Genomic DNA, 72089 nt, shown 5'->3' with positions numbered 1-72089 from the left:
TCCCAGTAGCTACCTTGTGTTTGGACTTGATAAATTTGTATTGATGAGAACTTTCCACCTAGATGGGTTGTGACTGAATTAAGGGTCTGGTATTGAAGACGAAGGACAATGAAGAGAACTTCTCGAAGGTTATTAGTATCAGTTTTGGTTACACTCAGTAGGTGTGCTAACTCTAAAAATTAAAAAATAAAAATTTTAATAAAAAAATTCAACCGACTTCCAACTCAAAAATTAGCCTAAACTAAAAAGCAAAAAATAACATCTTACCTATGTGATACCTTCTGATCAGTTTGAAGGCGGTGCCAATCCAGTGTCATGTTTTAATTAAAGCCGTTTCTGAAAGAACCACAGCATATTAAAATTTTTAAATTTGCCAGTCGATTACAGTCTCTACTTTACATTAGTCAAACTCTAGTTTTAAGTTATCCTTGTAATACCCTTGCCTTTTCTCTACGGGAAAGAATAAAGAAAATATTGAAGTTATTCTGTAGTTCGTGATATGCTTACAAATAAATTATTTCTATACTAATCGGTTAAGAACTGGCAACCCTGAGTGTGTAGAGCGTTTTGGAATTAGTTGTTGGTACAATTTTAAACTTACTTCTATGTCTACAGGAGAGATCGGTATTAATTGTTATGTAATTTTTTTACGCAGTATATCTCCGATGTTCCATTGTTTATAAGTAGCCGTTTTTTATAAATAATTTATAATTGTTTTTTCTAATATTAAATGTAAGTAGGTATCCACCTGATTTTAAGTTAGTTATCTAAACCTTTACAAATGTCCTTTTAGTTATAGTCAATGATTTTGTACTATTAGATATGTCACTAATGCGTCGAAACTGAGGCGCACATAGTAAACACATTTAAACAAATAATACCTAAATATTGTCTACAATGAGTTGTGTGTTAAAAACGATATATGTATACATAAATATATAATGTGTGTAAACACAAAATTGGGCATGCATTGTGCAGTGGGGTAGCTAAATAAAATAAATAAATATATAATTTATCTTTTTTATTTTAAATTATTATAGTATTGTTCACTATCAACACATATACGGCTCACTGCTGAGCTCGAATCTCCTCTCAGAATAAGAGGGGGTTAGGCCAATAGGCCAATGGCCCAATGCGGATTGGCAGACTTCACACACGCAGAGAATTAAGAAATTCTCTGGTGTGCAGGTTTCCTCACGATCTTTTCCTTCACTGTTTGAGACACGTGATATTTAATTTCTTAAAATGCACACAACTGAAAAGTTGGAGGTGCATGTCCCGGACCGGATTCGAACCCACACCCTCCGGAATCGGAGGCAGAGGTCATATCCAGTGGGCTATCACGGTTCGTATTAGTATTATTAGTTATTTAGTATTATGAATGTTATTTAAACGGGTACATACCACGTTAAAAAGACGAGATTTTTAATGTCGATATTTCGACCCAGTTGCATGTATCATGGTCCGACGGAACTGAAGTTGCAAGATGAGAAGTGAAGTCAGCTGTTGGTATTTAGTATTGTTAGTGAACCTAAACATATAAAGTTATATTACTCTACTTACAAATATGGCCTTTAGCCACCGCTTCCTAACGTGCCACTATTGGGCAGCTCAGCTTCTCCTGTATTGACCCTAGGATGCTGTTGTGGCTATAGTGAAGACGCTGCAGAAGTCAAGCTGCCTTCTTACGCATGATAGCATGGAAACCATCAGTCCGCGCATCGAAGAACATGCCACTGGGCACGTGGGCACGCAACATGTCTAATAGTATAAAATATCGTTGGTCATAGTATTATCTCGTTTCTAATAAATACTTGGATAAGAATTAATAAAATCATATGAATTAATTATTATGAGCCGTGATAGCCCAGTGGATATGCCCTGCTTCCGATTCCGGAGGGTGTGGGTTCGAATCCGGTCCGGGGCGTGCACCTCCAACTTTTCAGTTGTTTGCATTTTAAGAAATTAAATATCACGTGTCTCAAACGGTGAAGGAAAACATCGTGAGGAAACCTGCACACCAGAGAATTTCTTAATTCTCTGCGTGTGTGAAGTCTGCCAATCCGCATTGGGCCAGCGTGGTGAACTATAGGCCTAACCCCTCTCATTCTGAGAGGAGACTCGAGCTCAGCAGTGACCTATATTAGCTATTTTATATTTTATTTTTTTATGTTGGATAGGCTTACGCTAGACCACAATCAAGCCTGATGGTGAGTAATGATGAGGTCTAAGATGAAGGTCCTGGGTTCGATCAGATCTGATTGACATTTTCTTAATTTGTCCAGGTCTGGCTGGTGGGAGGCTTCGGCCGTGGCTAGTTATCACCCTACCGGCAAAGACGTACCGCCAAACGATTTAGCGTTCCGGTACGATGCCGTGTAGAAACCGAAAGGGATGTGGATTTTCATCCTTCTCCTAACAAGTTAGCCCGCTTCCATCTTAGACTGCATCATCACTTACCATCAGGTGAGATTGTAGTCAAGGGCTAACTTGTAAAGAATAAAAAAAAAAAAGCGCGCTTGCCTAGAAGATGCCTATTCACTCTTGCTTTGAAGGTGCACAAATTGTAGGTGTCAGGAAACAGAGACCTACGTATGAATTAGTAAGTACTAAATAAGTATATAACTTATTTAGCTGTTTTAGATAAAAAAAATAACATTAATTAGATTATTAACTTAATTCGGGTTAAATTTTTACAATGTTATCTTTAATCTACATTAATTGAATTACCATAATTATATTTTAAAGTTATCTATATGTATACTGTGAAGTTAGTTAAGAAGTTTTTATGTCAGAAAAGTGCTCAACGTTTTATGAATAAAATTAACTTTGTGAGATAAAAAATAATAAATAAATATTTAATTCTTTCATTTTAATAATTTAGATAATAAATTGTAATCCATCCAATCCACCTCCAGCTTTTCAATTATGTGCATTTTAAGAAATTAAATATCACGTGTCTCAAACTGTGAAGGAAAAACATCGTGAGGAAACCTGAGAATTTTTTCAATTCTTTATGTGTGTGAAGTCGGCCAATCCGCATTGGGCCAGCGTGGTGGAGTAAGGCTTAACCCCTCTCATTCTAAAAGGAGACTCGTGCTCAGTGCTCAATGCTCAGTGAGCCAAATATGGGTTTTTGATGATGATGAAGATTCACGCCAAAAAGCTTCATTAGCCCAATGGTTAAGGGGCTGGTTTCAACACCGAGAGGTCATCGGTTCGATTACCGTCCATTGAACAATTAACGAAGCCACTCTGGTATACCCTGTACCCAGTGCCCATATATACTTTTACGAGGTAATTGGGTAGTTGACTCATATCAAAGGGGAATGCCCACCGGCCTATAAACGCCGGCCCAGGAAACCCAGATTTACCCCCGTATGAAACTACCCCGTATGAAATGATAATATGAATGTATAAATAACATTCAAAACCATTGTTTTTATCACTGTCCGTCTGTCTGTCCGTCCGTATGTCACAGCCACTTTTTTCCGTAACTATAAAAACTGTTGAAACTTGGTGAGTAGTTGTAAACGCGAACCGCATTTTCATACAAAAAAAGAAAAAAAAAATCATGCGGGTCCCCCATACTTCAAAGTGAAATTCAAAATTTTTTTCATCAAACCGATACGTGTTAGGTATCTATATAGATCTTCAAAAATGATATTGAAGTTTCCATTATCATTTTTTTCTGAATTGAATATTGTGCGCGAGAGACGCTTCCAAAGTAGTGAAACGTGGTAACTATTTACGGCCGAAGCCTCCCACCAGCCGTACCTGGACCAATTAAGAAAATCCTTATCGACCCAGCCGGGGAACGAACCCAGGACCCGTCTTGTTAATCCAGCGCCCGTACAACTGCGCCGCGGAGGTGTCTAAACTAGAAGCAAATTGCCTCGTTGATGTGGTGGTCAGCGTGTGACTTCTAATTATGAGGTCATAGGTTCGAGTTCGAAAACAGAAGGATGAGAGACATGATAGCCCAGTGGATATGACCTCTGCCTTCGATTCGGAGGGCGTAGGTTCGAATCCTGTCCGGGGCATGCACCTCTAACTTTTCAGTTGTGTGCATTTTAAGAAATTAAATATCACGCGTCTCAAAGGTTAAGGAAAACATCGTGAGGAAACCTGCAGACATGAGATTTTTTTTTAATCTACATGTTTGAAGTCTACCGATAGGCATTGGGCCAGCGCAGCGTGGTGAACTAAGGCCTAACCCCTCTCATACTGAGAGGAGACTCGTGCTCAACAGTGAGCCGAATATTCATTGTTAATGATGATGGTGGTTCAAATCGTGGGTCAAGCTATAAAATATGGAGATTTTATCAATTTCAAAATCAAAATCAAAAATCATTTATTTCAAGTAGGCTCAGGTTACAAATAGTTTTGACACGTCAGTTAACTATTTGTAAAGATTCTACCATGGGTTATATTATATTCTTTAGAACCAATAAATACTAAGCCCGTAGACCAGAATACATAATAGACGAATAAGGTACCCACCCGGAGTTGGTCACCCATCCGGTTACCGGCGTGAGCTTACGTTGCCTAACCAGCACAATCGATTTGCATTTTCGTAACCAGATGACTTCGCCAAACCCTAGGCATTACATATGCCTATTTTACAGTTTCAGAGCCAGACCCTCCTTAGCTTAGGTGTAGGAGAGGGGTTAATATGGAGCTTAGACCCACCACGCTTCTCTAACGCGGGATGACGGGTAGGATGATAATGTCAGAAGTTAATAATAATGACCGGCATCGACGGCTTAACGTGCTCTCCGAGGCACGGGGGTAAAACAACACCAATTTCCAACTCCGGGCTGAGAATTTAACTGAAAATTTCTTAGAAGAAAGAAAAATTCAGTATCTCATTGCCCGATCAAGGAATCGAACCCAGGACCGCGTGATCCGAAACGTAGTCGTAACGTAGTTTGACGGCCTCTGTGGCGCAGTGGCATGCGCGAAGGATTTAATGACGGAGGTCCTGGGTTCGATCCCCGGCTGGGCCGATTGAGGTTTTCTTAATTGGTCCAGGTCTAGCTGGTGGGAGGCTTCGGCCGTGGCTAGTTACCACCCTACCGACAAAGACGTACCGCCAAGCGATTTAGCGTTCCGGTACGATGTCGTGTAGAAACCGAAAAGGAGTGTGGATTATCATCCTCCTCCTAACAAGTTAGCCCGCTTCCATCTTAGATTACATCATCACTTACCATCAGGTGAGATTGTAGTCAAGGGCTAACTTGTAATGAATAAAAAAAAAAAAGAAGTCTACGTACTGGACTATTATGGTATTATACACATAGGTATACTTAAAATTGTGTACTAATTACTAGCGGACGCCCGCAAAGAATTCTGAGCTCGAAATTGTAGACCTAGGACACACAGTCCAGTTAGGTAGGTCCAATTTCGCGAAAGAAGTGAATGGCCGAATCCAGCTCGGCTGGGCAGCGTTCGGGAAAATCCGAGACATTTTTTCGTCCGAAATTCATCAGTGCTTGAAGACGAAAGTCTTCGAACAGTGCGTGTTGCCAGTGATAACCTACGGATCCGAAACTTGGTCGCTGACTATGGGCCTTATTAGAAGGCACAAAGTCACTCAGCGGGCGATAGAGCGAGCTATGTGATCGAATCAGGAATGAGGAGATCCTCAGACGAACCAAAGTCACTGACATAGCTCAGTGAGTCGCAGGGCTGAAGTGGCAATGGGCAGGTCACTTAGTTCGAAGAGCCGATGGACGTTGGGGTCCCAAGGTGCTGGAATGGCAACCCCGCACCGGAAATTGGTCGACCTCCCCACTACCACGGAACTCGTTAACGATTTACAGCAGGTACCTTTTGTTTGGGCTTGATTTATTTGTATTGATGAGAACTTTCTACCTAGATGGGTTGTCACTGTATTAAGGGTCTGATGATGAAGACGAAGGAGAGTTAAGAGAACTACTCAACGGTTCACAGTAGCTACCTTGTGTTTGGACTTGATAAATTTGTATTGCTGAGAACTTTCCACCTAGTTGGGTTGTGACTGTATTAGGGGTCTGATGATGGAGATGAAGGAGAGTTAAGGGAACTCCTCGACGGTTCACAGTAGCTACCTTGTGTTTGGACTTGATAAATTTGTATTGCTGAGAACTTTCCACCTAGTTGGGTTGTGACTGTATTAGGGGTCTGATGATGGAGATGAAGGAGAGTTAAGGGAACTCCTCGACGGTTCACAGTAGCTACCTTGTGTTTTGACTTGATAATTTTGTATTGATGAGAACTTTCCACCTGGATAGATTGTGACTGTATTAGGGGTCTGGTGATGGAGATGAAGGAGAGTTAAGGGAACTCCTCGACGGTTCACAGTAGCTACCTTGTGTTTGGACTTGATAAATTTTATATTGATGAGAACTTTTCACCCATATGGATTGTGACTGCACAGGGGGTCTGCCGATGAAGACGGAGGACAGTCACCTTTCACGTTTTTCTGAATATTCATATTACGTGAAGGGGGAGTGAAATTTTGTATATGAGTTAAGGTAGTATTTTTAAAATTGGAATTGTAGGACTTAGATACTTATCATAAGAAAATAACGTTTCAACTAATTGCTCATTAATTTTTGTTCACACTCAGTAGGTGTGCTAACACTAAAAATTAAAAAATAAAAATTTTAAAAAAAAAAATTCAACCGACTTCCAACTCAAATATTAACCTAAACTAAAAAGCAAAAAATAACATCTTACCTACGTGCTACCTTCTGATCAGTTTGAAGGCGGTGCCAATCCAGTGACATGTTTTAATTAAAGCCTTTTCTGAAAGAACCACAGAAATTGTGAAATTTATACGGCTTGAATTAAAACATCACTGGATTGGCACCGCCTTCAAACTGATCAGAAGGTAGCACGTAGGTAAGATGTTATTTTTTGCTTTTTAGTTTAGGTTAATATTTGAGTTGGAAGTCGGTTGAATTTTTTTTATTAAAATTTTTTTGTGTAAAATTTCAGCCAACAAAAAAATTTTAATAAAAAAATACAACCGACTTCAAAAACATAAAAAGTACCAACTAAACTAAAAAGAAAAAAATAACCTCATATTACGTTCTACCTGCTGATCGATTTGAAGGCGGTGATAAACCGGGGATGTATTTTTATTGATGTACATTATGTTATGGTGCTTTAAAGTGGTTAATGGAAAAAATATAAAACGCTATAGTTGCCCTTACGATTTTTGAAAGTTCCACCTCGATTTCTCCAGGATCCCAACATCAGATCCTGACATGATGACAATCAGACCATTCCGGGAGTATACCCTTTCAAACAAAAAAAGAATTATTCAATCGGTCTAGGCGTCTTAGAGTAATCGAGTAACATACACACAAAAAAAAAAACATAGACTTGAATTGCTCCTCCTTTTTTTGAAGTTGGTTAAAAATCGATTCCGTAGTTTCGGCGTTAAAGAGTAACAAACATCCATACAAGCTTTCGCGTTTATAATAATTATTATTAGGATATATGTACAATGTACATAAACATATATAAGGAAAAACATAACTACATACCTACCTACTTTCTTAGGGAAAAGTATGGGAATTCCCTATTCAATTTCATGGGGCAATGCGTACAGGTAAAGGGAAAACAGGTAATCCACTATCATGAGCGATTAAAAGCCTTTTTAACGATCCACTATAGCCACGCCGGCTCCTTATTAGGGGATATGGAGCTTGATCCCACCATTCCGCTACAAAGCGGGTTGGCAGGCTCAGGGTGATACTAATAAATTAATAATGTTTGATTAACGATGACTCATCATCAATTAATTTTGACAGCCTCCGTGGCGCAGTGGTGAGCGCGGTGGACTTACAAGACGGAGACCCTGGGTTCGAGCCCCGGCTGGGCCGATTGAGGTTTTCTTAATTGGTCCAGGTCTGGCTGGCATCGGCTGTGGCTAGTTACGGATTTAGCGTTCCGGTACGATGTCGTGTAGAATCCGAACGGGGTGCGGATTTCCATCCTACTCCTAATAAGTTACCCTGCTTCCATCTTAGATTGCATCATCACTTACCATCAGGTGAGTCAAGGGCTAACTTGTAGAGAATAAAAAAAAAATTAAAAAATATTCAGCTCATGGTTCAGCACGAGTCTCCACTCAAAATAATAGGGTTTAGGCTTGTACATATGTATTCTGTGGTTTAGGTTCCAGATTTGGCAGACTTCACACACGTAGAGAAATAAGAAAATTCTCAGGTATGCACCGTTTGAGACCCGTGGTTTTTAATTTTTGAAATGCACCTAACTGAAAAGTTGGAGGTGCATGCACCGGATGGGATTCGAACCTACGCTCTTCGAATCAAAAGCAGAGGTCAGATCAACTAGGCTATCACGGCTTAACTATTACTATCAGATGCTAATGACTCGTGCCTCGCAAAGCACGTTAAGTGTATCATCACCAAGTTCCCACATCGCTCTGAAAATTCCTTAAAAGTACTTATCAACTTAATAAAAGCTCTGTACTTCACATCCTGGCCCAGGACTAGAACCCTGGACCTCATGCTCAAATGCCACATAATCCTACAGGCATAACATTGGGCCATTATCCAGTTACCTAAAAAGCATGATAGTGGTGCCACAGAAAAGGAAAAATATCCAAGAAGGTAAAGTCCTTTTCATGAAAGAAGTCCCTCAGACGCGGCGCTAATGTCTGGCACTTATTGTCATTTGGTAATGGCGGTCCTTTTGTCATTTGTGTAAGGCGCTGTCAATTTTAGTTCAGGTTTTAGCCGCGACTTCTTTCATGAAAAGGACTCTAAGTAATAACAACCTAGAATGTAAATAACTTGAAATAAACTAACGTTTAATTTAGTAAAAAAGCGCAAGTTAATAAAGAAAAGGTTTTGGAAGCACCTAGATAGGTACCGACTTATTTATTTTAGTTAACTAGATAGGTATGTAGATGTTAGAATTTAGTGGGTAGGTTCAACACGCGGGACTTTTATCATGAAAATGACTCTAAGTAATAGCAACCCAGAATGTAAATAACCTACAGATGAAAAAACACTTGAAATTACTTTAAAAAAAAAAACGTTTAATTTCGTAAAACAGCACAAGTTAATAAAGAAAAGCTTTTGGAAGTACCAAGGTAGGTACCGATTTATTTATTTTAGTTATGTACGTAGATATGTAGGTGTTAGAATTTAGTGGGTAGGTACAATACAGAAGCCCATTCAAGTAAACTCACTATCACTACCATGACCCAAAGTCTCACCGGGCTGGTGATAACCATGGACTTGTTTCGCACGGGCTCGATTTATTCGACGTAAACCGCAATATTGAGTCGTATGCCGTCCGCACACGGTACGTTTTCACTTGTTATCACCGGCCGACTGATAACGCCACCTACAATCGAACTTCAAACGAAACACCTACGCGCCAACCCTAAACTAAAACCTTTAGGCCATCCCTCGCGCGCTCTAGCGAGCAGCGACAGTGACGCAAGCGAGCGGCGGCGGCGTCGCGAGCCGCCTCAATTTACTCCGATAGATTAATAACAATTAACACCGAATTGGCACAACGAGGAATATTCTGCGCGACGAGCTAAGGTCGGAGTCTTGTTGATGAAAAAGAGGCGTTATTTCAAAATACCTATTTCGGAATTTCAGGACCGAAATCAACTTCATAACAATTAACGATACGACCCCCGCCTCTAAATTCCTCGCCCCGAGCGTGCCCGCTATACGAGGCGATACGACGCCTTCGCATAGATAGAATAGAGAGCGGTTTCGGAACGCAACGTACACGCGCGTCTGTGTGCAAGCGTGTCGCTGTGTGCGCTCGTACGTGAACGCGCACACAGGCGCGGCGCCGGTGAGCGCTGTTCACCGCACTCTGTGAGCGCAAACAACCATCTATAAGGCCACGCTATAGCTGACAGAGGGACGCGCCGCGCCACAGGCCGTTCAACGTTTTCATATTTTTTCCTCGTTGTCGACATTGTGCATTAGGAAAAGTGTTTATGTTTAAATGAGGATGAGTTGCTTATAAAATGTTATGAAATATATGTCATTGATTTTTTTAAAAGAACGATAAATTAAAAAAATAATCAAAAAATAAATTTTACAACTCAAAATCTATAATTTTTTTATAAATTTTGTTACCTGAAATAAAAAAAATTAAAGAACTTATCTACGTTATCTCTTTATGTATACGAACATAATTATTTTCATCTGTTTTTTTAATAATATTTACTTAGTAATTAAACGAAACTTACCTATGAAACATAAATATGTTGAAAAAAATTATGTTGGGCTTAGTTGCTTTTTATTTATTTAAAAATTTCCACACATTCGCCATTACTGTTGAGATTGACTCCAATTTGTTTTTAGAATGAATCAATCAATGAACTGATTCATTCTAACGTTTGGTTATTTCTACAAACCCAATATATAAACAGTCACTATTTAAGAAGTTCTGACTTTACTTTGTTCTGAGGTATAACCGCTAGATCAAAAAATAAAATAATTAAAGAACTCTTTAAGATCTCATTCACTCTTTAGATCATGTAATTCATACATGATCATACAATTATCCACGTTGAGATTGTTATTATAAGCTAAATGTTTCTAAACCCTAAACTAAGTGTATATTCAACGCTTGAGTGTCAAAGATACTACAAACTACAACTAATATATAATGCATTGAATGTATTACCAATGCTCTGATCCTAGACCACATTTAAAGGTTGCAATTTTCTCAACAGCAAGTAACTTTTCAACAAGGGATGATCTTTTAAGACGGCATTAAAAACAATAAGTTTTTAAGAGTAAAACTTCAAAGGAGGTGCAAGAATACAATATATTCCGTTAGGTAATGAGAAATCTAGTTCAAAATCTATTACACAGTTTTAAAGAACAGTTCACTTCTTTCGAAATATGTACAATACTGCACGTGCATTAGTTTTTGTTGAAATGACTGTAGTAATATCTAGTTGACTTGAGGTTACCTAAACTGACCAAGTAAACCTACGATAATAAATAAAGAAAAAAGTAAACTTATTTGAAATAAACTATTATTTCATTTGCTGATTCATGAATTTTAATTTAAACAACAGCCACAATAACTAATATCGAATGAACGTTGTAACGTGTATTACGGTTAACCATTACTTTGACTTCAACTACTAATTAAGGTTTTATATTAATACTGATTATATAAAATGAACAAACTTCATAAACATTTGTCTGTTGTCATTCGTGTGTAAGTTATTAAAAATTATTTATAATTAAAATAAATAAACTGCTCTTAAGCTTAAAAATCGAAATCCTGACCGAGGGGTGTGATTGATCTTTGGAAATCTTTAAGAAGCCTTGATTTACGTCTGGTGACTTAGTTTTACTTTTATTAAAGTAAACATTTAAAAAACATGTTAGTCAAGACTTAAGTGATAATATATGGTTAAATGTTGGTAGAAGTCATACAAATATTAATTTTTTTGTTCACTTCAGGTTTATCGAAAATTTTACACTCTTTAACAGTACTTTAGTGAAAATATACGAAGTTTGTCAAACTGTAAAACACATATAATTTCTTCTAACTGTGCTGAGATAGATAAAACATTTACTACGTTTTATTGTATATTTGTGTAACATTATCAAGGCTACTAAAATTATGTTATGACTGCTACTAGCTTTAAATTTTCCTCTCATACATTTTGGCTGAGAATAAGATCAAAGAGTTAATTCTTTTTTTTATAATGTTATAATGTATGTTTAATAAATAATGTTGCAATAAATTTTCAATTACAAAAATAAAAAAAATAAAATTTTATCTCCTTATATTTTTTTTACTTAATAGGATATGAAGATGGTTTGTAGATGATTTTCAATATCTGTGTATAAATAAAAATGTCATATGAACGTTATTTTCAATAAAAATTCAAAAAAATATGACTATGACAAAATATAGAAATTGATTTGTAAATGAATTTAATGAGTTCAGATAATGGTGTAAAGACAACCTTTAATAAAAAATATATGCCCACAATAATTTAGAAAATAAAACTTTTAGAACATCCCAATACACTTTCAATGAAAGCTTTCCGTATACTTTATAATTTACCGGTGAAAGTATTTTAATAACTCTTTCTAATCCTTCAAAAAATCAAAAATAAACTTCCCATACAAACTAAATCTTCAAACGGTGTATCGGCTTGAGGCGCGACGCGGCCGGTATATTTCCGACATAATACCGCTGCGTCGAGCGATTACTACTATATATTCTATATACATTTAATAGCTATACAGGCGCGCATAGAACTGGCCGTACTTATGTGAGCGCTGCGGCGCGGATCTCTCCGTCGCTACAGCGCTTTAAAGCGAACAGTCGTCTAGTAGAACTTTGGATGTGAGCGCTTTAGCGCATCGCACTCTGGGAGCCGGGCTTATTATTATCGTAGATTGGCGTCGGCGCAACTACACGGCGTTAGAAGGACGTTCCGTTTTAAATATCAGGTTTTATTATTATGAAGAGCGGCGCAGCGAAGTGCGGACGGCGGCGGACGGCGGTCGGTTGCGTGCGATAACATTTGACATTCGTAATTAGTCGAGTCGAGTCGCAGCGACAGCGAGGCCGGCGGACATTCCGCTGGAGTCCGCGGGGCCGGACAAAGAGGTCGCGTTGCGTCAGCGCTGTTCGCTCGCTGCTCGGAGCGGCTCCGCGAGCGATACCCTTGCCTTGCAGTGTACAGTGTACACCGTGTCTTAGTTTCAGCCACCTGAAACTACTGGCAGTTTCTTTGGCGATTTGTATCGTGTGAAACTGCCTTTACAGAGACATTTTTTGTATGAAGCGCTTGTTAATGTAGTTTCATTATAGCATAGCAACACTGTCCTATGATTTACATTATCTAGTTATGTAGTATGTACGTAGGTAATATGTAGATGTATACCTACATATCTATATTAAGCTAGTTACAAAATAATTAAAAAAAATATGTTAAAGTAGGTATTTATAAGTACAAGAATTAAACGTGTCTACCCACAATACATACAAAAGTTCTTCTATCATTGAAAAAATCATTGTTCCATACTTAGTAGGTAATTAAAAGCTAAAAATATGTAAAATATAATATTTAAATCGCCTAAGTAACTCGTGATTTTATCATTATGTATATATAATGTAGGTAGTTAGTAATATTAAAATAACATACCCAGAAACTACATTTGTGACGTCATTCTTGACACTTGTTCAAAACTGTCAATGTTTAAAATCGAATGTCAAAACGGCCTACCTACTCATAGCTAAGTAGATATCTCTGTGACAGCAAAAAAACAGAACATTTTTAATTAACCAAATTGTATGGATGTTACTTTTTTTAACATGGCAACTATAACTCGGTACAAAGCTATCCAACTTATTTATTTATATTTACATAAACATCGTAATGGTTGAAAATTTGAAATAAGAATGAGTCAAAAACGTTGATTTCCCATTTGGTCGCATATCACTACTGTTTACTAAAATCCAGAATACTAAACTCGCCGACTAATGAGTCCAAAATTCGAGCGAACTTATCCCAGTCCACTGCAAAATTAACTCTATTTCTTTACAAATAAGGTCGATTATCAAACGGCGATAACGTTGTATACGTCAGACGAAGTCAAAGAGCAGAGATATAGATAAAAACGACTGAGGAAAACATCGACGCTGTGCGCCAAGCGATACCAAGTAACGTGGAGAGTACAACCCTACTGTATACAAATACGTGCAAGTGAAAATGAATCTTATCCCATAGGATTACAGTTGGAAATCGCTTGGTTGTTTAAGTCAACGTGGATGACGTCGACCATTGGAATAAGTCGCAAAATCATAATGAGATGAGTACACACCGTCCTCTACGGCTCACCTGCGAAGAATGAAGGGTGTATTCAACTCATTAAAGCATGAACATCGTGTATTATCTGTCTGCTATGAAAGTTTCAGCTATAAAGCGAAGGCCACACGTCTAGCGACCGCTTCTCTACGTAACAGAGCGGGAAAGTCCCATGTTGTTTGCTACAAGCGCTATCGGTTCGGTTGGAAGCAAAGAAAGATAATTTAAGAAGTGGCGTGCAATGTTTTTTAACAAAGGTAGGCATTATACAACTAAATGGAAAATTCCTTCTCCAATTATGAATTTGCTTTATTTTATTCCGTGACAATTTGGCCCTTGACTACAATCTCACCTGATGGTGAGTGATGATGCAATCTAAGATGGAAGCGGGCTAAGTTGTTAGGTGAAAGATGAAAATCCACACTCATTTCGGTTTATACACGACATCGTACCGGAACGCTTAGTCGCTTGGTGGTACGACTTTTGCCGGTAGGATAACTAACCACGGAGCCTCCTACCAGCCAGAACTGGACCAATTAAGAAAACTTCAATCGGTCCAGCTGGAATTCGAACCCAGGACCTCAGTCTTGTAAATCTACCGCGCATACGGAGGCCGTCAATTACTAGTCTATATCTATACTAATATTATAAAGCTGAAAAGTTTGTTTGATTGAACGCGCTAATCTCAGGAACTACTGGCCCGATTTGAAAAATTCTTTCAATGTTAGATAGCCCATTTATCGAGGAATGCTATAGGCTATATATTATCCCCATATTCCTACAGGAACGAGAACCACGCGGGCGAAACCGTGTGGCGTCAGCTAGTAAGTATATAAATATAATATGTCATTAGTAGATAATTTAGAACACATATCGAAGTTTTTTATATTACTGAAGAGTAATGGTTATAAAAAAGCATAATAAATATCATTTATAAAACTAAACAAAAAACTATAGCTTCTATTTGAACATTAGTAAAAAAATATCACAAACAAAAATAAACAATCATCTACCTTCAACCGAAAGCAAAAATTAATAAAAATGAAAACTCATTGGGATAAAAAAAAAACGAGTTATCCTTTTTTAGTTCCATCTTTATTTATAGCAGAGCCTATTAATTTGTATATTAATATGGATTTTTTTTAAAACAAAGAAACGCATTGTTCCTTTGTTTCGATTTTCCACTGATCGTTGAAAATAATAAGCCCAACCTGCGACTATATTCGCTTCAATAAAACCTCTTTGAAACCATCTATCATATTATCATCATTATTGTCAGCCTTTACTGGTGGGAGGCTTCGGCTGTGGCTAGTTACCACTTTACCGGCTTAGTACTGCCAAGCGATTTAGCGTTCCGGTACGACGTCGTGTAGGAACCGAAATCTTACGCCTAACAAGCCGCTTAGTTAGCCCGCTTCCATCTTAGATTGCATCATCACTTACCATCAGGTGAGATTGCAGTCAAGGGCTAACTTGTCAAGAATAAAAAAAAACAAACGGCCCACAGGTTCATGCTCGTATGGGAGAGGGGACAATATGGAGCTTCGACCCACCACGCTACTAAAATCCGGGTTGGCAAGCATAGATAACCGTGAGTTGAGTCGTGATAGCCCAGGTGTCAGTGACCTCTGCCTTCGATTTGCGGGCTGTAGATTCGAATCTGTGAAATAAATTTTTCAGTTATGTGTACTATAAAAACGTAAATATATCACTTGTTTCAAACGGTGAACGAAAAACATCGTGAGGAAACCTGCATACTTGATAATTTTCTTAATTTTCTGCGTGTGTGAAGTCTGCCAATCCGCATTGGGCCAGCGTGGTCGACTATTAGCCTAACCCCTCTCATTTAGAGAGGAGACTCGTGCTCAACAGTAAGCTGGATATGGGTTGTTAATGATGAAGTTAGTAATGGTGATCTTTAACTGTGTAATAATTACTGTAAAAGCTTATTATTTTCATAGTTCAATCCAGGACTAGAACGCCGGACCTCGATCTTTAGCATAGGCTAATTACTAAACCAACGAATCTTGAGTATAAATAAGTTCATACTTCAATATACGCTAAACTAGCCGACGCCCCGCGGTTTCACCTGCATACTTCCCGTTCCTGTGAGAATACGGTGATAATATATAACCTATGATACTCACAAATAACGTGGCTTTCTAGTGGTAAAAGAACTTTCAAAATCGGTTCTGTAGATCCAGAGATTACCTCTAATATTAGTGTAGAAGAAAGAAGAAGAACTTTATTGCATACCAAAATACATTAGGTAGTAATTCTCTACCAGGCATGTAGATTAGATGACTAGATATAGATACTTAGGATAATAACATTGTAAAATAGTGATAAACATATAAAAACCCAGGCTTAGTTTGGTTTGGGCTGTTCTCGGACCAAGGCGCATTTAGAACCCTCGAAACTTAAATTTTTATGACTTTAATTGTCACTAATAACTATAAACATAAGCTTAAATATAAATAAAGGAGATGGTCCATTTCAGGTCCACTGTTGTACCCCGTATCATTAAAATTTAAAACTACAAGGATTTTATTAAAATTTATTAAAGTGAATAAATCTAACTAAATAAAAAGAACGAAATAAAATTAAAACCCAAGTTTTTGAGTTATATCAAGATGGCGCCCATATAGCAACTATGACATGACAATTGACAGCAAACGTCAAATCGATTACTGCGTTGAAAACGTCATCAATCCGCCATTATTACTCATAGTAGTGTTGCATTTCTTGGGAGATAATGAATATTATTTCGAAAGAATAAAAGTAAATTCGTAGATTTGTAAAATCAAAAACAGTTAAAAAAATATATTTTCTTTTATTTTCGCCAGGGTACAATGACTGATCCTGGGATCCATACAATTTTGGAACATCTCCTTTGACTCTGGCATACCGAAAGTCACCATGTTAGCAAATAACTTACGGTAACCGATGCACTTAGTAAAGGCCAACCAAAAAGCACCGAATCAGCGAAGAACCCATTGGGACAGATGGCTTTAAATGCTTATAGCTAAAGGCTTTAGACCTTCAAGACCCATTTAGAAACCGACTCGGCTCAACGTTGCTAAACCAAGTCGATAGATGTCGTCACAAGGCCACGCCACCCGTTGTTACCTGAGTATACTTTTTGTTTGTCTGTTTATCACAATTCTATGTTTCTGCGTTAAAGAAAAACTTATTTCTATTATTTTGTAATCAAAGTACCAAATGTTAACAACAAGTTACGACGATTGTTATATCTCAACAACGAAAAACGTTTTTTTATAAACAACTAGCTGACGCCGCGCGGTTTCACCCTTCCTTCCTCGATAAATGGGCTATCTAACACTGAAAGAATTTTTCAAATCGGACCAGTAGTTTCTGAGATTAGTGCGTTCAATCAATCAAACAAACTCTTTAGCTTTATAATATTAGTATAGATTCAGACAAATATAGCCGAATATAGAGCCTCCTCCTTTTTGAAAGTCGGGTAAAAATAACGTCTAGCGGTTATAGAAATAAAATTGAAAATTTTGAAAAATCCACGATAGCCATGAAATTATTAATAACACTCTCGATCAAGTCATCAAAATTCTCTTTCAGTGCACTTTCATTTTTCAGACCCCATTCGAGTATATTTGTAGATATTTGCGGTTATTTACAGAACTTTTAAACGGCTTAACCGATTTTCATCAAACTTAGCTATGAACACTCGCCCGTAAGTCACCTTTCAAATTTATGACACCCCTCTTTTGCGTCGAGGGTTAAAAATTGTTTTTTTATCTAATTGAAAAAAAAATTTCACTACCATAAAGTCTTCAACGCGATTAAAGAAGTTTTCATTTGGATAATAATAATTATCATTATTAATAATAATTTAATAAATATTGCGCAAACGTGAGTCACGTATGATAACGTGGGACGGACGTATCTCGAAACGACGAATCGGAAATTCGTATAGGGATATTCCTAATTGCAATCAGGACATTTTTTATGGCTTTTCCTTTATGCCTAATCTTCTCACGATATTAATTACTAGCTAACGCCGCGCAGTTTCACCCGCATGGTTCCCGTTCCCGTAGGAATACGGGGATAATATACAGCCTATAGCCTTCCTCGATGGGCTGTCTAACACTGAAAGAATTTTTCAAATCGGACCAGTAGTTTCTGAGATTAGCGCATTCAATCAAACAAACAAACAAACTCTTCAGATTTATAATATTAGTATAGATTGTCCTATAATTATGCATTTTTAAACAACCAAACAATCGTTTGAAAACCTGCATACCTGAGAATAATGAATATCTGGCCACGTAGGCTCTTAGTCATCTTAGTCTATGAAAAATGCGTTTATTCCACCCTTCTTCGTTTAAGTTTTCTTAATCGTCCGACTCGACAAATTCCACTCGTGCTTCGGTGTGATACATGAATAACAGCTAATATTTTTTTTTGTCAAGGAAACACAAACTGCCTTCAAATAATTATTTACTAAAACCTCTGCATTTAAATGACAAAATCCTATCTACATCGTATCTTGTTCTTAAGAAAAACGCGGACATACATCTCGAATATAGAACCAATTGTTACAATTTTTTGGCAGACTTAACACATTGTTAAGTTTTTTAAGTCCGCTAAAAATCGTAAAAATTCACAATTGGCTCTTTGTTACTGTCACTTCGGAATACTTTCAATAGGTGGCGTTAGTAGTAGCTACGAAGTTCACCCGTCCAATTAACGTTTCCATTAAAAGATTATTATGTATTCATTTGTTCAAATGTTTAACATTATCAATACAGATAGATTTCAACGCGTTTATCTGTAAAAAGCAGTTTGTGTAACTCATTTGGCTTAGAAAGAACGTTTGAACAGCTTTTTGCCTAAAAATTATGTGTTCTTTTGTTATTTTTTTTTTGGTGCAATGAAGTTATTATAAATAAAATAAATAAATAAACGTTGTCAAAATTAACTTACATGTTATTAAATACATACCTATCAATAAAGATGAAATGTTTGTTTGTGAATTAGAAATAACTGTGTTTTCTCAAGTGCTTATTATTTATTTAAACAATACTAAATCACAAACGAACTTTTTGGTAAGTAAGTACTACTTCTTGATTGTCTGGTTAATAATCTTTAGAACAGCTGAACCGATTTTAATTGGACTTTTAATGGAGTAAAGAGAAGGTTGAGCAATTTATAGGCAATTTTTTATTCCGGAAAAATCCATGGTTCACTGGAAAATTTGGTAGATAATAGGGGTTACTTGACCCATATTAAATTAAATATAAACAATATTAATTTTAATATTGTTTCTTGTATTCTTTCTTGGCTATCAACAACTGAAAAACAAGGTCAAGGCATTTTCGTTATAAAGTTTTCGAGATAATCGCGGACATGCATACAGGTCGAATTCAGAATTTAAGCTTTTTATCTCGTTTTTATAATTTTTTTCTTTTGAGTCATTTTTTTTCAATTCGACGCGTATGTTTTTTTAATGTTTGTTGTCATAACTTCGTCATTTCTTGAAAAGAATTTTCAAGTTAAGAAATGACTGGACAATTAATATGACATTGATTTTTTTTTTGATTTTTGATTGATTATTATTGTTAATTATGATTCACGGATAGTGCCGCGTTGCAAGAACCAGCTTATGATTAAGGGCCCCGTATGGTTTTGAAACTAGTCGCATTACTCCGACGTTGTATCACGTGAGTTTTAGCAATAAATTGGTTTAATATAAATTTTAATTTTTATCCAAAACTAATATTTCAAAAATTATACCTATTAAACTGATGTCTACTACTGATACGAAAAAACAAACTCAAAAGCTTTAGTAACTAAAGCGAATATGTGTGTTTCAAATAGTATGTAAATAATAAAAAAAAGGTTACTGGATGTGTAACTGCGACCACATACCTAAAACACAAATAAGTCTTTAATAAAACCTACAATTCGTTTATTAAAAGTCTCTTCATTGAAAAAAGATTGTCAGTAACTGTATTTAATTTAGATCTGTAGTTTGCACTTTTGTTTACTGCTGGATGCCTCAAAGAGAATAAAGGTCCTTCCACACTTGTGCGCGTCGTTTACATGCCCGTCGCCTGGTTGCCTCGCTACCTCGCTGGATTGCTGCATTGCTGCCTTGCTGCCTTGTTGCCTTGCTGCCTTGCTGCCTTGTTGCCTTGCTGCCTTGCTGCCTTGTTGCCTTGCTGCCTTGCTGCCTTGCTGCCTTGCTGCCTCACTGCTATAATATTATAGTCTATAATTAATAATATTAAAGTAGAGAGACATGATAGCGCAGTGGAAATGACCTCTGCCTTCGATTCGCAGGGCATAGGTTCGAATCCGGTCCGGGGCATGCACCTCCAACTATTCAGTTTTAAGGAATTAAATATTACGTGTCTAACTGTCTAAACGGTGGAGGAAAAACATCGCGAGGAAACCTGCATACCTAAATATTGTATGTGAAGTCTGCCAATCCGCAGTGGACCAGCGCGGTGGACTATGGCCTAACCCTCTTATTCTTGGAGGAGACTCGTGCTCAACAGTGAGCCGAATATGGATTGTTAATGATGATGAATACTGCAGAAAAAGGAAATTTGAAGTTTCGATCCTCCAATTTAAACTTTAAATTTCCTTTGTCACGTATCGGAGGTAAGGGTCAAAAATACATTGGTGATGATGAAATAGGTAAGTAGGTAATGTAGTTTGCTAGTACGAGTAATAAAATATTAGGTATTGTTCAATCTTATTTCATAATTAAAACCTTCTACCTTTTTACGTTACATTTTCCTTAGAAGTGCTTAGATGTTCGAGGAAAATGTTTAGATGACGTACATTTCGCGTCATCCATCGAGTAGGTATAACTATTAGTTATTCCTCCTGCAACAAAACTAGGGCCTGTGACAGCCAGATATTCCTCATTTTCAAGTGGCTAAAAGTTTGTTAGCCCACGCTCCTACCATAGTCGGATGCAATCTAGGTAATAATTTTGTCAAACACTCCGTTTGGTTAAGTACACTCTTAAACACTCAGTTAAAATATCATCTTCATCATGGCCGACAGCGTTTTGGCTCGTATTGTCAAAAAAAACATTTTTATGTATTCATGGCCGGTCACAAAAAAATACAATTTGTTTTTCAATCTAGTAGAACGCTAATTAAAGACCCTTTAAAAAAATGTGTCAACTAGCCTATTATATAAAAGCCTTTTATAATTATTTGGACAATAATTAAAAAAGACTTTTTTTATATTTTCTGCGGGATAGCTGCACATGGAATCATGGCTCCAGTGGTCCTATCCTTCCTTTTCCTGGCGACCCTTCGTTAAAAACCCTATATTTGAAGCTTTAATGGTGTTTTCTGACCGTTGTGTTCTGTGACTGGCAACTGAGGCAACTGGGGACATGATACCAGATTTTATGCTCAAGAAAATATTAAAGAAAAATACACTTTATACCTTCCGGAACACAAAAGTTTTCGAAGAGTGCTTGTTGCCAGTGATGACTTACAGTTACGGGTCTAGGACTTGGTCGCTCTGAGACTTATAATAAGACTCAAAGTCACACGTTAGGCGATGGAGCAAGCTATTCTCGGTGTTTTTTTTTGCGTGATCGAATCAGAAATGAGGAGCTAGCTCGACATGAAGAGCCGATTGACTTTGGGCTCCCAAAGTGCTGAAAAGACGATTGTGCTCTGGAAAGCGCAGTGTTGGTAGACCCCCTACTAGATGGACAGAAGGTGCTTGCGGCTCGAGACCGTGGTGTTTGGACGTTCAAGCTTAAGGCTTCTATCCAGCAGTGGACGTTTACTGTTAACGATGATGATGATGATGATGATGATGATCTCAAAACCTGGACGGCACAGTTCAAACAGATAGAGCGCACGGAACACACACGGTGTCGTAGCCACTCCAAATAAAAAATTCAAAAACTAATACAGTCTCGAATCAGTACGACACGAAAGTAATTTTCAATATTATACAAGAAAAATGGTGTGTTATGTTTTAAAATATTTTAAAAACTGTTAACAAAAACAGAAGAAATAAGATGTAGTATTTTTTTATTGGTTATTATATTAATTTACGTAATTGTTGTCACTGTTAAATTTTCAAACGTGTGACGTTTGTTTTTTATGGGTTTCGGCTTCACCACGCTGCTTGTAAACACTCATTCTGGATTTATCCTTTAATCTGTGTTGGACGGTCCAGTCAGGTCGACCGGACGCTTGAAACCTGTTGCCTTCCAAAGTCACCATAGTCTAAAATCTATAATTAGCTACCATTCATATCTATGGTAAGATCATAGACAAACTGTCAGCCTTTATAAAATGTGGTAAGTCTGATTATCGCAGGCTTGTAGTCCACAACGCTACGCATACCCATTTTAATTTTACTGATTGTTTATGCGAATTAAGACCTTATGTTTATTGTAATAAAGTTTATTTTTCGAATGATGATAGCTTTAAGGTTTGTAGAGTTAATTTTTCACTCGGTGATAATCCGACTGCGTATCGGTAAGGAGTGGTAATGTGTTCATGAAGTCTATGTTATATGTATATGAATTCTGTATACGTAAAAATCTATACTAATATTATAAAGCTGAAGAGTTCGTTTGTTTGTTTGATTGAACGCGCTAATCTCAGGAACTACTGGTCCGATTTGAAAAATTCTTTCAGTGTTAGATAGCCCATTTATCGAGGAAGGCTATAGGATATATATTATCCCCGTATTCCTACGGGAAAAGGAACCACGCGGGTTAAAACCGCGCGGCGTTAGCTAGTAAAAAAATAAAACTGGAGAAGTTCTACCAAAGAAAAACATTTGAAGTTCTGAAGACTGCCTCGTTGTTCTAGTGGTTTAGCTATACAGCTTTATAACATTAGAACGTGAATTCGAGTCCTGAGTCAGGCAATAGAAGAAAAACTCTATTATTTTTGGCACACAAAACAAATGATTACAAACAGAAGAAAGAAAAAATACATATAAGTATACAAAGGCGGCTTTATTGCTTAAAGCATTTTTTTTATTCTTTACAAGTTAGCCCTTGACTACAATCTCACCTGATGGTAAGTGATGATGCAATCAAAGATAGAAGCGGGCTAACTTGTTAGGAGGAAGATGAAAATCCATACCCCTTCCGGTTTCTACACGGCATCGTACCGGAACGCTAAATCGCTTGGCGGTACGTCTTTGCCGGTAGGGTGGTAACTAGCCACGGCCGAACCCTCCCACCAGCCAGACCTGGACAAATTAAGAAAATCTCATTCTGCCCAGCTAGGGATCGAACCCAGGACCTCCGTTTTGTAAATCGGACGCCACGGAGGTCGTCAAAATGAATTAATGATGCCCGTTAGTGGGATATTAATTAGTCTGATGAGTTCGAACTATTTTTAGAAAACAATACAATTTTAAAATAATAAATATTCGATAGAGACCATGTTCTATAGACGCAAACCGCCGAAATTATCAGTGGTTGAAATCATTTAGGCAAATTTAACGAGGCTTTTACAGTATTTTCATACGGAAAACGGTTTTTCAATGTGCGAATTTTGTGAATGTAGATTATTTATCGTAATTCGCTATTGATGCTACATTGATGACGTCATAGTTAATATCCGGCTATAACTATAAAATATTGTTATGAGTTTGTTTTAATATTAATTAATATCTCAATAATTCAACGGTTGAAATTCTAAAGGTCCTGAATTTGATGCCCTATATACTCTAGCACAGATGCAAGGGAATACCTATTGGTCAAAATGTATAGAAGTTAATTTATAATAGTGTGAACCTCTGCCTTCGATTCGAGGGCGTATGTTCGAATCTGGTCTGGGACATGCACCTACAAGCTCCAACTTTTCAGATATGTGCATTTTAAGAAATGAAATATCACGTGTTTCAAACGGTAAAGGAAAAACATCGTGAGGAAACCTGCATTCTGCCAATCCGCATTTGGCCAGCGTGGTGAACTATTAGCCTAACCTCTCTCATTCTGAGAGGAGACCCGTGCTTAACAGTAAGTCGAAAATTTGTTAATCAACACTTGGTACTAGTTAAGCTATAAACTATACTAATATTATAAAGCTGAAGAGTTTGTTTCTGGTTTGGAGTTTGGGTCTGATTTGAAAAAAAATTTCAGTGCTAGATAGCCCATTTATTGAGGAAGGCTATAGGCTATATATTATCCCCGTATTCCTTCGGGAACGGGAACCACGCTAGTGAAACCGCGCGGCGTCAGCTAGTATATTATAAACGCAACTACCATCTCGGGTATTTCATTGTAAACCTGTAGGAAAACCCCAAGAAACTGCCCCTGTACCTGACGGCAACCAGTATTGGAGGGAAAATCTAGTCAGTGGTGATCACAATAGATCGGCCCTACATCAAAAAGAAGAAGTGCTAGTAGTAGAAGTTATGATGCTGATAATATATTTTGATGCTGATAATATATCTCCATTTTAAAAAGAATTTATAAAACGAGTCCTTTAGAGCCTTTTAGAGCCTATTCGTAAATAAACAAATAATCTTTACTTCTTCATAATATTAGTTTAGTTAATAAAATAACAATTTAATATTATTTTTTTAAAAAAATAATTATTTTTAAAATTACTTTATTGTAACTCAAAATGGATTTTCGAAATTCGGAGGAGGTTGTCAAGTTGATCGGTATTTTTTTTATTTTTTTAATTTTTTAGATTTAATTTAGTTGTTTTAATTGAAAAACTTCACGATTTAACTGAACAAATATTAATTTGACCGACTATAAATACGATATGGTACCGTGTATTTTATCCCCGTATTCCCGATCGAGAATGGGGATGATGACTAGGTTTGAATATATTGATTTTTATAATACATTCGGATAAATAAGGTCACTGTTAACTAATTTATACATAAAAAGCAAAGCTTAACTGAATATTTGCAAAATAAATAAGATTATAAAATTTCAAAATCTATTAAAAATCTTTTATTGTAATTAGATGAAAGTTCATACTGTTTTAGCTTTCTTACATTAAATGTGACATTTTTTAATACATGAACTATAAACATAAACGCACAAATAACAAAGATATTGGTAATTTTGTTTGAACGCCCATACAAATTAACTATCACTAAGTGCCTACGACGTCATTAGTTCGTGCCACTTTGTATGGGGCGTTTTTCAGGGATCCGCGGCAGCGCCGCAAATCTGACCCTTAAAATCCCTGTAGCTCCGAAAGTAATGATCGCAGATACCCTGTTACTTTTACAAAATTGCTTTGCTATTAGCATACTCCTAATTTATATACAATTTAAAAAACAGTCATAATCCCTAGTTGTCTGAAAGTTGAGTAGTTTCATAACAAAGAGTTTAAAGTTTACTATTGTTACTCTGTGGTTCACAACATTACGACTGTAAAGGCGTGGACATAGTGGCTTTAATCAACTCCAATGAGCGTTGACGGCACCAGACGTGTCGCACTAATCAACTTACACTCGTATGTTTCATATAACTATTTAGACTATTTAGATATTTTTAGATTTGACTAAGACTTATTTAGGGTCCCAAAGTACTGGAATGGCGACCACACACTAGACAGTGCAGTGTTGGTCGACCCTCCACCAGGTGGACTGACGACTTCACGTGTCGTAGAGAGTCGCTGGATGCAGGCGACTCAGTTATATCTACTGTGACTCAGGTTCATGATGTTTGGAAGTCCCTACAAAGGCTCATTATCATATTAGCCGATGGACGTCCACTGCAGAACATAATCCTTTTGTAGAGGGACTTCCAAACGTCACGATCCTGAGCCGCCTGCATCCAGCGAATCCCTGCGACTCGCTTGATCGACCAACACTGGGCTTTCTAGTGCGGGGTCGTCATTCCAGCACCTTGGGACCCCAAACAGTTTACTTCTAAATTTACAGTTAAAACTTTCATCCCAGAGCTGGAGAGTTGCAGGTGTTACAACCCCGTGGTTCGAAGAGCACGTTAAGCCATTAAGGTCCCGACCATTATCATAACCACCTAATAGTGTCGTTACTAAAACATTATAACTTACCCTAAGTCCACCAAACCGGATTGAAGCAGCGTGGTGGGTCAAAGCTCCATATACCCTCTCCTATATGAAGGGAGGCCATGCCCAGTTAGAAATGCAAAAATGCTGAATGTTTGGAAGCCGTCAGTCATGACATTGCAGCAAACTTGACATTTCGCTAGCTGCTACGACATACGAAGCTGCCAAAATCTGGATGCCGAATGAATGAGCTTTATACCTATAAGTTACACGGTAAGTTGATCGCAATTTGTGCTACGGAAAGTGAAAATATTTTTTTTTTATTAATTTTTATTATTTATTTAAATTAAATTTCATTTGTAATAAAGGATAAGTAGGTACAGTATAAATATCGTTGCTTATAATGTTCTGTAGGTTTTATTTCGGTAACTTTTTGATATATGCTTTGTACTATACCTCTTTATTTACTTAGTGTACCAGTGAGTGTACCTAATGATGGTTATAGGTACTGCCTATTACCATCATCATCATCATTATATCAGTTAATGGACGTCCACTGGAGGACTAGGTATTTTGGTCACCCAAGTCCTAACCGAACATCAATAATTCGTGGCTGGTCAATTATTTGTCAAATAATTGTGTAACCCTACTGAGAGCCGTGATAGCCCATTGGATATGACCTCTGCCTCCGATTCCGGAGTGTGCATTTTAAGAAATTAAATATCACGTGTCTCAAACGGTGAAGGAAAACATCGTGAGGAAACCTGCATACCAGAGAATTTTCATAATTCTCTGAGTGTGTGAAGTCTGCCAATCCGCATCGGGCCAGCGTGGTGGACTATTAGCCTAACCCCTCTCATTCTAAGAGGAGACTCGAGCTCAGCAGTGAGCCCAATATGGGTTGATAACGATAACGACGATAATCTACGGATATATCTATAGTAATATTATAAAGAGGTAAAGTTTGTAATAATGTAGGGAAAAAAATATTACCATTAGAAGGCCACGTTATCTGTGAGTGTCACATATGTAGCTATATTTTATCCCCGTAATCTCACAGGAATAGGAACTACGCGGGGGAAACCGCGGAGCGTCGGCTAGTTCTTTATGAAAGGTAGGTAGGATGTTTTTTAACGACCTCCGGGGCGCATTGGTCGCGGTGGATTTACAAGACCAAGGTCCTGGGTTCGACCCCCGGCTGGGCCGATTGAGGTCTTATTAATTTGTCCAGGTCTGGCTGGTGGGAGTCTTAGGCCGTGCCTAGTTACCATCTTACCGGCAAAGACGTATCGCCTAGCGATTTAACGTTCCGGTACGATATAGAAACCGAAAGGGGTGTGGATTTTTATCCTCCTCCTAAAAAGTTAGCTCGCTTTCAATTACCATCAGGTGAGATTGTAGTCAAGGACTAATTTGTAAAGAATTAAAAAAAATAACTCAATTTTAATTTCAAACACTGATCAGTCAGTGTCTTTGGCTGAAATTTGGAATGGAAATAGATTTTACTCTGGATTAACACTTCTTATTCGAATTTGAACTTTATGTTCGGATTCCAAAATTAAAATTAATGTCACTTACAACGAAGTTGCCATGGAAACCGACGATGACACAGCGCTGTAACTTTACAGAATGCAGGGCTGAATCGGTGATGTTTTACAACTATTATATAAATAAAACATTTAAGTAGGTAAACGCTTTCAAAATATACCTACCCTGCGATGGCCTGCTTTCTCACATTGCTGCGTAAAGTGACACCAACTGAGGAGTCAGCTTATCGTGCGATACGGCACACTGCCTCACATTTGATGACGAATAAACTGAAAATATTACACGCGAAAATGTGTCTTTAGTTCAGCGAAATAAAGGCTAAAACTCCATGTATCTATTAAATGTTTAACTCGCTTACGAGTGCATTGCAGATCGTGCAAAATACATGAGTCGTATACATGGCGAAAAACGCTTGCGCACCTTGCGCGTTTAAAAGTAGATACTGTATATCTAGCTTGTGCGAGAGAATTTTTATATACTTAGTAGGTAGGTAGGCAAGTTTTTGAAACAAAGTTCTTTTTAAGGCTTGTTGGCCCAGCATGCGACTAACGACATAATTATGTAGGTGAAGAGAAGTGGACAAAATGTCGACCAATGGCGGCGGGCTGGTCCCAGACCCGTCCCAACGCAATGAGATAGCGATATTTTCCGTTGCGCAGCTATTGGTTGTCATTTTTGTTTATTTCTATTCGTTCGTTATCTCGCTGGTTGCATGTTAGGCCTACTGGAGTAGACGGAACTAGTAGAAAACGTCATGTAGCGTCAATCAGAGTACCAGGTTAACAGAGAGTATTAAGAGGTTGATTTCATACATTCACTACTCACTACTGCTTTTTTATGGACACACTCATCGATCTCCTATTAAAAAGTGGATGCACAATCCGCAACCAAAAAACGTCCCCACTCAATGAGTGCCACACATAACTTCTTGGCACTCAATTCAAGTTATCGCATTTGCAAATTCGACCTTAAACTCAATCCTTAAGGTTGAATATGTTCTGAATTTGGGATTATACTGAATATTAGACTATATTTAAAGGCCTTTATGTAAAAATTTTCTTTACTTAATTTTTTTTAATTCTAAAACTGCCAATGCAAAATTGGCCAGTTTTTAAGTGAAATTTTCTACATGATTGTGCGTCCTTTTATTAAAAGAGGTCTATAACTACAATTGATTGTCTATGAATTATAGTCACTACAAAGCACCCAGAGTACCAGGATAATAGAATTAGTTAGGAGTATCATTACTCATTCTTTACACTGATGATGATACTTTTTAATTTTCATGAAAAAGCTTTAACAATTTCGAAGTACCCTACCCTCATAGCAAAGAGTGGAAAGCTAGAAAGGTACCTCTATTTTAGTACATTCCTTAACGGTTGACCTAAGTTGCTTTTGATCATATCTCCATCTATATCATGAAGCAAAACTGCCTAGTCATCACGATGTGACATCCATACAAACAAAAAATAATGCCATTTCACCGACCTCTTAGGCACAGTCATTCTCAGTATTTTAACAGCTCGCTATAGGGCTGGGCCTCCCTTGTTGTAGGAAAGGGTATATAGCCTTATAGAGCTTAAACCCACCACACTCTTATATTTTTCTATCACCACACTGTTATACTTTTAGTTAAGTTAGCCTTAGACTTACGATTGCACGTGTTTCAATGTCGATGCAGCCTAAGATCGAAGAGGATTTACTCGGAAAAGGTACAAGTTTATACGTCTAAAACTGAAATTACCGAAATTTCAGAAATTAAAATGTAGATAGGGAAGGTAGAAATATATATTCTATTATATTATATACTCGTAGATGTCCAATGGAACCTTACATAACTTATAAACCCTAAACCACAGTTAATTGCCAGCTACCGGCGAAGGTAAAGCAGTATAGCGTACCGGTACGCTACCATTCAGTAACTCCACACTGTTGTGAAGGTACAAAAAAACCCTGGCTTGCGTGTGAACCCCGCTGCTTACCATAGGATATGATATCACACTCAGTATTACTATAAATATAAAATTAAAATGTTTTACTTCTGTTTTGATTGTTGTTTACATAAATTACATTTGAATTAGTCCCATATACTCAGTATTTTAATTGCCTTCAAATCAACAGATCATATTTTAATGTATTTTTAAAAATTATAAACAAAAACTGTTCACAAATTTGAATTAAGAAAACTTCTATTGTAAATATTAAAAAATAAAATGCATTATTTCTTTATGGTTTGTGAGTTTTCATTCATACATTAAAAGTTAGCGCGTAATTTTTGAAATTCGAATTTTCTTTGTTTTATACAGTCGGTTATATTATCGATCTGCGTGCGGCACATTGCCGCGGAGCGGGGAGCGACTCTCCGCGCCGCATGAACCGTTGCCGGCATGGAACGCGACTATTAAATGCCGTGTCATGGATTGTTTGCGAAACTGACTACAACGCGGTAAGGGCGTCCTTGCTAGTCATGCAAGTGGCGCTCTCTCGTGAGAGATGACGGAATAGATAAATACACAGGCTAAGTGAAGAAACGGTTATATTTATTATTCGATGTCCATTGATTGTTTTCACTGATAAAGTATAAAGGCGTTGCTTGTAAAACTAGCAATGTATTTTGTACAACTGCGAATGATAGTGCTGAGTGTAAAAGTTGTGAGCGCAGGTCGCAGGGCCACGGAGCTAGTGCGGCCTCGCGGCCCTCTTTGCCGCAACACAAATCGTTGAAATCAAAACTTTCACGCTACGGAACCGCTACGAAGTTTCGCTACGAACTTCCTGCTACGCCGTTGCGCCCTGCACTCGAAACTTTGTTTGGAAAGCTTTTTTATCAGTCGCATTCCGGGCCGTTATCAGTGCGACGAAAACTACACGTCTTTGTCTGCGCCGTGCGCGCGCGGTTATCTTCGCTGTTCTCTTATCGTGTGTGCGAATAAATACCTCGCTTATAATCAATCTTTATCAGATTTTGCGACATTGTAGTGACAGTTTTTATCCTACTATTCAATTATTCAATTCGATTGAGACGAATAATATTTTCATTAATGCCTAAAATCTAGATCTGTAATCTACTTCTTCACAAGCAACTGAAAAGAGTACAATTTCATAATGAAACACGTTTGCTGGTGCAACTAAAACTGGTAGGTATAAGGCCTTCGTAAGGTATTTCTAGCAGGTAAAAGGTAGAAGCCAACTGGGTAGCGGGTACGGAGCTCGGCGCGGCATACAGCGGTTTTGTTGTTCGAGTTGCAGGTGGGCCGAGCGCTGCCGAAGTCCCCCGAGCGCGGAACGTCGTAACCGCCCGCGCGAGCGGTCGCCTCTCGGCCTCACCGCCTTCAGTCTACGCTCGGCCGCTGCACACGACGCATGTGAGTGACGCCGCGCTTGTGACTTTGAGTTTTGACAGTTTGTTATCGTGATCGTGTCATGTTTTCGTATCGGAACTATGGTGTATCCCAATGAAAATGTGGAGTGATTTCCAGGTAAGACTGACTCCTGTTACCGCTTTAATTGTATTCGTTTCATGGATTGGTTACTTGAGTTTTTATTCAACTTCAACTTAGTTTCCAACCTCGGCGCGTTGAGTAACATTTCGGTGTATCTGGTATAGAATGGATGGAATTCTTTCTTACTGTAGTTGCTCACTAAATGCAGATATTTTTCGGTTAATTTTGTGCAGTTTCCTGTAAAAGTTTGAATTTCACCACAGTTTGTCAAAATCTTTAAAATTTTACAATTTGTAACCCGGTTGACGTTTTATCTAACGCGAATTTAAGAGAATAATAAGTAATAATATCGCAAATAAATTATTGATGAAAAGTATCCCAACTTTGAAGTAAAATATATATATTTGCAAAAGTTTTTATTAATCTTTTTGACATTCATAAATGCTATGCTTCATCATAAAGAAGGTATACAAAAATATTTTATTTTATTCCTACCGCAAAACTTTTTAAAACTTTTATACCTACGTAACATCTGGTTCTCCAGGCTGTAATATAGTTAACTACTAGATTCGTGATATAACCGTTTAGAAACTTGATTTGTCAATGTGGGTTCTTTGTTACATACACACAGTTATGTACACATACATTATATTTTTCACTTCAAATGAATTTTTATAAGTTAAGTTACATGCGCTTTTGTGATATTAACTTATATGTTTGTGTAGTAAGACGAACTATTTTAAATTAGGAATGCGAAAAAGTTTGTTTTGTTTCGAAGAGCGCGCCTTTTTCGAGTCTGACATCTCGGCGCGTTTCCGGCGACCTGTCAAACGTCATGTGATAGATAGAAGGGCGCATTCTGTGGAGTATTAAATCAAATCGCCGTATTCTGATAACTGCGCCGCGTTCGAGCTCGAGGCGAACGAGAACTCGTCACAGAAATACGTGCTCGGTGCCGTCTCGCTCTGCCGCATGGGGGCGTCTCGCTCTGGCGACGGGTGTTTTTGTGGCGGAGCGGGTTTTTTGTCGACGGGCGCGAGGCTGCCGGCGCCGCTCGCTCGCCCGACTCCACATTAATTATCGCCGACTTGGCTCGCCAGTTGCCAGCGCGAACGCACTTTACTTTCTATAACGCTTTATTACTGACTCTTGCTTATTTTTCGGCAAGTTTTACCACAGCTACGAGACTTGCTAGCTTTTTTTTTTCCGGACTTTTTCTTCATAGACTTACTATTTTTTTTTTTTTACATTTTTCCTATAGAGTTAATTGGTTGTAGAAATGCAGAAGAATGTCTTATCTATGTACTGTGGATGTTTTTAGTACTAGTTATGAGTCGTTGGGTTTTCCTATGAGCGAATCGAGGGGCGCATTGCCATAGCAACAACCTAGGGGCCGCGCCCGATGCCTTCTTGTTTGAAGACGTCTGAATACTCCCAACTTTTTTATAAAAAGTTTTTAATATTTCTCCATAACCATGTATATCTCTAAATAATGAATCGTTATCATCCGATAATATTTTGCGTAACTAAATACCTATTCGCGAAACGTGTTGTTTTTTAAAAATCGACATTTAATCGAGTTTTACGATAAAGCAGTTCAACGTCTTGCCTTGAAAATGCGGAATTGAGAATGGTTCTAGGAAAACTTCCATTTATATCTTGGCGGTCTTTATATAAAAAAGCTACCTAACTTACGCAAACTCGTTCAAAATTTTAGTGGACTTTATTAAACTAGAACGATGTTATCTTTGAATTTGTATCATTTTTAGGGTTCCTTACCAACTTAAAAAAGAAACTCGTTCAAAATTTTAGTGACTTTATTAAACTATACTAAATGTGTGCTGTACCATGGTGCGGGTGACGGTTGCCTTATTACGTTCCTAATACGTACTAATATCGCGACAAACTTTCAAGAGTGAAACGCACTGTCACCCGCACCATGCTATAGCGCACGAACTGTAAAAAGGTGATACATTTGAGTTTGTATCATTTATAGGGTTCCGTAGTTACCTATGTAGGTACTTCGAAAACATTAAAAAAAACGTAGCCCCTTTGTTGTTTTTCTGAATGTGGGTCTGTATGTCTGTCTGTCTGTCTTGTTATATATACATATAACTAAAATACTTATTGTATTTGGTTGTTATATTTTCGCATCGGATCCTCTCAACCTTGACATTTAGCCACAAGGTGCACGTTTTAAGGACTGACATAACACGATAGGCCATTTGAAATTATAATTAGCTCACTCGCGAGCGAAACCATAGATAAAAACTAGTTAAGTAAGCTCTTTATAAGAACCTCAAGTTTCTAAACTATTTAAAAAAATCCATCAACTATTGTTAACTGAAGACCTTCTGTTATAATGAAACGCTTTTCGATTTACTTTGAAAATTGAGTTCTGTATCGGCGAAAAACTTTATACCTATAGGGACGTAGGCTAACTTTGTTAATTTTTAGTTAGGTAGGTAGGTACAGTGGTTTACCTGTGTGGCTTCACATCACGAAGTCCGGGGTTCGAATCCTTTTTTTTTTAAAGAATATTTGCCGTAACTTTTAAATATGACCAATATTCCCATTTCCCTCCCAACTAGTCGGGAAAGACTGTATTAGGAGTGGGTACGACAATAGTCCAACGGGGTTGGGATCGAACCACCAACCCTCAAGCCGAAGAAGTTGGAATTTACATCCTCGTGTGTCGAAGAGCATGTTTTTTTTTATTCTTTACAAGTTAGCCCTTAACTACAATCTCAAGTGATGATGCAATCTAAAATGAAGGCTAACTTATTAGGGGTAGGATGAAAATCCACACCCATTTCGATTTCTACACCGCAACGTACCGGAACGCTCAATTGCTTGGCGGTACGTCTTTGCCGCTAGGTAACTAGCCACGGCCGAAGCCTCCCAACAGCCAAAGCCGTCATTCATTATCATGAACATCTAATACTGGAGATGATGATGTATTCTATATCTGCATTATTTCTCATAAAGGACTCCATCTTCACATGGTCGGATTTGGGATATCCTAGATTAGGATGTTGAGCTAAATAAAAAAAGCAATTTTTTTTTTACTTGTCGAATTGTTTTTTTTTCTAACTTTCTAAATCTATTAATATTGGGTGGGTTGATTTTCTATGTAAAATTCATTTATTTCAAGTAAGTTTAGTTTACAAGCACTAATGATGATAACAATATGGTGATAAGTAAAATCGAAAACTCAAAATTTAAGTTACGAGTTCCCCAAATGCGCCTTGGTCCGAGAACAGTCCACAACAAAATCAGTCTGACTGAAAGCTTAAAAAACAAGAAAACGAACACCAATCATAAGTCTTGAAAAAATATCGTATAAAACTAAGGTTGTATGTCCAACGATCCTGGCCTGTTCCCGTTGTGGACAAATTAAAGATGAATTAAAAATGTCGTAAAATGTTGTAGCAAACTTTTTTGGTAAAGTAATAATTTCATTATTAAAGTAGATATTTTTAGATATAAGTAAATTGCTGGGTGGTTAAGGTAGGCCTGGGCAACAAATTCACAAAAACTACTATGCTTGATGCTCTGTCTATATTTCACAAAAACGTATATGCAATGTAAATAAACCCCACACCTCGTGAAAAGTTGTAGCCTAAAAACTTTTTGGTATAAACTACTTCCATTTAGGCCTACGCGTGGGGTGGGGGGGTTAGGAGGGTTGCACTCAGGAATGCGACTTGTTGCAGTCACGTGCATCCGCCGTCAGACGTCACACGTCGGTAAACGGCTTACATAAAAGCCTTTGCCTATTGCTTTTATGGGGTGCCGGCGTAAAGGTCAAAACTCGAATGAAAACTTTTTGTATTCGATTTTTGAATTTCGTTAAATGGATATAGCGTTGTACAAGTCTTAGTTTAGTTTTGAGAGTATTTTTAAGAGTGAATAGGCACTAGGCAAGCGCTTTTTCAATGTAGCCTGCATATATTTGCGTATCTAGGATTATTTATTTCCTAGGGGGGCCCGGCCCCCGATATCGAGTCTATTATTAGGATCATGATAGATCATCCCCCCTCCCCTTTATACGGCTATGGCTGCATCTTTGTATACCATCAGGTATTACAGCCAAGCATCAGCCTTATAGTAAAAAAATGATTTTTATTCGATACAAATTTCAAGTACTTCAAATAATTTGTACTCATCATCATCGAAGGTAGCGTAGAGATAAAAACTAGACCACCTCTTTTCGCTGTAACCAAAACAAAACTGTCAATGACTAGTATAAAACTGACTAAGAGTTTAATACGTATAATCGTTAATAAGAGCGAATACGCACACAAAATGAAGAAAATGTCAGGGGCCTGCTCAAAGTCTAGGGTCTAGGGTAGGCAAAAATAGTACAAAATGAAGTATAGATTCGTAATGATAGGCAGTATGTAGTAAGGATGTAGGATAGGCAGTGCATCTATTAGAAAGAGTAAACAGCTGAACCGGTATCCACGGAACCGGCAGATTTAATAATCGCGGCATCTCGTCAATTATTACAAATCACGTTAACAATCGAGCACGTGGGGCAAGTAAACACAACATAAACAAATGAATGAATTCGCCGTAACGCATCCAACGTCATAAGCGAAGACACGCATAATAATCGCTTATGCAAACGAGCCTTATTATGTAAAACATTATGAATCGTGCCGACATGTTTTGACATAAACATTTACGACCAATTATGAGCCTATTGTGTGACTCAATGAACTTGAAAGACATTACAATAATATAGGGCATCGACACCGGCTCGTGAATGGACATAAAGAAACACCTGTTTAGAAAAAATACGATGCTAAGCCGTTGTCAGGTGTACCGAATTGAATACGGACGATCATATTTTTATTACGTTTGTATTGAGTTACCGAGTTGAGATTGTTTGTTTCCGTTTTTTTTTCTGTCGAATTATCGCGTGGCAATTGTGGGGTTTTACGGGTATATTCGTGGCGCCACAACTTTTTGTTTGTTATTAACTTCTTTCTTTAGTCCTTCTAATAATAGTAATAACTTAATAGCTATCAAAATGTCGACCTACATCTTCATTTTGTACTTTTGCAAGAATAGATCTAAAGGTAGATCTAAATCATGTAGGTGCTACAAAAAAGGAGGATTGTATCATGTATGCGAGACATTTCGAGAAACATTAGAAATGGCTTTAATGTAACTAATTATTTTAATACATTTGCAAGGATTTAAATCATTAAGAAGAAGAAGAATTGGATAGAAAGAAGGTGGATTGTAAAGATATGAATTATGTAGATGCTACAGAAAAAGGTGGGACTTTTGTAACGAGTAAAGACGGAGTTATGCGAATTGCAACAAAGTAACGACGAATGTCGATCAAGCAAACGCACAGAAACAAGCGCACCCATTATCTCGAGTCGTGAATGAAACGGAACGTAAATTGAAATGTATCGCGTGCTATAATCCGCGCATTAATCTCACTCAAATGCCGATCGTTGCGTAACATTGAACGCAAACTCAAGTTCATTGATCCACTTAATGTCCGCTAAATGTGTCGTTGTCGAATGTCAAAACAATGTTACATAATTAACGCGTTTACATACCATCTGTGCACGTGGCGGTACTTCCGACCGCACGGAGGCGCCATCATCGACTACGTCACCATGTTTATTTATGAGCTTATGATTATAAAATGACGTTTTAGCCCATTCCGATATCGTTGACCGGTTGCCGTATAATAATAACATTCATTCATAAGTGATTTATAGTAACTACCTACGAAATAGATTTGTAGTGGCATTAATAAAGCCATTATCGCATAATTATACCTATACAACATTTTACGTTTACACTACTTGTAGTCGTGTCTGTAGTAAAATGCGAGTCAACCTTGTTTTGTTTACATGTTACGCATCTAATTTACGTTTGAATTATTTACATTTTTTGTTGCATTTAATTGATTTGTAACACTTAGTATGCTGACATTCCTTGATTTGATCTATACTTCAGTTAGTTACAACTTATCTGTGATGCTGCGTATGCGTTGCCTTATAACTATTCTAATGTCCTAAGTTCGATTTCCGACTAATAAAAACATTTTTAAATGATTAAACTTAGGTCTGGTGTAGGCTGTACTACATATTACGGCCTACTATGGCTTAGGTCGTGGCTAGTTACAACTTTATCGGCCTCCAAAGTATTACTGACTTAACATTTCACGTAAACTCACCAAGTCAATGAAATCAATCTGGAACAAAACCTAAAATGTAAGGTAACCTAATCTAATTTTTGTGTGTAAGATATTCCTGCAATCTTATAGGTACCGTTACTGTATCTTTTTTAACTTATTAATAAAAAAGAAAACGTCTTAGCTTAGCCTAGCTAGTTCGTAAATATCAGAAGCAAGTCTCACTTTCAGTACAGACGCCGGTACACTACAGTGCATTGTTTCAAAGGGAAACTGGTTGTAAATAACAGCCGTCAAACAAACGGACAGAATGGCAACTTTTAAGATTTATTATAGTTGTTAAACTTTCACCCCGCGCCTGAACTTGACCGTCAAAACGAGAAAAATGCCCATAAAACATCAGTCTTGTGCGATGATGTGAATTTACATAAATTATTGGCGGCGGCGCGTCTGGGGCGGCCGTGTTTACTCGATGCACTGTTTACATAGGCGTACCGAACCTGAGTTCAACGACTCGTATATGGTTTTAATGCTTTACGGCCGCGAAATTGGGTCGCCTTATTCCGGACAAAATAAACGGAATACTTGCGGAATGCGAATGTCAGGTGCGAATTCGACGAACTCGGGGTCCTTTGTACCGTCGCGCTGCACATACGTGTTATCTAGTCGAATAACTTACTATTAACTACAAGTTTGAGGAGACGGAGGGGTGAAGGGAGCACGTCTTCACTCATTGACGGTTGAAGCGGGCCGCGACACTTTCACTGCGCCGTTATTGCACTACGCGCCTACTGCAACGCTCCCCCTCGGCCCCGGCCTCCCCGATGCATTCACCCCTACCGCCCAGTCCCTGTAGGGCTACCCGAATAAGGGTGCCATTCAATCCAAGAATAGCATCTATCTTTGAATAACTTTTGTACTAAAGCTAGTTAAGATCTTATTGTGCCAACATCGTAGATCTGGGAAATATTTTTTAACAGTTTTCTCTGTAACGTAAATATCAGCTGTCGGAATGCAACGAGTGGGCGCCGTTGACAACTAACGGATTAGAGCGCTTTAAAAAAGTAACATTGTTAGAGATTTCTCGTGAAAGGGTCGCCGACCTCTGCGGTGCGACCACGCAAGGAGACAATGCTCGGTATGCTAATAGTAAAATGATTGCATCAGAGCGATCAGTCTATCAACGCGGTATCTCGAGTCTAGACCGGCGAGCGGCGACAGCGAGGGCGAAGTGGGACAATGTCATTGCTGAGGGCTCGCCATTATTTGCGTAGCCGTGTGTCAAGTAACGCGTCCCCGAGTGACAAGTGCTCGCGGCTCGTGACGGAAGTTTGTAAACACGGCCGGCCTTGCTCCCGCAGTTAGTCACGCACGAAACGCCCCGATACCGCATCTCTCAATGAGCTCACTATCTCCGCACTATCGGTGTATCGATCAATAATGCAAATCGATACGGAACGATTCATTAAACGCGTTGCGTAATAATCTAACTGTAATTGGAGCTGAAAATAATACCGGCGGCGGCGATTGGACGGGGGCGTGTGAAGGAACGCAGCGGACGGGTCTATCGGTGATTGATGGCCGATAGATAGGTCGACATTGAACCCGCTGCACGGCTATACGCGGACTTCCGGTGTGACGTCGCGGCCGTGACGTGGCGTGACGTAGCATCACGTACGCGATCTTTTTGTTTACACTATAAAGTATATTTATTTACATTGTTATGAGCGGGGTCGTCGTCTTATCTTTTATTGCTTTCGGCTTTTCACGCGCGCTACCTTTCCGTTCTGTTTCCGATCACTGTTTTGTTTTACTACGACCGTTTGTTTTATCGTTTGTTTATGTAATAACACTTAAGATTGTTTGCTTTTCAACGCATTAACTGTTTTGAGTGGCATTACTTTATTAAGTGTAACTAGTTAGCATAATTGTTTATTGTTATGAATGGTCGTTTGCTAATTTTGTTTTGTCTGAAATGGATCCATGTGTTTATAGCGATTATACTTAAAGTTATTCCTAGAATCTTGGTCAGTCTACATATTTTTCAAACTACAATTAAAATGAATTGCCTAATGTTCAGTTAGGTTACTAAATAATATTTTGTATCAATGATTTCAATCATCAATTTTAAAAAAAATCATACGTTACGGACATATTCTCGAATTTTCGATACATTTTTAATGTTTTTATCTTTGCTGCAAGTTAATAAAAAAAACAACCCCCAAATTTCCCTTTTCGGGGATGATATAGCTTTCCAATGGTGAAAGAAATAATTAAATCGATCGATTAGTTATAGAGTTAAATCAAAACAAACAAAAAGTCAAATCTTTATACTCGTAATAGTTTAGATAGAAACATACTTTCGTCGCTTGAAACTCTTCTCAAAGTCGGTTAAAAAGAAGCCGCCTTTGACCTGTTATAGGATTGTTGTTAGTCGTCCGCCTAGAAGGCTCCTGGGACTAATCTTCTAAGTGCGCAGCCTTCAGCGGGGGGCTCAACCCCCCGAGCGGTGGGGGGGTTCATTAAAAATTCATTCTTATTTCGGAGCGCCGTAATCAGCCGCAAAGGGGGAGACGCACGCTTCGGCTTCCCTCATTATTTAGTATCGCATCCATTAGTATTGTTAATGTGTAATGCCTCAATGAAAATAATGTATTATGTAGGTGAGTGGGTAGGTGGGAAAGTTTTTTTTTTTCATCTCTTATCAGTGGCAATCTATATATGCACAAATCTACTGCCTACCTTATTATTTGAGCTAAATTTTTATTAAATTGCTCATTATTTCTATGTGAATATTGAATGGTATATGGTTTTAAAATTAGTATTAGATTTTTTACACTGAACATTACAAATTAATTTATAAACACTAGCAGAACCTATAAGGATAGGAATAAGATATAACCATAGGAATAAGGGGAAAAATTTAGCCTGGATATAGCCATAGTGATAGATTTTTTCAAATCATTTTAGTAGTTTCAGAGCTCAATGCAAACGAATAAACAATCAAATCTTTCCTCTATACAATATTAGTATAGATTATGTATGTATGTATTCTATAACTAAAATCACTCAATATAAATTCTATTACAAATAATATATTTTTTAATTTTTTCTTTTTTCATTAATAAGTACCTAGTTGTAATGTTTTTTTTTTTATTGACTAAGCTCGCGCTTGACCACGATCTCACCTGATAGTAAAGTCACCAAAGATTTATATCTATCAAGTAAGTATCTAATGTTCTCGTTTGTAGATGTAATTTTTTTTTTACATATTATGTTCATAGTACCTTCATACCTCTTAACAGTAGATTGTTATGCATTTCCCAGCCACCTAACGTCGGTGATGATGAAAAGGAATCTGCTTTAAATACATTTTTCATAATTGGATAATTACGATAATGTAGTGCTCGAATGTGTGGGTTCGACACATTTCTATGATGGGGAGACTACCTCCTCTCTACCCATTCTACCAAACATCGTACCATTTGTTCTAGATCGAAGCAAACTCGACTTGGTTTTAATTATTTTGTTGTTGTTAGATTGTGTTCAAACAATAACTAACAATATTTCAACCCGTTAATTAGAATAGTAGGTTCTTAAATACTCCTGTTAAATGAGAGAAAAAGCCTAATACTTAGAATGTAAAAAATGAAACAGGATTGTGACGTATGAAAGCTTTATTAGGTATATGTATTTACATACTATATGCGACCTATAATGAGACTGAGATGAATTATATTACTATAGAGCAGGCCTAAATTTCCTATAATTGTGTCTTTTTGTTAACTTAATCGGACAGCGCAATCTTAATATTCGTATTTACTTATTCCATACTAGAAATCATTTAGATTAAAATAATTTACTTGAAAAGATAAAGAAGAAACTTGTCTGCAAAACAAAACTTGTTGACTATCGAGAAAGATCTCGATTACAATAAGAATTTACGATTACAAATCGAGTTTTATATCGCGATCGTGGTAGGGGTTGAGGGTGGCATCGGCGTCAGTTCGCCCCCGCACGCCATCCCGTCTCTCCCCTTCTAATCTTTTTTAGTCCTCCCACCGAGCCCGTGACGTCACTGCTCGCAGGTTTTGCAATGAAAAAATGATTAAGCATTTTTTGTAGCGAAAGGTTGTTTATACGTTTCGCAGTAAATTGACAAAGGTTAAGGTACTGACTGACTTACTGAAGAACTTATTCAGTTATAACACTATTTTGTTACGTAATAGATGACTTTTTAAGTGCAAGTAGATACTGTTGGGCCTTTTTTCTCCCATTAATGTCTTCATAGCAGACCCATGTAACACCATCGTAAAGCTTCATTGGGTTTGGGGTGATAATGCTTAACGCTATAATGATCACTTTAAAAAAAAAAAGAATATTTGCCATTTTTTTTAAATGACCAATATTACCATTCCCCTCCAACTAGTCAAAAAACACTATCAGGAGTGGGTACGCCAATATATCAACAAGGCGGGCATCGAACCCCTCTGTGATAAGTCCGATCGCTTTACTTGAGTTAATGAGGCTAAGGAAATTTGTGGGAAAAGATTAATTTTACAGGAGTAATTCGTTAATACTGTTATAACTAACGGGTAGGGAACAGGTAGACTCCACGTGGTGTGATAAGCTATCAGTGCACGCATCAGATCAGCTGATCGGTTTCCTTTTCATCTCGCACATCGCGTAATTAATTGAACGCCGCGGGCGGCGCGCGGCTGGCCGATCGACTTTCATACTTAACTACACCACCGTCGTAGGCGAAGAGACCGCGCTACATTCTAGCATAGCAACGTTGCTGTGACCCTAAAGGGTATGGTTGATGGTGAAATTATAGACACACTAGCTGACGCCGCGCGGTTTCACCCGCGTGGTTCCCGTTTCCGTAGGAATACTTGGATAAAATATAGCCTATAAGCTTCCTCGATAAATGGGTTACGTAACAATGAACAAATTTTTCAAATTGGACCAGTAGTTCTTGAGATTAGCGCGTTTAAACAAACAAACAAAAAATCAAACTCTTCAGCTTTATAATATTAGTAAAGATAACAGTGCACCCTTCGCAAAGACCGACAACATCAAACGTGCGGCAAAGACAGTCGCTGGATGCAGCCACTACGGTTCGTGGTATTTTGAAATTCATTAGTAGTAGTCTAAAATGTCTAAAATGAATCTCTAAATTCCCCAATATTTGTTATCTTTTAGGCTAGCATAAAGTACAATTTTTTTTATACACATCACCAAATTATCTTTTCTAGATACGTTTAAAGGTAGATTTGTACAATTCTACATATATTTTAGACCATTTATCATACAATAAATTTATTAGTAGGATCAGCTAGGCTATTCTGTAACGATATTTTTATATTCTCTCTCTTTTTAACACGATACTATAGAATGAGAAAAATAGCGGTGAATTCGAAATTCGCACTTGCGTATTATACAAAACATCGTTTGATAATAGCCAAATTGAAACTTCAGCATGTATTTCTTTCATAGGAAAAGCTGTACCCGGCTCTTGTACTACAACCATCAAGTGCATCAAAGCCATTAACCTTCATTCCGAACAGTGAATGAATCTACGTCCCATCTTTAGTTTAATCTACACCCGCCAGTGGATAGACGTCGTTCGTTCATTTCGCTTTTCCTTATCATTTTTTTTGCAATGCGATGACATTCATCCAGTTCGTCTGATTATGTCACGGACAAAGGTGAATGAGTGTTGACATTTATAAATGGTTGACAATATCCTACTACTCTTATATCTACTAATACGACTAATATCTTAAATGCAAATGTAAGTTTGTTTGTTAGTTTTAAAACGCTTCACCGATTTTGAAAGTTCTTGCACCAATGGAAAGCTACATTGTCAGCGAGTAACATAGTCAACATTTTTTTTTAATATTATTCTTATATTACCACGTGAACAGGAATTACGTGGGTGAAACCTTGGATCATCTGCAAATAATTGAACAATTATACATATACTTCGTCTGCCCAGGTTCCTATGGGTCAAATATCTCATGAAAATATTTCTTAGTCCATGCATAGAAAGTTGCTAATAAGTATTTCACCACGCCATCTAGGAGATCACGTTAGCATATTTGTGACCCCAACCTGGTTTCACATCACGAGAATTTCTTCAAAAAAATACCCTACATTTCATAGTCGGATCTAAGACTTTGAGTCCAAAACCTAAGACCTCATAATCGATAGAAGAACTTGTATCTACATCCCTTTTGAAGTATGTACGGAACCCTAAAAAAACCCTTATTCATGTACTGACATATATGTTTACGCGTCACCACGTCATCAAGTAGGCCTATCGCGAAACCGGGCATTGATAAAAATAAACTCGTTGTCAAAACAGGATTAAAAGGGATTAACAGGTGTGTTATTTGTACCGGATGGATATTGACTTTGAAAGAGCGTAAGGAGCGCCCGCATTTTATAACTAGTCCCTATAGAAGCTTATTAGGAGACTGGGATTGTCTATCTGCAAAGTTTAACTTCCATTTAGCTCAGTGACACCACTGGTTTTCAGCTAGGCATAGCTAACTATGTATATATGCTATACGTAAAACTGTACAATATGTAAAATTCCTCCTCCAATACAGTGATGAGATTTAGGGTAGGCAGTGCGTTTTTGTGTCTACTAGTGCACATCACTGATTTAGCTAGTGATATAATATAGGCCTGAAAAATGACAGTTTATAGTCTAGTATATTTTTTGCTGTTTTGTCTCGAATATCTAGTAAATCTGTATTGGATTTGTTCCGAGAAACGCGAAATCATTTCATTCCCTCATGGTCGCTAAGACACGGTACTCCGAAATTATCAGAGAGAAGCAGAATCGACGTCGAAACATCCGAGGCAAATCTCACAAAGATCCCAAATGTCCTCCCGAAGGTGCCGTGGCTTTTCGAGTAAAAGTTACAAGTTCGTCGATTACGGGTAGTATTACCATCTTACTGTGGAGGGTAGGTATCGTATATATATAGTGTTAGTATAAATAAGAGGGTATTTAATGACTTGAGCTCAGTTGTTTGTTAGGCAGCGTGGACACCGTCAGGCTGCCAGTCGCGTTAGTAATTTTGTGCAATAATATTTTATGTTGTAACTGTAATTATTAATCATAAATTATCTAGTGTGGGCATGGAGAACATGTCGGGCAGGGAAAGTGTGAATGTGTTGATGCATTCTGAAAGGATCCCTTAAACATACTCCCTAGGTCACAAGTCCTGGGACTCTCGAGGTATTTCCTCTACCACAAAATAATGGTACAATCTCTGTCACTGCTACCCTTCACGTCACATAAATCCCAGTGAAAAAAAATGGTCACCTCAGAAGCAATTCGATCGTGCCAATATTTTTTAATATTGTTTTCATAGTTTTTGTTCGTAGTACGCACAATAGAACAATAGCTATGCAGCTTATTGTGTTAATATGGTTAAACATCGGTGTAACGAACTACTGATGACAGCGGAGTGCTGTAAAAAGTCTCTAATGAACCCTTTTATGGAAGTCTTTGATGTCTTTTTCATTATATGGGAAAATAGGTGAGCGCTTAGATGTTTGTCTATGGTCAAGTGCCACTTTTTTACGTAGATAGATAATAAAAGTGTTTTCCTGTTAGGTAAGAGGCGGTGTTATATCAGATAGAACATGTTTTTGAATTTATACACAGCAGTTATTTACCCACGCTAAAACTATTTTCATTTTAAAATTACTAAAACTTATGCTATGAGTAAGCAGGGGACTGATTCGAGGACCGTCAGTTTTCAGCCCGTCAGAACTGCTAAACTATTGATGTTTCTGTGCTCCGTACCTAAAGAACACGCCAAATAACATAATACTTTAATTGGAATAGTATTTAATAGCAAGTTTAGAGGTACTTTCCCAAAATGAAATCATTCTCATTTTTAAATGAAGTCCTGTATTGTATGAAAATATCTTTAGATATTATTTCTAAATGCTTACATTGTATGAAAATTGCCTTAAAACAGCCAAGAAAATAAATAAGAAGACAAACTTGCTCAAATCTGACTGTCGGGCAACCGATAATTTCCAAAAAAACAGCTGATTTTCACTGCGGATAAATTTCTCATTCTAAAGAAAAATCGCGCAAAAGACGGTTAAACAACCACGAAAATAGTTGTTAAGCACCTGTACAAGACGAACTGGCTCAAAGTATTCTCGAGGCAAGCGAAAAATTTCTAAAAAGCAGCTTTTATCACAGCCCAATCTCATACCAAAGTAAAGTCCACAACCTACATTGTATGAAAATCGCTTCGACATTGCGTATAAATCGCTTTAAGCACGCTTAAGCGGCAAACAAACAAACATTAGTTTTATATATTAGTCGGGTACCTGTTAAGACAAACTTGCTCAAAGCATTTTTCTGTTGGGCAAGCGTACGTGTCGAGAGGCCGCGCTGTCGGGCGTATTTCTCATGCAGTGGCGCAACGCGGCTGAGGCAACGGAGAGCGGCGCCCGCGCAGCTGTCACGTCGCCCTCCAATAGTGATGGACTTTATACCGCTATGTCGATGCATTGGAATCGATTAAAACACGAGTCGAATCACTTCTATTTCATTCAATAACACCAATTAGATATTACAATTTCGATGAATTGGAATCGGTTAAAACACGAGTCAAATTACAAAACAATACGATTCACATTATGGATTTTATACCACAATGTTTACGCTCAAATCAATTTCATAGAGATTACAAATCAATATTTGCTGCGACACCGTATGACTAAAACTTTTTTTTTCATACTCGTACTTTTCTTTTATTTTATTTTACTAAGCAGTAATATGTGCATGTAGTAGGTATATTATTTACGAAGTTTAAAGCATAAATCATCTCTGTGCACTGCTGTCACTTCTGCACCCCATTTGTGACAAAAGACAAAGAATGTATGTCGAATTGAGGTCGAAAGGTGACCTTACAAGTTGAGTCCAAAGTATAGGCTCAAGTATAAAAATACTGTCTAGAGTCGAAAGGTAGCCGTACAAGTCGAGTCCAAAGTCAGTCGCGGCTCATCACTTCGCTCGCACGCATGCGGTGCGCGTGTGTGTGTGACGTCAACGCGCCACTTTCACCGCACTTTCGTCGCTGGCGCGCTAAAAAACGGAGCGCGATTAGACGTTGCCATTAGTACATGCGATGCGACTTGCGTTCTGTCGCGCGAAACGGTGCGGAATAGTTTTCTAAAGCACTGTTTTGCTTGCAGTCACGAAAGTTGGAACTGCGCAAGCGCAAGGGAGCAGCTCAGTAACCTGCATGCGTCTCTTGCGCTGCTTCTAAAACATATTTTCTGATTGTATGTTTGATTTAGGCTCCTTAATAGGTCCACATCAGCGTGACTGGAGGGTAATTGCGCAATCCCGAAAGCGTTGCTGAATCTGAGAGCTAAGGCTTAAAGGGACGTTCAGTCCAATCGGGTGTGTGGACTGGACATCAGTCTTGACGCTCCCAAGTAATGAGATTTTTTTTAATACAATTTTACAAGTAACTAAGCGCATATTTTCTCCCATTCTCCCATTCAACTCTTTAAGTCAAATTCGCGCTTTTAGTAAAAATCTAAATATTCGTTACTTAGGTACTGACTAAGCAAACTTAATAGTTGATTTTATTGACATCAGAGTGAAAATGTGAGAGTGATTCAGAATTTTGAAGTTGTCAGTCACCTACCGCAATTGATCTAAAAACAGGTTAATTATTCCTATTATTATCTCTCGTGTACCAAACGGAACATAAAGCGATGGGAATGCCGAGACCACGAGCCTGCTAATTCTGTGTACAAATATGTACGCACCGTCAACTACAGGTTTCGTTCACCGACACCTGTCTGCCTACCGTACAAACACAGCATTCTATCAACGCAACTAATTTTAAATCGCCTACGATCGTAAAGGTCCGCGCATCGCGCAAACAAGTAAAATCCATTTGCTATCGCGCCTGTCTAATTAAGCTCTGTCATAGACTCTTCGAAGGCTCTATTACTGGCTCCAAACTTAGAGCGGACTGTAGCACGTTTTGGTAGCGAATTTTGGATAGGGAATAATGGGTTTTATGTTCGGGGTGATAAGGTCGATATTGAGGGTGGAGTTTAATTTCGCTCAGTGTGACAATTACGGCGATGCGGCCCGCCCTCGCGCCGCAATCGATAGGCCTAGCGCGGGGCGGGGTAGGGTCGCGGGTGGTGGTCATTACTTATGCAAAGCAGCGGCAACGGCACTCGCGACCACACGTCCGCACCGCTCCGCACTAGCATTGATTTGGGCTGCTGATGCACACCATCAATTATTGACCTTGCGCTTATTGATTAATTGCGCCAGTGAGATGTTATCAACCCTAGAATCCCATGGACAAGTTGCATGTTACTGTCCTAGCTCATAATTTTAACGGACCACTAACGTGGGCACTGCAGACCCGGACCTCCTCACGGGATTATATTTTTAAAAAATTTGCTTTGCATTGATACTTGAAATACAAAACAGTTTCTATCAGAATCTGCCTACATCCTTTTTACATCTTGCATCACAAACATAACCCCAAATTATCAACTAGCTCAAACCTGGTTCAATGTCTTACCACTGTGTCAGAGGGTATATGGAACATAATATAACCTCTGCATTCGAATGGTGCAGTGGATTTTCTACGGACGATACGATTTCTAATTCTATCCCATTTTTGGGAAGTAAAAATGGGTACTAAGTCTTTTGAGGACTGACGATGCTGTAAGAAATCGCAAATGTAAAATGACAAATCTGTCTAGTTGCACTTTCAACCTGGATATGACTTTATTAGTATTTCTCTGTTGAAAAATAATAGGTTCTCTGTTGAAAATTAACAATTTTCAAAATCTCCAAGAGTGGTTTTAAACCCGGGTCATTCTTACCACCAGAGGACTGAATCAGAGGGGCACTGCGTATTCCTATCTCCGCACCAATATAACAGGGGACGCTACAAAGGGACTGACGCTGGGCCCCCTAATCTGCGAGTTAGCAATGGGTTAAGGGAGCTCATTTCTAAACTCGGGGCTTGGTCTTTGTGCTCTCCCTCGGCGCGGGCCCCTTGCAGTGGGAACCTTTCCAACATTTATACCCCTTATTGCTTATTTCGCCTAACGGTCTAACGAAAAAAGTTTGTTCCTTTAACTTTCTTACCGATACTTTTACTCGTACTAAATTAGTTTCAAGTTGTAAAAGGATAGAGCATTTTTTAATATCAGAAATCAGTCCAAATGGAGGACTGACTTTTGTGTTTAGTCTCAACTATTCAGGCGGTGGACTGATATAAGAAAAAACTTAGTTTATTTTTTGTGTACTATTGTTGTACTTACTCATACTAAAAGCCGTTCCATTTTACTTAGATATTCGAAGGTGAAAATGGTAGTCCATTCATTATAATTTCCAATATTACTTTCTTCATAATAAATTTAATACATTTTTCGCCTTTTTGGCTAGCTTTTTCTTGGAACTTTTCTCCCCCAACTAAAAAGTACGTCAATAGTTTAATTTGGTTTTTAAACATGGCGCTATTCTGCTTGTCTAAAAGTAAAAGTATTTAAAATAAGAACCTCTCAGCATATATTGATTATCAGTAGAAAAGAGCGCACCAGAAAAATTCCCTGAAAAAGAAAATGGCTTGCAAGTTCAGCTTATAATCAAATTCTCGCACGAAAGACAATTCGCTGGCTTTAGAGCGTGCGACGTCATTCCCGCTAAGCTCGTGAAAAACTGTCTCGCACTAAGCAGTAGGGGCGCTGTAAGTTTGCGCGGGAAAATTCATTCCCGCGCTTTGTAACGAGTTTTCTCGAGCGGGGAGGGGGGTGGATATATAAGGACGTTGCCGCCCTCCGGCGCTCACTACCTAATGTAATTGGGAACGGAGAGCAGCTCAGTCTCATGTAGGCTTTACTTCGTGGGCGCACGTTTGAGATTACGAATTCATTGTCATTACACTTTCATGTCGAGTATGCGATATGTTACGAATATGTCGCAGTTACATTGATTTATGGCTGCTGTTACTTTAATAGCTGAGCAGTTAAGAAGCTGGACTTATATTAGAAGGGTTTTCAGTTCGACTCCCGATTTTTGAAATATCTATTTCTAGCATGACTTTTTCCGTAGTTAGAGAGAAAGAAAATTACTTACTCCACCTTGTCTCGAAGAGATCAGATATATGCTTTACGTGCACTCCGAGGCACGGGATATAGGTATTCCGCTACTACTAAAAATTTATTAAAAAAAATGCAATTTCTTTTTTGTGACGAACCCTGAACCTTGCAGCCGATTATCATGCACAAGACCTGCTTCGTTGGTCAGATTAGTTAATTTTCTTAGAAGCTGTAGTAACTTTATAGTTAGGTTGCTTCGGTGTAGGGGTAGTAGGTTCAAATTCGATGAAATTATTATTTTTATGAAAAAAGAAATACATTTTCATTTTAATTGTACTATTTATTAAAGGCTTTCAATGCCCTGTTTAAAGGGCGGACTGAAATAGAAAGGTCGTGGGTTGAATCTCTTCGAAACGCCTCTGCCTTCTTCTTAAGTAGGTAGATAGCTATTAGATATTTTAAGTAACTGAAATAAATACTTTAGCTATTTTTTTATTACTTGTACAAAACAAGTATTTAGTCTTGGCTTAGTTACGAATACGTTTAGTGTTTTTTTTTTATTCTTTACAAGTTAGGGTGTACCCTTGACTACAATCTCCCCTGATGGTAAGTGATGATGCAATCTAAGATGGAAGCGGGCTAACTTGTTAGGAGGAGGATGAAAATCCACACCCCTTTCGGTTTTTACACGACATCGTACCGGAAAGCTAAATCACTTGGAGATACGTCATTGCCGGTAGGGTGGTAACTAGCCACGGCCGAAGATTCCCACCAGCCAGACCTGGACCAATTAGGAAAACCTCAATCGGCCTGGACCAATTAGGAAAACCTCAATACACTACGCCACGCAGGCTGTCAAAAAGAGGTTTTGCGTAAGAATAAAAAATATTGAAACATAAAGCAAAGCGCAAACTCGGAATGTTGCAAGCGATATCGCTCTTATCACCTCTTATCACCTTCAAGGTGACGGTCCGATGTAACCGACGATTGCCGTATCACCATACATTCATTACACAAGTACCTACTTCTATATAATATTCATTCATCATCATCAGTGCGTGCGATCACTGTTGAGCACGAGTCTCCTCTTAGAATGAGAGGGGTTAGACCTTGGTCCACCACGCTGGCCCAATGCGGATTAGCAAACTTCATACACGTAGATGCCTATTCATCTATTCATAATTTAGAGCCGTGATAGCCCAGTGGATATGACTTCTGCCTCCGATTCCGGAGGGTGTGGTTTCGAATCCGGTCCGGGGCATGCTCTTCCAACTTTTCAGTTGTGTGCATTTTAAGAAATTAAATATCACGTCTCTCAGATGGTGAAGGGAAAACATCATGAGGAAACTGCATACCAGAGATTCTTCTTAATTCTCTACGTGTGTGAAGTCTGCCAATCCGCATTGGCCTTACCCCTAACAGATATTCTGTTCTAAGACAGGTCAATAGTAGGATTTTTTAAGAAATCAATAATGATAAGGATGAGGACCTAATAAAGCACCAATAATACAATCATTAAAGAAAAGGTTATTTCGGTAAAGCAATCCAATAAAAAGCACAAACATACTTGTAACAAGCAACATATCAGTCTTATGATAATGACATTGATTATTATTATTAATATTAACTAGCGGACGCCAGCGACTTCACCTGCATGAAAATCAGTTTTTCGCATTAACCATTGAATTTTCCGGAATACAACTTACTAGTAGCCTATATGTTGATCGACAACCTCCCCTGTCTTCCAGTGAAAGTCCGATTAAAATCGGTCCAGTCCGTCCAAAGATTAGCCCGTACAAACAGACAAAGTTAAAAAAATGTTACTTATGTCGTGTAAATAAATAACCTGAGATTCTTTCTGTAATATTATAAAAATTACAGACAGACACTTAAATTTTATTTGTATTGATTAAAGTTGAAAGTATCCGAGATAAGTTTTCGCGAATGGCGGGAAACGCGGCAATTATGTAGATACGTATAGGTGGTATCGAAGGCCACGTGCTCGGTTGACGTTAACAAAGTTTCCCGATGCGGAGAAAACTTTGTGACATGTGAGTGGTAGACACTTACAATATGTGCCCCCCGCCGCCCCGCTGCCCCGGCCCCCCGCTGCCCCGCTACCCCGCTCGCCCTCGCCGCATCCGCCGTCGTGACTCAGCGGCGCCCTCGCGACGTCGCACCGTCTGCCCCCATACAAAATTTATACCCACCCTCTTGCAAAGAATATTAGAATACCCCCTTTCTAAACTCAACTCTATGCCTCGGTAATACGATCCATTTTCCAATGGCGGTCGCCTCAAAGACAAAGGAGCTCTGGCAATTTTGCCGAAAACAAACCCTAACTCCAGAGGGATATAGTTTGTAATTTATGAGACGAGGTGACTCACGTGCTGCGAATCGCCACGTTGACATCGCAGAGTTCGGACGCCAGTTGGGTTGTCAAATAAAACTCTTTTTCCTTTCCATTTTCCCTTTACAATAAACGAACTGAACGATACTTATAAATACGATTTTTATAATACAGCATACCATACTAAATAGTTCAGTAAATAGTACGTATAGAAAATGTAACTTGACTACTGACTAGACTTAGACGTGTTCGGTAAAGTTTCCTCTAACTGATACGAGAATACGGAACACAGTAAGTGTCTGCATTCAATTTCATTAACGTTCCGCATCTATAAAGCATCGTCAGCAACGTTGGCCGACTTTGAATTTTCTCCTTTATTTCTCGCTGGCACGATGTTTCGCGTCTCGAGAGCGTGTGCTCTCTCATCTCCTTAATTCGTCCTTCGCCGCAGCCCCCGGCCCCCTGCCGCCGCCCGGGGTGGGTGCTCACTCTCTTGTTAAGCGAGGCCCCCCTTATTTATGCCTGGCGCGCGGTGGTGGGCGGCGGGCGCGCCGGGCCGGGGGCGCTCTATCGACGTCGGTTCGTATCTATGTGCTGGTGAATTAAGAGCGAGTCGGCTTTCATTTTACTTTAAAGCTTCCACGCTCGTGTGCTCGCCTTTCAGACGAGTGCCTCCACCGCCAACCTCGACTCTAACCCCACGCAATACGGTCGCAAACCCCGTCGCAGTTTCATTCGCCTTCCGTGTTTTATAACTTCATAGTGGGCGAGGCGGCGGGTGGGTTTTTGTGAGTAGAGAAGGACTTTTTTGACGTACGTTTTTTATGTTTTATTCGTTTAGGGTTCGCTAAGATAACGATGTCATACTGAGGGCGAAAAGTACGCTACCGTTGCATATGCTTTGCAACTGAAAAATAGTTCAGCTCTTTTAGCGGCGAAATCGAAGCGACTTTTTCGACCGAACCGTGTTTTGATCTTTGGAAACCGCGGCCTAGTATTGTAATGTGAGCGTGTGAAATTAATCTTGAACTAAAGTTTTAACTACGCAACTTACTTGTAAGTAGGCGAAGGGAAAACTATTTTCTAAAGTTTCGCGAGCGGGTGGAGTGGGCGGCTAAGTGTACGCACAACGTCTTCAGAGAAAGTGAAATTTAGCACAAGTTCGGAGAAATACAACTCTACGTCGCCCCCTCCCCCCAGTCATCTCCTGGGGTGGTTGGCGCAAACCCGGCTTATAACAATTAAGTTTATTTGCTCGCGCGTTTTCCACTTTGCCTCAGTAAAGTAAAGCAACATGATTTTCTTGCGAGCGAGTCTTGTAATATTCATACTGCGATACACTTTATCAACAGTTTAGGGAACTTGGAGATACGAGTACCCTCGGTTTGCGATTTTTTCGTTTTCAAGTTGGGTTTAGGTTAGATCGATACATCAACGGGTAGGGTTAGACGTTTAAGGGTATCACACGTGAAAAATCAGAAGTGGCAGTACCCCGTGATGGTTGAACGACCTTTGTTAAGGTGTCGCTTTCGGGCAGGTTATTTAGTGCTTCGGGAGGCGGGCGGGGGGCCGCGCGGGAGGGGGGCCGACACCCGGGTCGCCGGGCAACGCAACTGGGTCACACCGGGCCTGCCACCCACCAATTATGTACACGCTCGTTACCGGACACGCGTTTTTCAATCACATCCATATTTAATTGGGCATCACAGCCGGAAAATATGTACCGCCCTGTTTTACTCGGAACTCTATTTAAATTGCTATGTCACCGTGCACCATCGCAAATAGTCAGTTCCAATCGAATGTTTATATAATCTAATTAAAGTTGCACTCAATTTCAAACTAAGTAGAATCAACTTAATACCGTACGTGTAAGTAGAAACTACAAATTAAAGTTTAAGAAGCGCGTAGCGGGAAAGTTGTGAGTTTCAGTTCGTCTTGTGGAACTTACAAGACACAAACAATCGAATGTTTATATAATCTAATTAAAGTTGCACTCAATTTGACACCAAGCAGAATCTACCTACTGCCGTACATGTAAGTAGAATCTACAAAGTAAAGTTTGAGAAGCGCGTAGCGGGAAAGTAGTGAGTTTCGGTGCGTCTTGCGGAACTCCTTACAAGACGCAAACTGTGCCCTAACTTGTTGCATGGATGCACCGGGTGGGGGCGCGGGAAGGGGCGTCTTCAGTGAATGGGCGCGAGATGTCGTGGCCGGCCGTATGGAGATGCCGCCATTGATAACCGTGACCTCGCCCTTATCACGGACGCCTGCCGATGACTCCCGCATAGATTACCCTTTACAATTCTACATGTATTTGTATGAGTATGAATACACAGGTGAAGGTTGAATATTTGTATCGTCGTCATATTACGTATATATTATTGTGTTCTTTTTGAGATTAGCCTTTAAAATTTTACATGTGCTTACTATTTTCTTTCTATGAATACGCAAGTGAATTATTCGTGTAATAGATAGGCAGATGTTGCGAGTTCAAATGCGTTGGTGTGTTATTTACACTTTAAACACCTAAATCAGTCATCATACCTTTAATACATAATACACACTTTGTCTTGTAATATAGAAAAGGCACAGGAAATCTCATCCCGAGAAAAGAAGTGTTCTCGAGGACTGAAAAAGACAGCAAAGAACATTGACCAATTGAACGGCTAGATAGGTGTATTTAACATATTTCTCGTATGTAAATAGGCCAAATCATGAGAGTAGTATCACAAAACAATTGATAGCGAAGCGAAGTGTTGTGAGTGAGATAAGGGAACTGGGGCAGCCCATGTCAAGTGCAACCTTGACATTGGGGCTTGTCGATCGGAACTCACAAAACCATCTCAAATAATAATAGTGTCGGGGCGATGAATGGACACATTAGCGAGCGGCGCGGGCGACGGGAGAGTCATTACGCGCCCCCATTAATCACTGCAACAATCGGCCGATATCTCGCTATTTACAAACGCGGGAGCACGTGTTCGACGCTCGTACTACGCGGAGTGTATTGACCCATTTAGATAGCTCGACCTTCGCGCGGCCATTGTGAGCGAAAAACATAAAAATAAGTTTTATTGCGGCGTCGTTATGCGTATCGCAGCGAGTGCGGGCCCGTCACGCCCGCGCCGCCGACAGCTGATCGCTACGTGACATTTTTATTTTATTCGCTCTCTTCCGGGGATTCTCCGAGGTACGTGCCGTGTCGGTGACGTCATTATCCCGCGCTGATTTATCGCCTCCGAAGCGCGAAGTGTGGCGAAGTTCATCCTGCGGTCGCCGCGTACGCAGAACGCACTCGCGTCTTGCAATGTCAGTGCTAACCGCTAAGTGCGCCACCTTGAACCAGTGCCGGCACGGTTATAGCTTTCCGCCTAATTAATTTAAACTGCAATAACGGTGGAGCTTTACTGAGTGATAGACCAGTCGCAACTGCTCGCAACATTTGGCGTCGCATTCAATTCGCTTTCGAACTTACGCATATAAAGAACGTTTGGAAATCATTAGTGACTTATAGCTTTTGTACAAGTTTTGAGTGGACTAGTTACAAATTCCTAAATACATGTTTAATAAAGGCAAAGTGTATGCAAAGAGTGTAGTGTTGGTGTAAAAGTTATGTCAAACATACAAACCACTATATTAGATAGGTAAGATTAGCTACCTAAAACAGTAAGGCTTTCAAGACAACCAAAAGAATCCCATGTTAAATATATTTACAGTAAAGGAAAAGTTTGGAGTTATCAATGGTTGATTAAAAGTAGGTGAAATTGTTGTGACAAACAAACAAACCAATATTAGATAGGTAAGATTTTACCTTACATAGCTAAAACACCAAGGCTCTGAAGGCGATAAAAACATCCTTTGTCATGCCATTTGTTTAATACCTTTTACGCAAGAAAGTGCTTTTACGCATATGTTGTGCGTAATGCCAAAGCCTCCGTAATGTCACTGTCTATAAAATGCCACTGCACTTACAGTTTTGTTTGAAACGTTTAGTCAAACGCTTGAGTGTAGTCAGTGTAATGCATTACTATACAATAGCTTGTGCTGGTCTGTCTGTAGCAATAGGTATACTAATACTAAGTGCTGTCTATGGTTTTACTTTACCCTTAGCCACTAACATTATATTCTAGTATAGGCTAGCTCTAGACTCTAAGTAACACAATGTAGGATATATCAATTTAGACTTACTAATAGCAAACATTAGAGCTTTCCATTACTAGTTAAAACCATTAGAGAATCCACCAAATCTTTGTGTAAGACTATCCTATGCTTTGATAGAATCACTCGGCTTCCCTAGAATCATTTCATGGAAGGCATATCCAACATCTCAATCGCATTGATGCAACACAATATTCAATCATACCCTTTTACTCCTACACAGCTGCTATGGTACTAATGGACTGTCCCACGAATAACTCCTCTCTCTAAATTACTAACCTAAATTATCTATTTACTACTTAAGTATACAAAATCGGACCTATAACAAATGTAGGTATTAAAAAATTAAATCACGAGCAGCTAATTCAGGGAGGCTTTCGAATCACATTTAGTTAACAAAGTTGTACCACAAGGCAGTCTGTCTAATTCTGGTCGATGGTCCGTTTTTCTTTCTCATCTACATTAATGACCTCAAAAAAAATATTGATCCTTGAAGTATTATTTACCGATTAGTACTAATACGAACAGCAAACTTACACAATAGTTATATACATTTGCAGATGGTAATGCAAGTATAAATGCATCGAGAGGGAAAATGGTAGTTTTTGCTCGGTTAGATGACGCATGGTTCCCCGAACGCCGGAGCGCCAGTATGGGAGGAATGTCGGCTCGCCACTCATGGCCTTGCTGACTGGTCGGGTGTTTGCTCTTACGTATCATTATATTTATCTCTGAAATGATCAATTTGATTTTATCGAACCATCCATTTGTTCTCACACAATTTCGAAAGTTTTTACAATCATCTTCATCATCCTTTTTTTAACGGCCCAGCACATGGCCAGGCGGCTTTATAGGAGAGGGGATGTGGAGCTTAAACTCACCACTCTGCTCCAATGAGGGTTGATGGACTTAGGGGGCAAATTTTCAATTTTTTAAAGACACACACACATATTAATCTTTATGACCGGGACCGACGACCTAAGGTGCTCTCTGAGCCACCCATCTTTGGCTTCATAGTCCTACACAGGACCTCGTGTTCCAAAGCCACATAGACTAACCACTGGACCAACCAGTATTTTAATTTAAAAAACCCCCGATTGTTTACATTCTAAAACTTGGATACACTGCCATTTTTGTCTGTAAATAAACCTCCATGCACTTGCTCCCAAGTGATTTATCCCTTAGCCCTTCTTATAGAAAAAAAAACTACTCATAAACGCATAGTAGCGCGTCTCGTGCCAGCATCGTAATTCGTAAACAATGCGTTTCGGGATTTCCCTCCCTTTTTATGCGGGAACACATTCCTGAGGGATTCCTTTTGTTTGCTCCCAAACTTGTTCATTTTTTCCTGTCACCTTGGTATTTAACGGATTGCATAACAGCGTTACACACGCTTAACTTGGCCGGTACAAAAAAAACTGTTTTGTCAAGTGTTGTTTTGTTATAGAATAGGGTAACTTTACTTGAAGTGTTTAAGTTTTTAATTTGTGGTTTTACATATCGCTGTGAAGATAGTGATTGTTAAGAACAAAACAAATCAAGTAGATTTCAAAAGATGAAATTCAAGTCAGTTTTATGGATTTTATATTGAAGAACTGGCTTGTCTTTTTGTTCAATATAAAATGTTATTCATGATCTTCAATATTTTACTATGAAACAATTTGTTATAAACTTAAAAAGTGAAATAGGATCACCTATGGATTTATAATGAGCTTTAAATAAATATATTTCTACAGACTTAGAAAATAATATTTGGTTGTCAGTCATTTCTCTAGTGAAAATTATAGGGCTATATACGTTAAAGAATCATATTCTTTATGTTAAGCTATAACATCTAAATTAATCGGCCAAGAAAACAGAAACTGAATGTCATTAGTACAAATATTTGATGCCTCAAGACTTCAGTCATCAAAAACCTTAAAGTTAAAAAATTCCAATAATGCAGTCCTAATAGTATCAAAATGCATGTTCACAAGATAGTGATCGACTAAAAGCAACATAAGTCAACAACAATGCAATAATTAGTAATCCTACAGAATGGTAATGGTTATTCAAAAAATATTCACCTACAAAACGCAAGCCAACTTGAAACTATAGTCTAATACAAAACGGGACAGTGGTATAAAAAGCTCCGAGAAGTCGAAGCTGCGCGGGCGCAGACCGAGAACAGGATGTGAGACTGGTCGGCGCACACAGGCACATTCGTGTACGTACACTAGGGATGCCAACATCAACTTTTCATCAGTTTTTTATTTTTCATATTTAAGCTGTAAAAATTATAGTACACTTAAAGAAAATATACTATTTTATGGAATACGCAAAAAATAGACGAAGATAATTATATTTGTAGTCTTATTTATTATTAAAATCTATATTTATTCACTTCTTGCATTTTTCAAGAGTTTTTTTTCTGAAATAAGAGTGTCACATGGATTTCCATATTTAATTTTAAAATTATTGAAAAACAACAATAAGACTGATAAGTTCGCATACGATATACGCCATTGCTTCAAAAATATAGTATTTTGCGCACTATATATTTCTTCAAAAGTATATAGTATTCGGACCCAATATATAGTACAATACTATTATATTCTCCCTCATTCTAAGAGGAGACTCGAGCTCAGCAGTAAGCCGAATATGGGTCGATAACGACGACTATTATATTATAGAACGGTTGGCAACCCTAACGTACACGCCTGTGCACACACACTAGCGCGCGCGGCCTCGCTCGCCGCCGCTCACGGAAATGTGCGTGCCAGAGACTGCCTTGGCGTTGGCTCATGCCGAAACCCGAATAGGTACAACCTATACTCGTTGAGGAAACTTCAATATGCCTCTGAGGTTCTCTTAGTTTTTCTTTTTTGTCATGGTCGCCCAAAGGACGACTCGACCTGTGTCTTGATGCCGAAAAAAGAATTTGATTATTCATCATATGGCACCTACGATTTAAAGTCAATACAGTCGAACATAGTGCCTTATAGAATATAGATTTTGAAAGTTGGTTAAAAAATTACCTAACCTACTAGGTTACAAAAAAAAAATTATTCAAAATCTTGTAAAAAGGTGCGTAGATTAATAAATATTTCACATATGTAACTTGTAAAGGTGCGTAGATTACTAAATTTTTCATATACGTAAGTGTGGACTTATTTATATCTCTAGATTTATATTATTTTAAAATATCACATTTATTGGATATCATTTTTCATTATCTCTGATAGCAGTTATTCGATTTGATAAAATATATTGTTTTTGATAACGCTAATTTGGCATGCCAATCATATCAAATAATATTTACATATGAATCTATATATATAAATAAAGAAGCAAGTTTTGTAATAACAAAAGTATCTTAACTCATAAACAAAGTTAACAAAGGTTATGGTACAACAAATTAATCAAATAAAATCAATTAATAATCCGATCTAAATCGATACAAATCCATATAATCATTAAAACAATTGTTATGGCTTCTGAGAGCTAAACAATCAATAAATCTTGCCGCGTAAAGAATTTATAACGGTACCTCTTTGGCTACGGTGCTCTAATCTATAATCTCTAGCCACCTGTAAACGAAACGGGCCGATATTCTGATCATCTAGCTAGTAGTGGCATTAAGGGATGGAACTCGTAGTTGTCGTATGAAATCTGTGTTAAAATTCATTAATTTTAACGATAAATAAAAAAAATTAATCAAATAAAATCAACATAATGATGTTTTTTTTCCAGGTTTTTATGTCATAACTTTGATTTTTCTTTTAAATCGACTTAAAAATGTACTAAAAATTAAGATTTCTTTGATTCAGGATCCCATCATCTGATCTTGCTTTGATGAAAATGGGACAGCTTGGAGATACGATTTCAAACAAAAAAGTATTTCCTAAATTTGTCCTTGCATCTTCCAGTAATCAGGGAAAATACATCCAAAACTCTTTTAAAAGTCGCTTAAAAGAGCATTCAAAAATAAAGAAAGTTGAGGAATTAGGCAAAAAAGACATTTTGACGAAAACTGTTTTTTTTTGTGAAAAAAAAATCTTTTTTTTTTTAATATAAAAAAATACGTTAAACTGGTAGTTAGGATTGTCAGATAAATGAGCTTGTAAATTATAACAATGACGTGTCCAAACTATTGTACTAACAAGGAATGTTAATCACAAATTGGTTGTTCTATACAATTCGATATCGCAGATTAACACATCTTCACGCTATCAAAATTTATGAATGGAGCACACAAAAAATACTATCTGGATCATTTGTAGTAAGTTTTTACACATCTTTATTATCATCGTTTATCTTTAAATTATTAAACAGATGGTATAATAAAAGCTTTGTTTGAAGTAGATACGCCTACGTTGGGATGCGATCTTTTTTGTTTAAAAATAACGTGACCGATAATAGATTGTTCTCATGTAGGTGTCAAATCCTCAAATTAATTGCACAGTTTGTTTACCTAACGCTTTCATGTGACGGGGTATCATAATTCAATAATAGTGGAGTAGTTAATAGTCTTATTTGTAGCATTTCATTAATTTCTCACAACGAAACAAAGATAATTAAAATAAATATGGGTGTTTATGCCATATTCCACACATATTTCAATGCTAAACACGAGCTATTCGTATTTTCTGTTATAGCCTAGCTTCATAATGCAGAACTGTACCCCCCACGCTATCAACCCCATTTTATAGTTGACTATAATATAACGCTCGTCGAAGCGTAGGTAGCTGGCTGTAGCGTTAGATAGAAGCGGACGGCCGCTACGCGATGTTATTATGTGCCGTGTCTGTGTGCGTGCACGGGCACGAAACTCAACACACACAGGCACGGCGCCCCGTCCCCCGCGCGCCCCTCGTCCGCGACCCGTTCCACCCCCCGCGCCTCACCGCGCCGCTCCGACCCGCACTCGTTCGACAACCGACATGGCTTAGCGCGTTGTGAGGCAATGCGGTGCCGCCATCTATTCGCTCTTTACAATGCCATAGAAAGTTCGTTCGACTCGCCCCGCCGTCGTCGCCGTCGCCGATCGAACTTTTCCTACCTTCACTGATTACTAACACCGCTACCTTCGACCGGTCCCCAAAAACTAAGTAGGTTCAAACGAAAAAGTCTACACATAACATTGTTTGACGGTACTTTGCTTTTATACTAATTTAAAGCCCACATAGACAACGCTATAAAATGCTGCACTACTATACTATACGATAAGCGATAAAATAAACGTCAGACGTTTCCAAGTTTCGAACGGACAGAACGAGCGACGCGTTGCGCATCAGAAAAAGAACTTTACGACAAGATTAGAAAGAGCGAGCGGTGTGGCAACGTCGCGCGGCCACGTTCCAAGGCGCGATGCGGCAACGCCGCGAGCCAACGTCACATACTAAATTTATTTTCATGAGCGCCAGCGCTGGCGACGACACCGCTACATTCAATAGGTACGAACCGCATGATACTTTAATGATATCACGCGGCATCGTCTATTTTAGAACCTCACGAATGCACCGCGCGGTTTTTAACGCAGCGCAGTGTAAAGGGGTCGGTGAGTTTTGTTCGATTCGAGTTCGAGTGAACAATGGAACGGCCCGTTTTCCGCGGAGCGATAAAAGGGTGACGCAAAATGATTATTTGCAGCGTTGCGATGAGTGGCCGCTGAGTCAACCGTGCCAGTTGCGACTGCCTGACTTGTTCTGACTGCCCGACTCTCAATTCTCATTGCGTTATCTACTTGGCCACATTCGATGCAACGTCTTGAAATAACTCCGCTCATTATAGCTGTATAGCTTTTGCATACGTATTCGTTGTAGAATAATGGACTTATTTATTTTACATTCATTGTATATCTAAATTGAGTTACGTGAATCATTAATGTTCTATGGAGTTACATAATGGATAATTAATGCAATGAAATGACTACGAGCTACATAATATTGCATAGGTATAAAGGTATTCCTTGTAATTTTTTGATATCTCTTATAGAGATAAGTGTTTCCTTGTCCACTGTTTTTCTTTTTACTTTTGTGTGTTACTAATATTGGTACAAAATAAATTAAAAAAAAAGATATTTCAGCATTCAGGTTTAGATCCCCATTGTGTTGATGCTGCCTATTATAATCCTGTTTTAGTTATTTTTTAACAATTATTTATGCCAAATCTATCATTTCTGGTACAAACGCTGGTCATATCTGGTACACTGATGACAATAAAATTTTGTAAGAATAATTGAGCTTCAAAAAATCACTTGCGCAACATAGGTACGTAAAAACTTACGCTGAAAAAAGAATGTATATAGTTTTTACACTTCCTGAATACACAACTCGACATAATAGACGATATTTAGGTATTAGGTACCTATTTGTTTAAATAACGTTCGTTGTTTCAATTTGTTCGTTGTTTTATAAGCGTCACAATCAAAGTTCCACATTTGTCCGCCTCAATTTTGATGCGCTAATATAAAATATCATTGATGTCCAATTAGTTGTCTTTCGATAGTAATTCTTTCATATGATATAGGAGCTAAAGCGCGCAGGCGCGTAAAGGCGTGTGCCAGCTAATTGTGCGGCAGGTGCGGCGGCATCTGCCCCCGGTGGACGTGGTCTCCATCTGTTTTTAAAAAACTCCCTTTTTTACTTCCATCGACGGTTCTACGTTGCGAAATATCGTCGCTCGCACAAACTCGTTAAGGAAACACGCGATGTACAGCGTCCAATAGCAATGCCTTAAGTCGCGGCTCGTCCGATATCGCGTCTATACGTACAATGCAGCTGCTACGATAGAGCAGCTTGTTTTTCCAGTTTAAAATTGTAAGAAATTAAATTTCCACTTTGAAAACCATTCTTTTATTCCAAGTCTTTGTTTTGTTTTATTTAATAGTTGAGTTAATTCGTAATAGTTTAGATAGACTCTTTGGATTTATTTACAACTAGCTGACGCCGCGCGGTTTTACCCGCGTAGTTCCCATTCTCGTAGGAATACGTGGATAATGTATAGCCTATAGCCTTCCTCGATAAATGGGCTATCTAACACTGAAAGAATTTTTCAAATCGGACCAGTAGTTCCTGAGATTAGCGCGTTCAATCAAACAAACAAACAAACAAACAAACTCTTCAGCTTTATAATATTAGTATAGATTATTTTATTTAATCTCTGTAAACCTAAAATAGCATACTGTAAAAGCCACTAGATGAGTCTCTATCACGAGTGGAATGAGCCCAGCGACCTGCGGATCAGTAAACTATTCCTGTGCGCGGCGCCGGCCAGATCTGGGACATCTTTGTTGATTTTCTAATTTGCCCGTAGATCTTTTGTGTAGCGAACAATTTGTAGAGGAAGAATGCGGACGCCAGTTGTCCGGGCAAATCCCACACTCGCATTGCCGAACACGAACTCGCTACCTGGCCCAGGGGTGGCTCCCCGGGTCCCGGGCAAATGTTGCGACCAAAAAAAGGGAAGGGTCGCTTCACAAAGCGGGCCAGGTATCTGTGCCGGGGCCTTACTGCGCGAGGGGTCCGTACTGTCGTTTCTAGGAGGGGTCCGTACTATGGGTCTTTTTATTAGATTCTCTTGGCATCTTTTGGCTGATTTTTATATTGTCCTAAAAATGTCTCGGTCACCCTGTAACTTGTTAGTGTTTGAGGTGTAAATGTGTGGTCTGGTGTTTGCAGGGCTCGGGCGGCGGGTGCGGCGCCAAGCGGCGCGCCGGCCCGGGGTGCGAGGGCGGCGGCAAGGTCGCGCGCTGGGAGGACTCCATCGCGCGGCTGGAGGCGGTGGCCGCGGGCGCGGGCGGCGCCGAGTGCTGGCGCGACGACGAGGAGCGGCGCGCGTGCCGGCGGCGCTGGTGCGGCGGCTGGTGCGGCGCGCACGACACCATCCGCGCCGAGAACGGCAAGTCGTACCTGGAGCTGGGCGGCGCGGCGGCGCGCGCGTGCTGCGACGGGCGCGCCGCCGGCCGCTGCGCGTCGCGCCGCTGCTACCGCGAGCGCCGGCTCAAGATGATGAACCTGTGCGCGCTGAAGCTGGCGCGCTTCCGGCAGACGGCCGACCCGTCGCTGCGCCGCTCCGTGCTGGTGTGCAACACGCTGCGCGGCATCGAGCGCGAGATGGAGCGCGAGAGCGCCGAGGAGCCGCCCGAGGCGTGCGCGGCGGCGCGCTGCGAGCTGCTGCGCGAGCCGGCGGGGCGCGCCACGCCCTTCCCCGCGCCGCCGCCGCCCGACCGCGACTCGGGCTACGGCGACGAGGAGCCGCGCAGCATCGACTGGGGCTCCGTGCTGAGCCTGTCGTCGCGCTCGGCGCTGGACCCGCCCGAGGACGCGTGGCCCGACGACTGGGGCTGGGGCGAGGACAGCTTCGTGCGGCTGCTGGTGCCCACGAGCTAGTGCGCGGCGCGCGGGCCTGCGCCGCCCGCGCCGCCCGCGCCGCCCTGACCTGGCCCTCTAGTCGGCGCGCGCCGCCACGAGTCACTAGTTAGTGTTATGTGATTGTTAACGGGAAGGTGCTAGCTTCGGACGACACGCGGGACTCGTACGCGACCCGACTTATTTTTGATACTTTTATTTTCCTTTGAGTGAACTCAGAAACTGCAGTGACATTGCCGAAGACGTTATTATCGTTTGTATCGGGTGTTTGAAATTTTTGTTGAAATTATTGTGTAATTAATTAGATAAATGCTATATTTATTGCGTTGAGGGAGGAGGGACGATTTGAAATTATTTCTGTCTTGATATTTTCCACGTATCGGACGCACGTACGACGAAGCGTGACTGCGGGTGAGTAGGGACGTGCACGCTGCAGCTCCGAACTCAATGTCGTTGAACAAATTGTAATTAAATACGTAGTATGTACTTAAATTAACCGACGAACTTTCATTAGTTCCGCATCCACTGCTCCGGCGCCACTGTGCGGTGCGCGCCGGGTGTCAATTATGCAGCCTTATGGACAGTCCTCATGAAAGTCTCGCGAAAGCATTTTCTGTTGAAAGCTCTGACCAAGTGCCTTTGGACTTGTATCGCACTCAAATTCACCAACTTTCTGTCGTTTTTTGAACTTACACATCGAAAATATTTAACACCAATAAATACATAAATTGCTATAAATTTTAATCGTAATACACACAAGTGTAATTTTAACACAAAACATAGATTCTATAAACGCAGTTTGTGATCGTGATCATATACTTTGACAGGTGTGACGTCTAGCGAGGCAGGTCCAATTGCAATTGGTCTGAGGTTGTAAGATTGGAAGTCAGGCCCTGATTAATTGTGATCGTACTTAAGACATCTCAGTTGGAATTGTGAATGAATCGAAATCTGTCCGCGATCCGCCGGCCCTTGTGAACTGACTCTTTATCTAACGATTAAGAACAATAAATAATTTAAGGATCAAACGTATACTAATAAAGCGACCACTGGATAATTTCTTACGGTATTTACTACTAACAGTTAAATGCAGTTCCTAATATGTAATGATTTTAATATTAAGTGAAAATAACAATTAATTTGCAGTATTTACTTAATTCTAGTTTTGTACAGAGTTCGTCGGGGCCGACGGATTCCCAGTAGCAATGGCTAATAGAGATTAGGAACCGTTAGAAATGCAATGAGATTTGAGACATCGAAAATACTGATTTAAATTATAATACCACAAACCCAGCGATCCTAGAGAGGTGTAGAGTACCATAATGTACAGTAGAACCAGATTAATAAGTTACAAGTAAATTGGCATTTAAAAAAATTATACGAAAAAATGCTTCATTACTTTACGTTTAATTAAACAAAAAAAAAACAGCTTTGATTTACTTAAAACCTTATTGATGCCAACGTAACCAATAATAAATTATTTTGCGTTTTTTTTCTATTGTAACTTATTATAATGGTTCTACTACACTGCAATGAAATCATGTAAAAGTTATTGATAACAATCCTCTCTAAAAATACGTATGCCTATGCATTTATATTTGCGTTTAATTTAGCGTTCTACTGCTGCTACAAAAGGAAAGCATAACGCAAATTCTTAACACAATCTCTGTAGCATGTACGTAAAAATTTGCGCATTGCAATGATACGCCAGTTTAAGAACTATTCTTGTGGCCAAAACGCAAAACTTAACGCAACCGCTAACGCAATTACAGAACGCAAACGTTAACGCAAGCGCAAACGCATTGGTGACTCGCTGGGTTGCACCCTACGTGAAACGTGGTTCATTGTAACAGCGTGTCATCGGGAAAAAAGGCGTGAAACCTTCGCGGGCGTAGTTAAATTATTTGGACAACGAGCTAAATAGTCTTTTGTGTTTATAGATAGTAAATATTTTAAAACGCGTAGCGCTTTTCTAAAATGATGTTTTTATAACAGACAGTTTAAGTTTCGCATTTGTTTCTATCTCTCTCTATCTGTATTGTTAGACAGAGAGACATAGAGATAAGTTCAAAACTCACACTGTCGAGTTATAAAAACATTGCTATAAATAGCGCTACAAGATTTATTTTACCTGGCATCTAAAACGTGACGTCATATTGAAAAGTGATAAAGAATGATATATGTATCTACATACATAGACAATACATAAGGACATTGTGTAAATGTACCAGATACCAAGTAAAAAATTAAATAAACGCGTATTTTCGTTGGCGTATGCTCAACCTTTTTGAAATCCAACAATGGTCTTATTTGCAAGTTCTTTCATCCAAGACAAAGCTATCTACATAATATATCCTTAGTATATGCACGCTCGCAATCATTTTTGGGAAATTATACTAACGTCTGAGTAAAATGAACCTAATGTTAGACCTAATAAAGCTCAAGTTCGTACACTTCTCTCAACCAGTTCTAGCGGAACGAGTGTAAAATAAAAATCAGTATAGAATGTACGGCATTAAAACGAGGTTTTTAATTAGGTTCATTTAACTTTGACTTTGATTTGCGTTAATTCGCGAAAACGTCACGATTGCGAGCGTTATACTCGACAACTTTATGCATAACGCGTCAATTATACCTAAGACTCCTTCAAAACTAGCAGCTACCTATAACTATACACCGAAAAAAAAAACAATTGACACATACAATTTGCGTCAAATAACTTTCCCAAGCTGTAGCCAATTTCGAACTCGCATAGTCGAGTTATAAAAACACCGTTCCAGAATAACGCTACTGAAGTTCGTTTATAGAATAACCACATATGTCCTTAACTTTGTTATTATGTATAACGTGCACTTAATAACGTAAAATTTAATTGATACAACTGTATTCATGTATGTTTTTGTTTTAAAAATAATTCTTATATCCCAATATTTTTATTACGAGTAGGTTCATAGCTCGTGTTAGGATTACTTACGACAATAGTTCAGCGAGTGGTTAATAAAAATAGGCCTTTCAAACTCGGCCGCTGAGTTAAGAAATCCCGTCATCCCGATGACACCACATGGCGTCCACGGAATTGCGACTGCATGGACCAAACATACCTATCTAGCACGACTTTTAAATAGAGCAAAGTACAAATTTCAAATAAAGTAAGATGCATTAGTGCTCCTGCGCATGTTTGTCCACCGTTGTCAATTACTCAAATATTTGAATTGTGATTCGGTAGCTAATGAGAGAAACTCTATGTTCTTTAAATTTAGTGTACATATTATATGCGGAGTTGGGCATTATGGCGCGGGGTACGCGGCCGTTGTAAATACATTATTGTAAAGTAATTTTATTGTGTCCGACGTGGATTTGCGTCCGCTGTCGTTCCAACAGACTGATGACTCGATTGGGTACAGTTTGATAGCTTAAAGGTCTCTACAATATGGGTATTTTTTTTGGTTTTTTGGTACTTTAAAAAGCTTTTTAAAACACTACTATCGTGCTTTTTAATATTTATTTAATTAAGTTGACTGATCTAAAAGTTGTGTTCATATTCCCGCATTTTTGACTGTGATAAAAATTAACGCAACATTTAGATGTGTCAATTTAGTTAACTCATAATGGTCTATCAATTATAGAGTACATAAAATCACTTATTTAAAATGTACTCATGGCATTTATGCAAGTATGTAAAACACGTCATTGGGAGACGTTCGTAATTTTTTTTTTTTTAGGAAATAATATTTTATTTAATTTTTTTCAATAAAAATCAAATTCCGGAAACTTAAATAAAATTTTATTCCCTTTAAAATAATATTTTTTAAATATTTAACACATAATTTTGCTTAAATACCCAAAAATTAAATAAAATAAAAAAGTTGGTCACCGCAAGCCAGCCGGGAAACATTGTTTTATAATCATTGCTTTATTTTTCCTTATAAGAATAAATTATTATTTAAGTATCTGACCAACTTTTCTATTTAAGAAGACAGTAGAGACTTTTTGAAAAATACCAAACTACCGCCAATTTGCACTTGTTGGTCTGTTGGAAATCGTGTTGTATCATACGACCTCTATTCTGTCCAATACACTCAAGTACAGATTTACAAGTTACATATTATAATTCGTTTTAATATAAGTGTCACAAAATATTGCCAGTACTGATTGGAGTTAGTTAGGTTTATAATGGGTTTAAAACTCGTACCACGCTCTTTTGTAACGATGTTTTTAAAACTCGACAGTTTGAGTTTCGAATTTCTGTGTTTCTCTCTGTCTAACACAATACTGTAGACCGAGAGCGATGGATACGGATTTGAAGCTCAACCTGTCGAGTTATAAAAACATCGTACCTGAATAGCGTTCCCATCTACTTGATCGGAAGTTATGTTAAGTAGGCATGATGAAAAAGATTGCATTCCTTTTACTAGTTATTAAATCAAATGGTAGGATTGTTACCATCGAATATAGGTATTTTAAATTAGCAGAATTTTCACTTTTTATAATATTTTAACTTTAAAAAAATCATTATCTAACACTGCTTTTTATTTTCTACGTCTGTCTAACAGATATACTCCGACCATGTTGATGGGCTTATTTGATTCACTGGATAGTTTTGTGTTGAGTTCCGATCAGTTTTTCCATCTTAAGATTTATTTTACATACTTCTAGGTATGTTTTTTTTTTGTTAAACTTGTCCGTATGGTTGGTTGTGATGGTTTACTTAAGTAAGTTAGTGAAATATGGGTAAACGAGTCTATTTGAAGTAATTTAAATACTTACACGTTTGTACTAAAATTTAGCCCACATAGTTTATGTTTCTGTCGTCTGTACTCTTCAGTTTTCGTTAAGTACTTAAAGTAATTTAGTGAGTTTGATGCGTGTATGAGACATTTTAATTAAAAAAGAAATCTTGACTGTACCAATTAGAATAAATAAATAAATAAAATTATATGGAACAGCAAACGACAGAGACATAAACTCATATATGATATGCTTGCAACATGTACAAATAACAAAATATGAAATTAACTTTCCATTTTCATTTCCAATGAAATTATCGTTTTCATAAAATCTATTTATGCCTATTATATTTAAAATTGTATAAATTATCAATTAAATTATAAATTGTGCATCGTGCTCAACACGTACTTTTGGTATGAATTCCGGTATATGTATGTCTGTTTGAAATTATGTACAAATTAAGCGGAGAGCACTATTTATTACATTATCATGCATTTTCCTTGTGTTTAGTCCTTCGCTTACGGACTAGAAACCTGTTATAGCCAGACAAACCTCATTTTGTGAACGATGAAAGCATTCTATGCTCCAATCGTAGGTACTGTATCTACGATTGGAGCATAGGATAGCTAATTATGGAGTGTGGGAAACTTTATACTTGGTCGATTAAAGATCCTTAAACCCCTTGTAGGTCTAACAATGCGTATCAATACGTCAACTCAATAAAGACTGTCTTGAGTTTAACGCTATCATGTTCCAACCTACCTAATTGGTTACAGTATCTATGGAAGCATAGGCTGTCAAACTTTCAGCCTTTATAAATGAGATATGTCTGGCTATATCAGGCTCCCGTTCTATTAATGTAGCGTCGTCACGAGAATTGTAGCTTGTGTAGCTTTTGACAGTTGTCTTAAATTGCAGAAGTTCATGTGTGACCTGTCAACAAAGTTGTGATTGTCTGATGCCTGTATTAGATGACACATCCACAACTGTCAAATCAGTGAACTTGTGCCACGGTTTAAGCAATTGTTTTTAATGACACATGTGTTGTGTTAAATTGCTAATAGCAGCCTGGAGTTGTGAAGTCAGCAATGTTGATATTCTCATACGATTTGTTCAAAGTCAAAAATCATTTATTCATAGGAATAATATAGAATACTATAGAAAATCGTCTATAGTTATTGTTTTTTTATTTGAATTAAAAAATGATTCAAACTTAAAATTGTCGTAATAACCTATGATCAAAATTAAATCGGGTAAACATTTTAATCAACATTGCCACTATAAAACTCCACTGCTTGCCCAGAAACTGTAATACAAGTTCACTGCACAATTCAATTCAAATCCAATAGCATTTTTCTGTAACTACGAGTATATTTTATAACTCGAAAGTATGAGCTTCAAATTCATCTCTGTCTGGCTCTATCTACAGAATGGTGTTAGACAAAGAGAGATAGCAACGTTCAGACTCACGCTTTCGAGTTATAAAAATATTGCTATAGACTATAGAGCAACAGTTTTCGTGGCGACTATACTAATGGTAATGCGAGACATGCACTGTGTTGTGACTACAGCAATAATTGTGGACAGTAGATCTTGTCTTATCCGTCTTCTCATGGTATGGCTACGTCATCAAGCGATTGAAATACAAACATTAAAAATTAACAAAACGATGCACTTAATTGCCGTACTTAATTTGACCGTTAAATTCAACACAACTCACTCATTCACTCGATTCCAAATTACATCTTACGCTCATTGACAAGGTTCACTCACTGAACTGATTCATAATAGATTGATGTGAAATATAAAAAAAACTGGATTGGCGACGCCACAAGTATTTGTAGCAGTCTGTGCTTCAGGAAGATATTACTCGTAGTTCCTTTTCCTTCCGCAACATGGCGATGTTTTTACAGTTGTACAATAATGTTTTAAATTTCTGCAATTATAAAACGTTAAGAATATTATTGAGAAAACGTGCATTTAAATAAAATTAAAATTATAATTTTAATTGTTTTCATATGGTTGTATTTAGTTAGAAAGAATTATTTAAGAGCTGTACGGTTTAATACCTTTGCCTTTTCCCTATGGGAAAAAATAAGGTTAACAATATCATTTAGGAGTAGGTAAATTGATTTCAAATCGATCATGTAGCCATACCAACCGTCGGGAACTCTTCCAAGAAGGGTTCTCGACATCATCATACGTAACTTTATAATTATCTAAGTGTAATTCATTAGTGTTTTCATTGCCATTGGTTACCAAAAATGACAGGATTTTTATTGAAACGATTGTGTATATTCTAGAGAAGAAAATACTCCTATGAAGACAACTGAGGAACCATTTTGTATGCACTTGTGATGCACATCGAATTGTTATACGTTCCTCAATGAAGTGTTCCGAAATGGTTTCCCGCTGTCTAAAATGTATGAAAATATTGTAATATAATTATTATTTAAGCTGTTGTGTCGAAAATAACAAGAACAGGAATAATTTTGTGAAACAATGGCACAAAGGATGAACATAAAATATTATATATATTATAGATACAGAAATGTGGCTATAAGAGCAATTTTTATAATAAATATTTACTGTTGATGAAAACGCCCTTTTATTTGACACGTCATTAGACCTTACAGTTTTTCCTCAAAGGCAAAAAATGCAACAACCGTAGGTATATGATTGCACCTCGCAGAGGTCACTGGCCTTATAATAATCACAAGGTTTTTTTTATTATTGACATCCGGCTTACTCTGAACTAAGATCACGGATAGTATAAATAGAATCACGTAATTAGATCATTTATATCAACGATTGTATGCTATTAGACATGTTACGTGCCTACTAAATCACCGCTAAAAGTTATCTAAACTTATTCATAGCTACTCCACTAAGCGCACAATGCAACTGCATGGACAATTTTGTGTTTACTTACATTAGGTATATACATATTCTGTAATACAGAATATGTATAGGTATTTAACTAAGTTTTACCATGAAAACAGAACATTGTAGACAATATTTAAGTATTATTTGTTTAAATTGTTGCGATTAAATGAAATGAAGACAATTGGCTACCTTTGTTCGCCCAGTTTCGACGCGTTAGTGACATATCTAATAGTATAAAATCTTTGATTCATATTTACGAGTATTCGTATTACATAGACAATGATTATAATTATTAACATTTAAACATAATTGCATCGATGGCACAGTGGTTCGTCATTATCAACCCATATTGGGCTCACAGCTGAGCTCGAGTCTCCTCTCAGAATGAGAGGGGTTAGGCCAATAGTGCACCACGTTGGTCCAATGCGGATTGGCAGACTTCAGACACGCAGATAATTCAGAAAATTCTTTATTATGCAGGTTTTCTCACGATG

At 38.4% G+C, this 72089-nt stretch overlaps 1 protein-coding gene across 1 annotated transcript; it reads left to right on the top strand.

Moving 5' to 3' along the window:
• The first annotated feature begins 30659 nt into the window (after positions 1 to 30659).
• LOC112047498 (uncharacterized) lies at positions 30660 to 71310 on the top strand. The gene is made up of 2 exons (XM_024084633.2): positions 30660 to 30860; positions 63292 to 71310. Exons 1-2 carry the CDS (start codon positions 30837 to 30839, stop codon positions 64000 to 64002), a joined length of 735 nt encoding a protein of 244 aa, XP_023940401.1. The 5' UTR covers positions 30660 to 30836; the 3' UTR covers positions 64003 to 71310.
• Positions 71311 to 72089: the final 779 nt, after the last annotated feature.

This window comes from Bicyclus anynana, chromosome 21, assembly GCF_947172395.1.
Source record: "Bicyclus anynana chromosome 21, ilBicAnyn1.1, whole genome shotgun sequence".
Lineage (NCBI taxonomy): Eukaryota > Metazoa > Arthropoda > Insecta > Lepidoptera > Nymphalidae > Bicyclus > Bicyclus anynana.
This window is presented reverse-complemented; position numbering and strand designations above follow the sequence as displayed.

Bases quoted from the DNA above. Each gene is read 5' to 3' on its own strand.
- LOC112047498 (XM_024084633.2), top strand. From the start codon at position 30,837: ATGAAAATGTGGAGTGATTTCCAG. The intron at 30,861-63,291 runs GTAAGACTGACT...TGGTGTTTGCAG, and splicing joins AAATGTGGAGTGATTTCCAG to GGCTCGGGCGGCGGGTGCGG.